We start from the raw sequence: 72,089 nt of genomic DNA on the forward strand, positions 1-72,089 counted from the left end.
GACAGTCAAAGTAACCAAGCTAAAAAATACAGGATGGATGAGATGTAATCATGAGTATCTCATCCAGAGTATTATACAATAAGTATAAAGCAGTAGACATATCTCATTACTGAAATACCACTCAACTTTTTGGCCTCTCTCTGGTGCACAATCAGCCATCAAAGGACCTGAACACAAGTCATGTTCCCAGCAAGTGAAAATATGGGTAGCTTTAAAATGGAAAAATGTGGTAGAAAGAATATACTGGCTTCCACAACAGTCTTCATGATGGGAGAGAGAACAGAGAGCCAACATACCTGGCTTTGAAATCCCACCTTTTTTATTCACCTTGTGGGAATCCATGGACAAATCACCTCTTCTCTTGCTTTCATTTCCTTGTGAATAAATTGGAAGTGATGCATGTGTGATGGGAATTTGACAATCCTGATGTGATGATCATCACTTGAAAAGCTTTTCAAAATGCAATATGGGAATGTTGGAGAAGTGCTGCATTTGTATCCCCTCCTGGGCTTCTATTCACAGGTGTATGAGGGGAGGACCAGCCTGTTATTTTTTTAAATGAAAATTGTATTTAATTACAACCTAGATTAATTATTTCTCCTCTCAAGAAAGTTCGAGTTACTAGCTGTTGGGAAGCTTGAAAATTATATCAGTGGCCATAGAACCCAGCTCCATGTCCATTACACTACTGCCTGATGAGAAATGCAGTGTGGGGAGTCCAATTTACCAGCTGACTAATGGTTCAAACCCAAGGACAAATAGTGTATTACAATTCAGTAGGAAAGGAGACCATTTCTGTAGCACAGTAATCTCCACAAAGTAATTGTTTGATGGTTTTCAGCTGGAAAGAAATATATGCTAATAGGATCGATAAACAAAGAGAAAAAAGGCTTTGAAACAATGATTTGAATACAGATAAAATAGCTCAGCGAAACAAAGATATTTCCACACGGCAGCCAAGCATGAACTAGGAAGCATTGCAGTGTCTTTTCTGAATGCAAAGAAAGAAGCAAATGACCAGAAATAGACCTTAAAGTTGTACTTAGACAGGGAGAAAAACTCAGTATTAGTTAGGGGTAAGGATTGTGAGGTTGAAGCAGAAAAATCTGTATCATCTCAGCTCATTTACAGTCGCTAAATACCTTTTTTTTTGACATTTTTGCCAAAAGTGTAGTCTGTCCTGCTTTAAAAAAAGACTGTGGTCTGTCATGGAGGTCACCTTTTCTGGGTGCTGTACTTCATTATTTGTCTGGATACCTTCATTTCACACTTTTTGCTAAGACTTGAAAAAAATTCTTCAGGAACTGTCATTCTTCTGGCTGAGTTTCCCTGAGTAATTCTGTTCCTACTTGGAGATTAACAATAAAATTTCCCTCAGCTCCCTCTGGGTTCTCATCAGATGTTGTCTGAAAATACCGCAGTGCTATCCATCCATTCTTTCTGCCCTCAAGTTATCAACCAATACTGCTGACCAGATATAGCCCCACAGATGACACGATACGAGAATTTATATTCCAAGGCTGAGAAATAGCAAAGGCACAGTGTCTGTTGTGGTTCAGTGCAGTGATTGAATATTAGTTAACTTCATTTCATGTGAAAACCTTGTTGAGTGCATCAGCTGTGAAACTGAAGGCATGAACCAGAAGTGTCATTGCAGTAGATTGCAAAGCACAGAGCATGCCAAGAGTAGTAAAACACAAGAGACAAGCTGCTTCTTAATTTTTTGTTTTTCACCAGAAAACCTGAGACTGGCCAGGCAATGCCATTGAGTTGCACAAAGTAACCTTCCAGTCCAATCTTATCAGACCATTCTGGCTTGCAGAGTTACTGTAAAGGTGATTCCATCTTTCAGAGTATGTAATGGAAAGTCGGCAATGCAAAAGTTGCAAAGGTGGGTCATTTTGTATTCAATGGATTTCAAAAGAGGGATGGTTTGAGGAATAACAGCTTGGATGCTTTACCTAATATTGTGTAATTTTAGTTACACAAACACAGGTTTGTTGCTCCTAGTCACAATTCAGAGCTGATGTGAAAAGTGCATAGGTCTTGGTGTGGATAAAGGCCCATGTAAGCGTCCAGTAGACAACCACTGATGTTACTTTGTTTACCTTCTGGAAACTGCATATTTCACTTTGATAGAACCCTCTGTCTGAAAAGCAATCACAGGCTGAGCTGGTGCTTTGAGATGTGCCTTGTACTGACACAGAATAGGCTACAAAGAGCTGAAAATTACTACAGAGGTGCTGTGAGCAGGATGAGATTGTTGGATGGGTCCCGTTCAACACAGGGAAAAATGGTCACATACGGCATGCAATCACAAAAGTTACAATTGCAAGGACTTCAGAAAGGGCCATCACTTCAGAGATATTTGTACTTTCTCATTCTTGGTAGGTTTTTTGTTTGGTGGGGTTATTTTGTGAAAAGAAGGAGGGTTGAATAGTTTGCCATATGGAAGGCTGCTCTTACTTCAGGACAGCCTACAACAGCAATTTCTCTAGTGCTAGGACCTGTCAGATACTCTACCATAGTCAGGAAAGACACTATGCTTGAAAAGAAAAGAAATAAGTTAGTAAACAAACACTTGTTCAATTATAGAACTAACACAAAGCAGTTTTCAGAATATTATTGGCACGTGGACTTTCCAACCGGCATGCAGTGGGAGATAAAAAAATAGGTCATCCTAGTAGTAGTCCTCCATCCAAATACTGCACTAACTACCAGAGAGCGTGGTTCTTCACTCTCTCCTCCCTCACAGTTTGTCTCATGCCAGCCATTTCCATCTCCTTCACTTTAACACAGTTGCTACGCTGCAGCTCCATGTAAGAAATTAAAACATTCAATCAAATAATCACTGTTACATATTATACTACAAGTATGTACTTCTGCTGTCCTCTTCAAGTTTACCCTAGACATACTTCTATTTTATGCTGGCAAGTTCAAAGGAAGAATTTCTCCCAGGGTAACCCTCATAATTTATATGCAGCACATATAATGGACAAAACTGAAATCCTAATATTTTCCTCTAAAAATCATGAACAGAAGAACACTGCTTGGATCAAACAGTATCACACTATATAATTTATCCAAATTACTTTAATCACTGAGGTCCCCATATAATCTTTTATAAATTAGTACAGAATATTTCATATAATTGAAACCCTGACAGGAAATCTATGCTTGCTTGCCCTTCTTTTCATTTTTTGAATGTTAATCCTGGAAAATAATTCTAAAAACATGAACAGTTTGTTGACTTTGCAGTGTTTTTAATGCTGCACAGAGGAGACAACTACATGTAATTTAATGATGCAGAGCACAAAAGACCAAAAGGATAAAATCAGGTTAACCAGACTAGATCTTTTTGTTAATGGGTTGCATTTGTTTGCTCCTTAGGTTAGGAAATACACCTGCTTTCATAATTGTATCTGCCTAGTGAAGATTTTCCAGGCCAAAATATACCTCTAAGGCAGTACAACAGAATATGCATGTTTTTCAAAACTTGAAAATTAATTCACTGAATTATGCATTGACTAATTAACTTGTGATTCTTACAAAAGACATAAGGTGAATACTAATTTTTGTATTGCACATGGTAGTCATCAAAAAGAGAGAAGATTCATGTTTGATATCACACAGCCCCACTTTCACTGAAATTCGAGGGTAACACAAATCTGACCTGGCTTTGTTTACCCAGGAAGAGAACTTTAAAGGCAGTCTGATGCTCCCTGAGTGAGAAACCCAGCAGAAACAAACATGTTTTACAGATCAGAGATGTCAGGATCTGAAGCAAGTAATCATCAGATGCTTCTATACAACACACCAAAACTATTTACAGTTTCTTGCAAGGCAGATCACTGAAACTTTTGGAGACCAATAGTTTGGATGCATGTGTGTGTGTGTGTGTGTGTGTGCACAGCACATGTATATAGACATTACAGCTGGCTCACAGATGAGATTAGAAATACACACTGAGAAAGAGACACAGTACAACAAATGCACTGCTAAAAAAAGTATTTTTCTTCCTCAATTTCATGCTGTATTAGTTGTCCAAAGAAGGACCTTGGTTTTTCTAGGAAAGATTGCTGTCACAAACAGCAAAGTAGCCAAAACCAGTGCTTGTTTGGCTCAGTTTAATTTTACTACCAACTGTAAATAGAAAACACTTTTATACTAGTTTTACCAGATGCATCTAACATTACTTTAAAATTAGTGAAAGAATTAGTAACAGAGATCAGACAAACTGTAGGATGGAACAGTTGATTTATGAGTTACCCTCTCATCTATCTTTTGTTAACAACTTCTGGACTAGTATAAAGAGGAACATCTCAAGCACTGCACAAACTCCCTGTATACAGCAATTTTGTAGCACACAAATCTCACCTGCTCTATCTCTGCATCCAACCCAAGTTTATAGCTGTCTTCACAGATAAATTGGTATTTTATTCAAGGGCTCTGATTTTTTTTGTCATTTAGCTGTAGTTTTTCCTATGAAAATGGAGTCACAGGAACTCAGTATTTCGTTAAACAGCTATTATGATTTCCCTTTAATTGAGCCAGTCTAACCAAAATACACTCTCAGCCATTCATCTGGCCAGAGTGTTTTGAAGACCAAGTGCTTGAAATGACCTTTCCTCTGCTTAAGTCCTTGGCTATTATAATACCCATTTATTTAACAATCTTTCTCTCCTGAGTAGGAGATGTTAGAATTTTTCCCACAGCTTCACAGTTGGAGATGTCACAGTTTCCAATGAACTTTCACACTGTTGATGTGACTGACATTTCTTCATGCAGCAGGACTATGTTCACATGAAGGAAATGTTTTCATCCTCAGGAATCAATATATTTATTAGCAACAAAGGGGCCCAGGTCACAACTTCATCTTTTAATCAACATCAATGAACATAAAGGGTGTAAGTTTGTCCAAATATTTGACTACGTGAAGAAAAAAACCAACAAAGCTTCTGGCACAAAGAGTGCTGAAAAACAGCTGCATATTTATTCTTTTTTTCCCCCAGCAAAGTGTGTGATCCTAAGAGAGGAGCTGTTGTCCCTTCCCTCTGAAATACTCCCAGAACTCTCAAGTCTCTGAGATGTGCATCTTCTCTCTCTTTGCCATAGGAAAATCTGAGTCTATGGCTCATGAGGACTGGGAGTTTGGCCATCTCCTTTCTTACCTTGCCTTTCGGAAGGCAACAACAATCTCTGCCCACAGCTGACCAAAAAGGAAGGGGAAATTCCAATGCACAAACCAGCCAAGTCAAAAAACATTGAAGGTGCATTGCAAAATTTGTATCATACTTTTGCAGTGTTCCACTGATGTAATTCCACTGCAGTGTCATTTACTTTACAGAATACATCTGGAGCCACTGTTGAACACAGGTGTGTCCCAGAACATTGTGGCTGTCTCATGGGTTTAGAGACGGATGCTAACTCAATCAGAAATGCATAGTTCTCTCTGGCAATGGTATCTCTCCTTTTCCCATTTTCTTAAATGGAAATAATTTATATAATTTCCCAAACTGCATTTACTTGCAATTTCCCCAAAATGTCTAAGATTGCCTTTGTTATTATTAAAACCTGATGTGTGTGATACAGTGACTTCAATAAAATACAGATTTTCTTGAACAGTTTAGAGATAGATCAAAGCCATACTAAGACTTCCAATATGAATTCCAAAATGTTGTTTCCAGGAAACTAAAATTTAAACAGCAGGGGGGAGATTTAGATACTTCTGGCTTCTCAAGGTGATAAAAAAGGGGAAAAAAGTAAAGAAACATCTTGGAAATAATTTTCTTAGAGCATTATTGACAGGAGGTGGTGAAAGTGCTATGAAATCTGCCAGAAATTACAAACCCACCAATCAACAAATGTTAGTTGCTTGAAAAAGAGTAAGTAAGTATCAGAGCTATGTATCAAAAAATAAGAAAATAGAATATGATAGTGTATGAGAAAAAAAAAATTCAATTGCAGCCATGATTTTCCAACAACAAACAAAATTTAATCTGAAACAAAACCAGCTCCTTAAAATGGTTTATTCAAAATAGCAAGCACAAGAGAGGCTGCTAACTTGACTTGAACAATTCTGCCCAAGTGCAAGCACAGAAACTATGCCTGCTATTCTTAAATATGTTCACAGGATTAAGAATGCTTCTTGCTTCTTCAGTGCTCATTCTCAGGATGAAAAGAAACCAGCTGTATTAGCACTCCAGTAGTAAACATACGCATGCATACAGTTAGGAAATGAATAAAAGTCCATATTTACTTTTACCTTTTCAAGGTGAGCAGATGATGAAATGTATAGTAAACTTCTCCCTCTTCCTTTTCTTTGCCTACCCGACAACTTTCAGCAAATGGTTCCATGCAAATACGTTAGTCTGAATGGTTAAAAACTGTTACCTCCCATCAGCTGAAGAAAATGTCTTCACAGAGAAGGCAGCATTGCTGGATATACTGGAGCTTTCTTTATACTGTTCCTAGATGGAAATGGTGTTTTTTTCTTTAACATCATAAAGATAGGAAATTACAGCTTCAATCACTGAAGTACAGCAAAGTTTTATACAAATATAAAGCAGGATATCATAGAGGTAAAGGTTCTTTTTAAAAAGAAGTAAAGTTCTTTTTAAAACAAAGTATTTCCAGCCAGCTGATAAAGTTCTAATCCTAAGCTCACTATCTGAAAGTCATTGCTATGAATCAAGAGAGTTCAAAGTTAAGAGAAAACATGGAAAGAGAGATATGAAAGCTACAACTTTGAATACCATCAAAAATAAAACATACAGAATTTCTCTTTCACATTAAGTAAAACTGAGAACTGAGGGGCACAGAGGAGAAAAATCCAAAACCAAACAAACTATGTGAAAAGAGGAAGAGAAGAAACTGCATTATCCCAGATTGATCCTCTCTCATTTTGTAAAATTAATCCAAAAGCCTCTCTCTCTTGCCGAACTCCTATAACAACACAGATGAAAATATGCAAAGAGAAAATCATGTAAGAGTTAATAACACAAGTATATAAAAATGACCACATTGTTTTTTCACCATTTCTCACAGTGTTGAAAGAAGAACTGACACTGACTTAAACAAACTTGTAACTTCTGGTGGGTACATTTATATTGCCAGCAACCCTGAATATAGGAGTGAAAAATGATTGAACTTAATCTTTATTTAAATTTCGAAATGTGGCCTTGTATTCTTGATGTCTGGCTGCAGTAATGCTGTTCCGCATTTCTCAACACATTACGGGATTTGCAATGATTCTCACGGAAGTGTCCACCTACTGCAGCTGCAGCAGTCCAAAGTACAATGAACAGAAGAGAGTTTGACACTAGATGGCAATATGCTTTTGCAAAATATTTATCAGAGGTGCCTGTAGATAAAGATTCTTCAAGCTATTGTACTATTTCTTAGTTCTCATGTAGGTTTAGACATACAGTTTTTCTTTGGTTTGCATTAAAATAAACACTCATTTCATTTTTCTCTTTGTTTGCTTTAAATTAAGTTCAGACAGTACTCTGATCCAAGTAGAAGAGATTCACAGTTTAACTGAAAGTGTCTTATGAATTATTCACTATTTAGTGTCTGTGGAAAACACGTGAAGAATCACATGTGGAATGTTGACCAAATCTATCCTGCTTGGCAAACTGTAAATCAAAAGGAAGCTTCTAGTGTGGGCTACCATCTTCCTTCTACTGATGTAAATCAGAACACGAACATAACCGTGTATCTTTTAAACTCAAGATTCCTTTGGGTAGATTCTTTTGGATCTCTTTCCATTACCTGAAGCATTAAACTTGCTTATCCACTTTTTTCTCTCACCTAAACAAATAGCATCCACCAAAGCCCAGGTTTGTTACACTGTTGGAATAGCCTGGATTGTGCTACAGTTATCCAAGGTATTTTGTCTGGGTTAAAAAGTCAAAGCATTCTGTACTTAGTGTAGGGCTTTTTCGAATTCCTTGGAAAGCTTAACATGTCATAAATCAAACCGATAAACCTACACTTTGTAAAACTAAACCCACACTGCAATTATCAACTAAGCTGCTAAATAATGGGTAGCTTGCTTGTTTCCAAGAATTATCAGTATTTCAAGGTAACATTAATCCGTCTCAGCAGTGGCAGCAGCTCTGAAAGGCCTTGGCCAATTCCCTGCATGATTTTAGGTGCATCTTCCTTTTACTGGCACTTCTTTTTCTATGAAATTGGGTCCTTGAAGCTATTACCACTCCCACATACAACTTATTCTCCCTTCCCTATCCCAAAACAAAACAACAAGGTGATTGCCAGTACCATTTTGTCTGTTCATCATTTTAGCTATTGCCTTCTGGATAGTTTGTTCCTTATTTCTGCAAAAGGCAATTTTACGCCTTTTGTGGTCTTTACGTCTGTGGAGACAAATATGGACAACACAAGATTATAGTAGGTAGGAACATGGGCTATTATTTGAGGTACTTTGTTCAGGCTGATCAAGATGCCTGACAGAACAAACTCACTGTCACTTCTAAATTAAAAGAAAGTTTGAAAATTTCTATTACCCCCATATGCAATATTTATTTTAGTCTTATTTAAAGTGAGAGAAAGTGGACATATGACCTGAAAGAAAAAGTTACTATTTGTTTCTAATAGTCATATTGACAGTCAGTGCAAATTTCCTTGGAAATGCCAAGGCAAGCTTTGAAGTAACACCACCACCAGGCAGTCTAGTTAGTATTAATAAACACAGTACTGTGACATGAAAGCACAGTCATTCATTTTAACAGTTTGACAGGTTCATTTAGAAAATGTTTGCAGCAATATTTAAATCAATCACCAACCTCTCAAAAAAACATCTGATTGAAAAAGATTTGAAATGTGCCATGAAAGCCTGCCCATGTCCTAGCATAAAATGCTTTACTGATTAAAGTGAAGAAGAGCAAATATAACCAAAACCTCTAAGAATCCAAAGACCCTGAAGGATGATAACAGCACAGGAACAGAACAGAAAGGACGAGGGGGAGGAAATAGTTCTGAAAGAACAGCTAATTTATTAATTCTTCACTACTGATTCAGAATACTAATTCAAAAAGTAAATTATCCACAGGGGTCAATGAAGCTGATTACCATAAAGATACAATATTTATGAGAAATTGTTGGCTTATATTTTACCTCAGCTGGTATTTTTATGGAAGACTTTTTGGTTTTTACTCTGATAGAAAAAAAGTTATTGAAAGAACATTTCTTCCCTCCCACATATTTGCATTTCAAATCTTGCAGTATTGTGTTAGGGCATGATCAGAAATCATTCCAGCTGAGTAGAACAATTGCTTTAATCATAGTTATTGTAGCCTACCTCCAAGTTAAATATAGTTATTAAAATTTAAAGAAAGCAGCAACCCAAACCCCTCAGGTATTCTAAGGTGCACAAGGACAATAGCTTGGTGCTTGATTACACACAGGGAGGTTGTTTGGACTGATGTCAGCACCTGCATGAAACACTTCTGCTTTATGCCCAAGCTAGACAGCTGTGGCAATGACTGTCTGGAAGAAAATGTGCTTTCAGGACGAGAAATATTTCATCTCTCATTGTCAAAACAACATCATCCTGTTGGTCCACACAACTCATTAGCAAGTCTAAATGACTAGATAGTGTTGGTGGTGTAAAGGCCTTCATCTCCTAGTCATTTGCTACAAACCTTACTTCTTTCCTGCGGTGGCAGTCTGGTTATGGGATACAGCAATCCATTACACTTAAGCAAGGTTACTTGGATTTGTCACAGAATTTGGGAAAAAAAGAATAATAGACTTTTACACTGCACAAAATTCAGGTTTGTGACTCACTGATGGCCCAAGACCAAAACAAGCACCAACATTCTGTGGAATACTGCCAGCTAAATCCCTTTTTTCTGGTATTATAGTAATCATCTGTTAAAACACAGCTACCAAACTGCATCTTAATTGGTAACTCCTCCATGTCAGTGTATTTTATGACCACAAAGTTGATTAATCAGAACTGGAGAGAAAGTGCTCACATTTGAGAGAAGGGAGTTTTACAGTCCAGCAAAACTCCAGATGAAGGTGCTGAGAACATCATCAGTGGAAGAATGGCTGTGTAAACCTCAAGGAACATATACCGGAATAAGTTCATCAGCTTCTAAACAGTTCTATAAATATAAATAAGTTCATAATCTTCTAAACTCTGTATTTCCATCAGTGTAATGGAGAAGAAGCTGGCCACTGTGCAAAGAAAGTACTTTATTTCAGATGGCATCAAGAGTGCAGCTTTGAAACCAAAGAAAATGCAATTGCCTAGAACATTGAATGGCCTGAGAACAACCACAGCCGTATTCCTTACAAGTCCCAACACCGACTGCCGTCTCCTCTTTTCTGCTGCAATTCAAGGAAGGATCAGAGAATATGGGGCAATACATGATGTATTCTGCAGCAGTAACAAGGACAACATACGTAGTTCTTAAGGGCCCCAGATACCAGTGAAAATTACTTTATTTGCAGGACAAAGGTGCTCCATTTTGTTCATATTCATAACAAGCTTTAACCCAACTCCTCAAAGCAGCTGGACGTGCTTCCAACTCAGTCTGAAAATGTGCAGAAAAGAGTATTATTGCATGCCAGCACTGAAGTCATTAACAGAAAATATGTATCTGATTGGGACAGAATTCTTTTTGAGGTGGGGTAATGTGTCCCTGAGGTAAGGCATGGTGACACAACCTGCCTTTGTTTTCCTAGCATAAAGGACCAAAGAAGTCTATGTTAAGCATTAGCCGAATAAAGGCAGCTGATTCCTATCTATTTACCTATTAAACAAGTGGCTTGGAGTTGGATTCTTTTTGTTCTGACTGTTAATTTATTGCAGCTGAAGAAATGATACCTTTACTTTTCTTCATCATTTAACCAAAGCCTGTAAGCAGGAGACAAAGAGGTACACTGTAAACCAGAGCAAACCTTGAACTCTCTTGCCATATGTAGCCCTGATATGACTGGAGCTAAGAAAAGAAAATGAGGAAAAGTCATGGAAGCGGACATGGACATCAAAACTGCAGAAGTCACAGAGTCATGACTTCAACACCAGAGGCTGGAATAATAATCCCACTAAGGAGTTGTTTCAGGGAGGGGGAAGAAGGGGGGGGCAGGGTGGGAAGGGTGAAATCCTCCTCCACCTGCCTTCTTCTCCCTGCACTAGTTCTACACTGGAGCCTTCTTCTAACATGCTTATCACTGTATCTTCAACAAATTCTGACCCTTCTCCATTGTTAATGAAGAAGTAGCATCTCAAGCTGCAAATCCAATCCTACGCTGTGTTTACATACCAAGCAGATTTAACCCTACACTTAAAAGTTGGGGGAGGGGGTAAGCATCACAGCCTGGAAGGGATTCTTCATATTGCAGTTTGGGAGTAGAGGGTCAAATTTTGTTCTTTGGATTAATAAGCTTTCAAATACAATAATAGCATGTAAACCATGAAACAATTTTATAGCACTGGAGCATTGTTAACGAACATTTGCATTCCCTCAACAATGTCAAAGATCCAGCAGCATCTCTTAACACACTCTTCAGATATCAGAGTACAGAACACAACACAAAGCGGTACTTTTACTTGCTTAATAATATTATGGTTATCAAGATCCCATAAATATTTCATCAAGTATATTGGTAAGATAAAGGCATGTGATCTACACCTCATATATTTTCCTTTGTACTCCCAAGGAAGTGATAGAGGTACAGTTATTACCTTTATCATTATCTTCTCCTCTTCCACCTTCAGCTGTTGCTTTAACACAGGCTGCATGCATATTAAAGAAGCAGTTACCTTGACTTTGAAACAGCTATAGTTTTCACACCTCTCACCACCTGCAACAAGGAATTTCTGCAGGTAAAAGCTGCCAAGAAAGCTCCTTCTCCTACTCTCTAGAGTTTCAGTCTCAGGAACACTGGTACATGGCACAGCACACTGTTTCATTCTCCCTCTGTGACCTTGAACAGGAACAGAATTAATCAACATGGTGTACTTAAAAACAATTCCAGCCCTTCACATGTCTCTTCTCACAGAATTAGAAGCATCAAAATCAGATCATAGGAAGCAAGTATCAGCTTTAACACTAATATTTTTTCACATTTCATTAACATTTTTACACCAATATTTACACTAATATTTTGTCATCCCCACCCAAAGTAAGAGTAATTTCACCTTCCTTGTTACAGAAGTCTCATAAAAAGTGGGAGGCAATGGATGCTTGAAAAGATGAAAGTTGAATTTTTCTGCTCCTTTTGTAGATCTGCTGTCCCTCCTAGGCATATCTACAGAATATGAAGAATGAAACCTTGCAATTCTGAGAACTTGCCTATTTTTTCTCAGTTGGTCTAATTAAAAATCTTGTCTTGCAGAGCAATGTATTTTAGGAGTAGTGTCTGATGCCATGTTCTCTAGAAACAGCAAAACACAGTCTCTTCAGAGAAATTTTTGAGGTATGACAGCCAGTGGAGGCAAGAAAATGTACAGGCTGTGAATAGCTTTAATCAGTTGACCCATATCTTCCCCCAGGTGCCTCCAAAAAAAAAAAAAAGGACTTTTCTTTCTCAATAAATGTGGGTAACTCCCCACATTTTTCTATTTCTATATGTGTTAAATTTGTCAAGCACAAAAGCAGAAATGATAGTCTGACCTCTGAATGTTTCACAGAAGTATCTCTTTGGCTCTGACAGATGTGAATGATAGGACATTGTTATCTCAGGAAGAAGAACCGATCCCTCTATATCTAATAATCAGAAGGAAAGTTCTGTTACGTGCCTTAAACTGGTTTAAGATTATATAATCTTTTTGGGCAGCAACATAATTTTTTTTCAGTAATTTCTTCGAAATTCTTACAGAGAACTTTTGATGACTAAGAAATCACCCTCAATTTTAACATATTAACAGGACTTTCATTAACACATGAATGGGACTGAACATAGGTCAATAACTTGCAAAATCAATCCCATCTCTTGCAATGGTGTCTCTGAACTAGATTTTTTTTCTTATTTAAAATATACTGGGGAAATGACAGAAACAACTCGATATATATATGCACTCTATAACAATGAGAGTGTTTGCAGCAAGAGAAATTTGAAAATAAAAAATTTATCAAACTATATGAAATTCTAAGGGATAGTTCTAGAAAACAGTGGCACATGCTTTGCCACTAGAGTCAACCTACTGAGGAGATTAAAAGTTCATTCATGTATCTTTATATTTTTTGCAATGAATTTAGGCTTATTCCTGCTCCTTTGCAAGAAAACCTTCTATGGAAAATCTTCTGTTGCTTATTCCTCCTACAAACTACAGCCAAATCCAGAGAAAATCCAGAAATTCTTTATGAAAGAACATTTTTTAGCACTGCTCCTTCAAGCCTTCTAGTAGAAAGTGTTCTGAGAAGACTGTGAGCACTAGGAATGCAGATGGTTTAGTAGCTCTTTTGCAGACAGTAAGATATCCACAGCACTTTCATTTTTGGGAAGGCTGACTGACCCATACTAAATCCTAGCTTAAGTAATAGAAGGCAACCTGCAGTTCTTTACATTCACCTGCCCTGCCACAGGCAGGAATTAGAGGCTCAGAGATTTCACTCCATGCTATACACGTGACACAGAAATTGAGTACAAATGCAAAATACACTTTTCATTTCTTAAGTTCCCTGAAAAGCACTAACCCTAGAAGGGGAGAGGGGCAGGAGGAGACAAGTTCACAGCCCACTCTTGGGCTTCACTAAGCACAACTGACTCCACCCCTCTTAGCCACATATCTACTGTATCACCACATCCAGCCAGGGACCTTGGTGTGCAAAATAGCTGAAAGCCACCCTCAGGATGAGAGCAAGACAGCTGATCTGTGGAATTTGGAGTCTGTGTTTCATGTTCTGCCTTTTCTGCATCTTTCTTCACCAAACAACAGCTAAAAGAAAACTGAAGTTTGTGTCCATAGTAAGTATGGGCAAATGGAATTTCTTCAAAAACTGTCACTTACTGCTCTTCTTGTACTCTAGGGTAGGGAGGAGGGGGCACTTTTTCAAATATTTAACTATTTTCTGCATATCCGAAATTCATTATTGCTTTGTCCAAAAAAAAAAAAAATCTCAATTTTAAATAAGATTTCATCATTTTGTCTCCTTTGTACACTCCTAGATGAACTTTACTTTCTGGATGAATAGAGACTGCTTATTTTATAGCACTAAGAGAGAAATAACACAGGATTCTGTTTTAAAATGTAAAAGAGGATTTCATAACTAAATACCAACCGTGCGAAAACCCTCTTTACCATGGAAGAGTTTGCACTTTTCCAGCGGTTTCAGTGGATTAACTTGCAAAACAAATTCCAGTATGTGAAACTCAAACAAGTGGACAATGACATTGAACAAACAACACAGAAACCACTGCTCGTTGTGAAACTAATGCTATTTGCAATGATTATGATGTACCATTTGTTTGCAGGAAGCCTGAATCTTGTTCTGAACACCACACACACTTGTAAATCATTTATATAATTTTTGTGCTGCAGTTTTTGATTTCATCTCTCCCTGCTTGGATTAAGAAATTAAAAAAAAAAAAATCTGGTGTTAAAATTTTAGAATTATATGGCATATATCTACAGGAATTATGCTGCAAAGCATATGAAGCAAAGAATTCATCATAGGAATGAAAAAATCCAATGTATCTGTATAAATACATCTTTTATCTGAAGTGAAATTCCAAAACAGGTTCAATGTTTTCAGAGTAACAGTTTCTCCTGTATTTACACATTAGATAACACTTTCATCACCTCTTTTGTGATGAAAAAGCCAACATATGACTTTTTAAAGCTAATTTCTGCCAAGTAAGAGAACTTCACAGCCGTCAGCCACAGAACTGTTATCTTGAGTAATAGTTTGGTTTTTTTCCTTCTGAATTCCAACTTAGTCATACCAAAATACTAATGTTCAAATATTTCTGCAAAATTACTTACATGCTTCTGTTTGTTTTCTGTTTATTTAATATAATTGTCTATACCTCCTAAAATACATAAAACCTCTTTAAAATATAATAGGGTATCCTGTAGTTTTTATAACTTGCAAAAATTTATTTGAGCTAGTTTATTCACAAACACCAAGAAAATAAGCAGTTATATTGGCTAAATAAATCAAACAGGAAACAGCTATCTAGACTTAAGCTAAGCACCATCAATATATTTAGCATCTGTCAGATACAGTACTCACTGTCATTACATATTCCTTGTGACTACGCTAATTAGGTATAATCACAAGAAATACCAGTAGCACAAAAGCAATTTCATCTATTTTATCAGGTATTTCGCCATGGTGATCACACCCCACAGGAGTTTTTTCCAACTGATAAGCACAAAGAAATTGCAAGACAACAGGGATATGGCCAACTTACCAAGGTGGGTTTTTTACCTGGGCCAATATACTGAACTATTGGAAGATGGTGAGTTATTTGGGGGTTGGAACTTTGTTTTCACTTGGAGAAAGCCCTTATTAAGTTGCCACTTAAGGACAGCAAGAGCTTACTAGGAAACTACAGCAACAGCACTCACTAATTTTAAATGAAGGTGAGCCAGACTGTTCTGGTTCAGTATCAGCCTATGTTATGATTTTTGATTGCAGACTAGGGTCTGCTGGGAGGAGCCAGGCACTGGTGACCATCTCACAGAATCACAGAACAAATTAGGTTGGAAAAGACCTAATCATCAAGTCCAACCTATGACCTAACACCTCCTTATCAACTAAACCATGGCACTGCGTGCCACGTCCAGTCTTTCTTTTAAATATATCCAGGAACGGTGACTCCACTACTTCCCTGGGCAGATGATTCCAGTGCCAAATCACTCTTTCAGTGAAGAATTTTTCCCTGATGTCTAACTTAAACTTCCCCTGGCACAGCTTAAGACTGTGTCCTCTCATTCTGTCAGTTGTTGCCTGGGAGAAGAGACCAACCCCCACCTGGCTACAACCACCTTTCAGGTAGTGGTAGAGTGTTAAGTTCACCTGAGACCATAAGGAAGCTTTAACCATCAGTAGCATAAGGTGGTGGAAGTGCTTACAGACACACCTCTCCCTCAATCTCCACTGAATAGGAGTGCTTCCTTACTCATGAACTGTTGAGATCAGTACTAGCAAAAACTTTTCTTATGCTATGCCCAGGAAAGGTGATTTACAACTCAGCTATTTTAGTGTGGGTATTTGTGGAATCAGCTGTTGGTAGTAACCAGAAGCAGCTGAGGCAACCACAGATACAGACAGATGCTGTGCCTGCCTTGACTGTAACTTCTATTAGCTGCCACCTCCTACAAATGGAGCCAAGGGTGAAATGTACTATCAGACTGTAAGGCAGTACTTGGGCACTGGGTGGTTTTAACCCTACTTCTGCTCCCCTCTGCACCAGCAGGACCCACTGTGACTGTGTGCTTGTGCCTTGTTCCTTTTTCCCCAAGATATGTTATTTGGATAGAAAAAGCTGCTAGTTATTTGCCCAGCACTCAGAACCAGGCAGTCTTTCTGAAGTAGTTTAGAAGTGCCAGAAGTCTGGTTGTCCCAGATAAATGGCTACAGTGCCTGTGGAGGCAGACTGTGTGGTGAGTCTCTCTGTTAGGCACACACACCTTTATGTCAGTGGGTCTCTCTCCTAGGGGAACTTGCAGGTCTCCACCAAAATCAGAATAGAACAAACTGCCTGAGCAGTTCCTCTTCCTCACTGTTCTTAGGAGGCAAAAATAATCTCCAAAGCAAAATCAGGTCTGTTTCTGCTCATATCAACTCCCTTGAAGAAACAGGAGTAACAGACCAGCTTCCTAACCCAGCTGTGACTCAATAATTCCATGTAAACACTATGCAAGTTCAGCAATCCATGCTAGCTTGCTCCAGGGCATAGAAGACTTCAAGACCCAGGTGTCAGGACTTAACGTGCATATTAGGCAAACTGGGGCAGAAGCCTAAACCACACATAAACCCTAGGAAACTGGATGCACAATTCCAGCAAGAGAAAGAGGTTATACAGTGGATCCTGAGTAACTTGGTCTGACCTCATAGCTGACTTGGCTTTGAGCAGGAGGTTGGACTATAGACTTCCTGAGGCCCCTTTCAGCCTGAATTATCCTTTGATCCAATGACTTAGAAAATTGCTTTAGGAATCAATGAGTAATCACTGTACTTGAGATCCCAGTGTACAGTAATGATTACATGAGCAAAGTGGAATATATTTATATTTAGGCCAGGAAACACCAGGTACAAGTAAAAAGATGACAATATGGAGACTATTACAGGGACACTGTATGTGATTGTGGTGTAGTCACCATCCCTGGAGGTGTTTAAGGAAAGACTGGAAATGGTACTGAGTGCCATGGTCTAGTTGACATGGTGAAGTTAGGTCATAGGTTAGACTTAATGATCTCAGAGGTCTTTTTCAATCTAACCGATTCACTGATGCTGTGATTCATATGTCATGTGTTTACAAAATTATGTAGATAAGTTGAAAGATGTTCAGCTGAGAGCTACTAAAATGTTGGGACTGGAAAACCCATTTTGCTGTGAGGGTAGAGAATTGTCCTCAGTTTAATTTAACACAGAGATAAAGTGACTTGATTCCATTTTATGGATTATTGTTTAACTGTGAATACTGTAATGGTGAATGCTATTCAAAAGTGTAACAAGTTCCAGTGACTGCAAGTTGGAAACATAGGCAAGAATCAAAAATCAAATGTTTCAGACTGTTGATAATAATTAGCTATTACAGCAAAATGCCCAAAGGCATGGAGGACTTTTACTTCATGTCTTCTACTCTGAAAAAAGTAGATCTTGCCCAGGCTAGAACTGTAGCCTCCATATGGAATCACTGGTGATACTCTGTGGGATTCATATCCTGGATGTGTCTTCATGGACAGGTGGCTGCTCTGTCTGCACTCCCAGTTAATCAGGTCTGAGGCAGCAATAGAGAAGAAACTAGACAGATGGTGTTGGAACATCTCTATGCCTGCTTTAAGTCTCACCAGCTCAGATAAACATACACATAGCTTTCCATAGAGCAAAATACAAAACTGCATCCACCAGGAGTCATATCTAACATTATCCAGTATTGTACATGCAGCAACTTTACTACTTTTTTCTCATGTCTTCTTTCCTACTTCACTTTGGAAAGGACAAAGGTCTTTATTAAAATAGTATCAAATATTACTGCTTTCTTTTTTGGTTGTAGGAATGGATGCAGCACATTTCTTTAGCCTCTTACACTCTTGTGTTACTTCTACAGCTTGGCATACAACAACAGTATGAGCTTGGCCAGTACATCCGGAGGAGGTACTCTCATTTCCTGAGCGTTGTATACAAGCAGTGTGAGGCAAGTACTGGATCTGGGCAGGAAGATGTTTTTCATGGTTGTTAATGGGACTTCCTGGATGCGTAAGAGTCTAAACCTGGTGCAGTTGGAGAAAATTTAATACCAATTGAACTCAATGTAATTTCAAAGTATCCCTGAAACTGTGGTTCAGCTTTTATTCAGACTGATGGTTAACTGAAAACCATGTAAAATGCTTTTTAGGCTGCACATCAGGTTCAGCTCCCTCACTGCTGTATGGGAGAGCACCTATGTCAAATACCTCAATGCTACACTTCCACATGGAATGCAGATACCACTTAGTTTTCATTTAGATTCCAGCTTTTTGGTCAGATTGACTCAAGTAGAGTCAATTTCATGCTGTCTACTAGGATTCCTAAGGTAAATGTTACCACGCTGCAGCTCACTTGTCCAATAAAATTTTATTCCAGCTTCAGTCTTTCACCCTCCTCCTTCTTTCTCATAGTCCTTCTTCATGTCACTCCATTTTAATGATGACTTCTCCAGCACAGTACCAGCCCCTTTTTTTCCTGTCAAGAGGAAAATAAAGTAAACCTAATGGGAGAAATTATCTTCCAAAATGTTTCTTTTTTTTTTCCTTCTTCCTTCAGATTTATGTTCAAAGCACTGACTGCGATCACACACTTATGAGTGCTCAGGCAAGTCTTGCCGGACTGTACCCACCGACACAGGGTCAGATTTGGAACCCCAGAATCCTTTGGCAGCCAATTCCAGTTCACACAGTGCCACTGTCACATGATAATGTGAGTATAAACTAGGGGCATCTGCTTTCCCTTAAACATTAGTAAAGTGCATAGGATATGAGATGAAAGTGCAGCAAAAAGTGCATGGTAAAGGCAGTGAAAAGTACATTGTTACAAGCATTGTTTAGAAAGGCCTAATAAGCTGAATAGAAATATTGGCAAGTATTTTCACAAGAATGGACTTACATGTCAAAGACACAATCTTAACAAAAGAGGAAGAAAAATGGAAGTACTAGGTATAGGGAAAAAGAGTTAATTTACAATGTGAGTAAATCACTGTAAAAGTAGATTAATTCTAAATTTAATGCTAACAGGACTTTCTTTGTGTGAGAAAAGGAAACATACTTAATCTCACTAGTGCTTCAATACTGCTTAGTCCACAGCCAACAGGAAAGACAAAAGAATCATTCTGGGACTTGCATTACAGGGAGAATTGAGTCACAGGATTGTTTTTCATGCACTTTGCAGGTCAGTGCATGCACTTCGAGGATTGGTGAAAAACGTAAAAGGGAAAAGGAAGGAGGACTCGGAGCTTTAAGCACGAGTTCATAGGGCAATGTATTTATTCATCTCCCATCCTCAGCTCCTCACTTGGGGGTTGTAAGGAATCCTGTGGATAGCAGCTCTTTAGCCTGCATGTACTTGTCCTAGAGGGGAAAGCTGTGCATCTGACTGGAGCTGGAATATCCTGTGTGTGGAAAATCTATGGTAAAAAGTTAGGGAAGATCAGGAGTGTGCAGTGTGATTCCCAGTTTGAGACCAGGTTTGCACATGTGATGCAATGTAAATTGTGTGGGCTTTATAAGTCTAGTTAATGCAGTCTGTGATGATAAGGGAATCAGGTTAGATAGGTCATAGAGCAATGGTTCTCACCTCAGGGTGATGAGAGCATGAAGATGGAAGGTATGGAGACATGTCTTCCTGTTCACACACAGCCAGGCACAGAGGAGCTGCTTTCTGACACTGTCACAGGTGGGGATATCCCAGCAGACAGTCAAGAATACCTGGCCGGTATCAACACAGATGGCAAACTCAGCAAGCACATACTGCAGCTCATTTGCATCTAGGGGAGCAAGTAAGTTTTTTCAAACAAATCAAATAAAGTCATGAACAATGCACATTTTTCATACTTTTTTCAACTATTTCTGTTTTAGCTTTATTCATCCTTACTACATATACAGGCTAAACTTGAGACCACCTATATCCTACAACACAGAACAAGTGCCCGTCATTTATTAGTGAAGTCATACCTGTTCATGAACCTATTGATATAATTCAGAAATACTTTCCTATCTTGTGGAATAGATGGATTTTATTTCTGAAAAGACCGAAGAACTGCTGTGAAGGTCCCCAAGATAATTATTCCTTCAAAACTCCCAAGCTTTTTAAAAGTTCTTTTAACATTGGCACTATATAGGCGGAGCTACATTACTGGAAAAAGGACAAAAAGCACATTAGAGAAAAGCACTAATAATATCTCAGTGTCAAATTTTAACTTTTGTTTAAAATTTAACGTAGAAAACAAGAGTAAACTCAATTTTGCTTACATAAATGAAATAACAAGTTTTTAAGTTATTCCAGTCACATGTAACCTTTAACCTCCATATGTCTTAGACTAATGAAAGACAAAACTGACGTATAGAAAGTTCACAAGTTTCTGCAGTTTAGCTGAACTAAATGAAGCTGTGTTAAATACACTTGATACAGCGGAGTACGCACAAAGACTCCTACTGCAGTCTAGCTACTGCTGCTGGTAATTTGTCGTAAAAATGTGATGGTGTGTTTCACGAAAGACTGAACACAATGAATGAAATCATCCCTGGAGAAGCTGAGAACAAAGGAGTTCATGAGGGGTTGTCTTAGTCTTCTGTCAAAGGACAAATTTCATCTTGTGTAAATGAATCCTTTAACTTTGAACTACTGCAGTTATTACTCCTCTGAACATTTAAAGATTATTTTGTATGTAGTCATCAGTATGACTCCTAGAGTCCTGAAGATGAATATCCTTGAAACTACATTCCCAAATTATTTTTCAGCTTGTCCTAACTAGTGCAGCCAATCAGAACAGCAATCCTGCAAGTGTACATAGAATTGCAGAACAAGATGCACCTTGCCTAACTAGGGTTTTGTAATTTTCTTTCCAGTTGCTATACCTACCTTTCTCACACTGCCCAAAACACAAGGAGCTTCTGAGAGAAACCTTTGCAACAAGGGATTTCCAAAAGCTATTCAAGGACTACAAGGTAAAGTATTTTCAGTTCTGGAAATCCAGTTAAAGTGTACCACTTCAACATTATCTAACAGGTAGCTATAAAAAATACCAGTTAATATGCTCCTTTCAGATCTCTTATCTTCACAGTGGGTGTAGACAACATAGCCAAAAAACAATTACAACATTACAGATCCAGCTGGACTGGGCTATTTCCAACAATTGAAAATGGCAAGTCATAGAAAAATTATTGACCTACTTGCAAAAACTTAGTTTCTAGGAGACCAGACAAAACAAAAACTCAGATAAAATCAGTGCCAATGCCTCTCAAATTATTCCAATACTTCTATCTGTTTACTCCCATGTAAAGCAACTCCACTGACATCTCTGCCTGTATAAGCCTGTTTGAGTTCAGATTCGTTTTCTCAGCTCAATTCCCTGGAATTTCTATAACAGTGTTTTCCTCAAGTACTTATTCATGTTTCTCACCCGCAGTCTTAATTCAGGCGTTCTCCTATGTTTGGTGCTTGTTTTCATATGGTATGCTTTCCTTTCTTTCTCCACCATCAAAATCTTTGCATGAGTATATAATCATGTGCTTATTCTGCTGCAACCTTCTTCTTCACATGTTTATTCAAAAGCACACTATGAGCCTCACCTGTTTTTCTATTCTTTCACCACTGACCTCAGCCATCCAACTGTGCCTCTGCATCTGGGTATTATATGCAAGTAAATCACAATTTCAATTTTATCAAATTTTCATCATACCTCTCCTTCTCCAATATCAGAAAAATTCTGTTTATCACACTTCCTTTAAACACTTTTTGGACTTCTTCATATATCTGTGTTCCCTCTACTTCCTTCTAAACATTTCCACCAAGCAGAAACAATCACCATACTTCAAATCTGAGCTAACATCACCAACCTTGTCTAGATGAATAGGCCAAATTCTCTTACCTCTAGGCAGTGGTTCATTGCTTAAGTGCAAAGTGCAAAGACTGTCTCCTTTCTAAAAGTTCCTATGTACTAGTACGGCAGTGTGCAGAAATCATGTAAAAAGGCCCTCAGTACCACAAGTTTGGGGTTTTTTTTTTTTTTGTATTCCAGCCATTTCTGAAGTTTTTAGCCACTCATACAGGATACCCACTGAAGAAGTTGACTGCTGAAAGGATTTGGAAGCTCTCTGACACTTTACAATATGAGGTAAATAGAATCATAGAATCATTTAGGTTGGAAAAGACCCTTAAGATCTTTTGAGTCCAATAGAAATTCCTACACTTCTTCCAACCTGGTATTTTTATTGGGTTTATTTTTTTATTGTAAGACATAAAAAGATGGTAGATCTGTGCTTCAAAATTTTTTTAACTATAGACTATTTTCAGCTTCTTCTCCAGAAACCCTCACCTAGCATCAAACTTACAACTGAAAATCCTGTAAACACACTATGTGTGAGGGGAGGGTGCTGTGGGTCATCCACCACCATAAGGAACACAAACTAATGGCCTGTCATATTCAAGATCCTGTCAGTGGCTGCATACGGACAATTAGGCAAAAGCATAACTCTGGATAAAATTGTCTTGTTACCCCTCCAGACCCCACTAGGAGATACACAGGGATAAAACATATTGCTGACAAAGAAACATAAGCATCCTTCCATGAAGATTTTATGCAAATTCTATAAACAAAAGAAGTCATTATTTGTACATGGCCAGTAGTGGACAGTATTTTCAGGAATTAAGCAGCCATTGGAACGACACAAATGGCTGTTTGTGCAAGTTTGGGAGCTGGTTCTAAGCAAAGGCATATCACAAAAAAGCATGGATTTTATAACAAAAGGGCTATTGTGGTGCCAAACTGGCATGGGTATCTGGGTCCCACAGCTGTGAAACTTCATGATTTGAAAAAATCCTGACTGCCCTTAATATAGCAAGAAGTCCCACTTCAAAGTCTAGACTCAGCTGACGCAACTGAAAATTGTACTCTTGTGTTAAAAAGTTACTGTTGAAGGCAGCTTCTGCTACCCTTTCATGCATAACTATTTATAAACTTAAATATTAATGATAAATTGGTCATCAGTACTGGGAAATTAGTGAGGTAGTTTTAGGGTGGATTTCAGAACCAACATGTAATATTTGAGTGTGAGACTAATGAGTTTACCTTCATTACCGCAGTTTTTGCAGAAGTCCAACTTTGGTCAAAGCAGACTTGAATAGAATATTAGCCAGGGCCTTAAGTTAAATGAAATGTTAACATGTTGGGACATCTCACTGTGATTTCAGTGAGGTCCTCCTTCCATGTTTTCCAAATGCAGGACCACAACTTTGTATTTCAATAGTTAAATCATACTGAGAACCTGTGTCACCAGACTAATATGCAAAATCCACAACTCCCATAAAGAATCTAGCCAAACACCGGAATAAAAAAAAAAAAGGGCTTTTACTTCTAGTTTTAGATTTGATGAGCCTTGGTCTTTCATACTACTGATGGAGGACTCTGGGGTATCAATTAAGACAACTGCCATAAAAGCCTCTCTCATTTTTCAAGCATACAGAGACAGTGTCCTTGCATAATTTTTTTAATACAATTCATGAAACTATAGCAGCACACATCTCTCTGTATTTGTTGCTTTCAGCTGTCATCTGACTTTCAGGTAACTTGGAGACCAAAGTGTTTGCTTGCCTACAGACTGCCTTAAATAGCATGCAACCAGCCAATTCTTTCCTCAAGACATAAATCACATTTGTTAAAAGAGAAATGGATAACATTGTGCTCTGAGCTGGCTTAACCTAGCATGTTCTATTGTTTTCTTGTTTAAACAAACCCTTAAAGGGGTTGACATTTTCCTTTGAGCTCATTTGTTATAAGAATATTCCTTTTGGTGATCTCAGTCCAAAGGTTACATTGCTCTAAAGGAAAGTTACCGACCTTGTATAAACAAGAATTCAGGGTAATGCAAACCAGGAGCGTTGTGCTTATCTTCCCTTATCACAGTTTTGATCACTAATATACCTCAGACTGCATCCCCAAGGAAAGACTAATCCATTCCACTTTAGCTTGAGGACTGTGACAGTATCCAATAGACCATAGTAGGTATGAGTTTCATTTGCATCTCATCCCTATACCCCATACTTGGGTACATCCATGCTACAGCTATACATATTCCTACTTGATCTCTGTATTCCATTTACATCTGAGAGCAACCAGTCCTTAAAATCCTGATGCTTACATAGGATTTGTTTCAGTAAAGATCTATCCCAGTACATGACTGAAAAAGTCTTACAGTGATTTTTTTTTCACCTGACAACATAAATAATGCCCGTTGCTTTATGCATAATTTTTAGTATTATATTTCCTCTTCTTGTTGAACACTACCCTTCAAATTTCTTTTAAGCACTATGATGCTATAAACAGGAATGCTACAGCTGTCTAAATGCAAAATATAGTCATCATTTTATTACAAGAAAATATTACTGGAGTGAAACATTCAGAATTTTTTCTGATAAGAATTTTGTGCCAGAATAAATAACAGTTAGCAGTAGGAATCAGTAAGAAAATCATCATGTTTTCTTTCTTCACTGTAGGATATTACCAATTACACTTTACCTGTTTGGGCTACTCATGGTGTCAGGACCAAGCTGATAAAGCTCTCAGAATTGTTATTGCAGGCGGAATTTGGGTTCCACAAACAAATACAGAAATCACGTTTGCAGGGAGGTAAGCTGAATTCTTAACCCATTTAAAAACAAAAGTAGGATGGGAAAGAAGAAAGGGTGTATGACAAACATTGCTGCTGATTCCATAGTAGAATGGTGAAAAATGCCATTATCTGGATATTGGTGGTCAGCACTGAAAGATTTTGATTAATGGGGAGAGAGAGATGGTGAGGATATGAATCATTAGTATACTAATCTAACATTATAATGGAGGTATCGTTTAGATTACACTGTATAAGAAATTCAAAGTAATCTACAGATTCTTGTTGAACTGAATCAAGTCTGAATTTACTGTAAGCCACCATGTGTAACTTACTTTTAAAAATGTTATTTGTAGTAATGTGTAGAATGGTGACTTTGTTGCCTAATAGTCTTCATATTCCACTACTGAGAGTCCTAAAATGAGATTATTAAACTGCTTTCTAAACCTGACTTTGCTCAGAAAACAGTGGCTGAAACTTAAAAATATTTCATACTTTTTTAATCACTCATGCTCCTCCATTCATCCACTGTCATCTTTTGAGCCTCCTTTTTGTTTTATATGGACAGTGTACAGTCAGGATCTGAGGTACAAAGACAAATAAACGTAGAAGCATGAATCAATTTGTTGCATTTTTGAAGGTCCAATTTACAAAATGTAGCACAAAGTTCAGACCTCTGTCCTTGCTTTACTAACAATTGCTATTAAAATGTGCCAGTGGCTAAACCCTAATTTTTTCTAATTCTGCTAGCCTGTACAGTTCTCTTTTTAGGATTTTAATTTGTCGAGATGCTAACCTTATATTAACATACTAGCACAGCCATTGATTTAATTCAAGTAGTTTGTCTTACAACTTTTCAGCAGTTAACATTAACAAAATACAGACAACCACACAATTTATAAAGCTCCAGAGACCAGAGGATATGCTCTTTCTTTTTTCTCTGTAAAGCAGGAAATCAATCAAGCTACACACACAGCAGGGTAGTATTCATTACTGTGCTCTTCTTGCACTGTTCTGCTGGCACAAAGTAGCTGTGAATGCACTGTTTGAAGCTGTTGAGGCTGTTAGGGATCCCCAAAACACTTTACACAAAAGTAAAATAGGCCTGCTGTTCATTTGAAAGGTACTGTCACTATCAATCAAGGCACTCTGCACAAATTACTGATTAAGTCAACTGAATAAATCTGGTGCATTTAGTAGCAGATTGCTAAAATGGCAAAAAACAATACAGATGTTAACGCAAGCATCCCTTTCATTGTCACTGCTTCCCCATTTTCTTTCAGGTATTCTTCTAAAAACTATTCTAAAGCATATCTCAGATGCTAGAAAGCCTTCACACCATCAAAAAATGGTTATGTATTCCACGGTGAGTGCTTTCTCTTTCTCTTGTGTTTCCTTTCTGCAGTTATTAAATGCAGTGAAAGCCATGAAATTTTATTTCCTTCATGAAATACAGCTACAAGCCTTTTTTATTTGGTTAACCTTAAATATCTTTGTGTTTTTAAAAATTTTTAATGAACACATAGTACTTTGAAACCTGAAGCATTCCATTTTCTACCTCATGTCATGGTTTTTTCATTGTAATAATGTTTTGATTGAGCAGAGAACTGGAAAAACCATGCCTCATGTTTTATTAAACCTGGATCACAAACTTAATCTAAAACAAAATCTCCTTCTTCCTGTATCTTTGTCAAGTGCAAATGGGAAAAAGAAAAGAAAAAAATTAAGTTACAGTTATTTTAGAAGACCTTATGAAGGCAGTTACTCAATTGTGACCCTATACTTTTGTTTAGAATGTGCAAATGCTGTCATTGGAGGAGGAAATTTTTTGATTGTTCTCACTAAAAATCGCCTGTTTCTAAACTGCAGTTATATCATGACCTATTGGGTATGTATCAGCTAAAGAGCTTGCTGATCTGATCTCAGATACTGTTTACTTAACAGGCAAAACCACTAGTTCTTTTTAAAAGAAGTTTTAACAGCTCCTGTTAACTTTGATAAGAGCTTTAAGTGACTAAGACTTCTTAAATATTTACATATATGTATATTTTATACATGCAGCACTTAAGTTTATATAGCCATAAAGGGACAATATTTACTAAGCAGTGCAGAGGGTATGACTATTAATGAGGTCACACAAGTAATATTAATGTTGAGTGGACAGATAATGTGCTGGAAATATTGTTAAATAATAGGCTCATGCAATCGTTTTCAATACAGCTTTAATTAAAGGTTTCTTCTGTTCTCAGCACGCAGCCACCATTGCTGCCTTACAGATGGCACTCAATGTCTTCAATGGGAAAATGCCTCCTTACAGTGCCTGCCATTTTTTTGAACTTTACCAGGAAAAAAACGGGCAAGTATCAGCAAGCTGTACTGCTAATATGTACTTTTTCTAAGAAGGAATTTTCTGATACCCCAGGCTAATTAAACTGGATACATGTGGTTCACTATTCAGGAAAATATTATACATTGATTTTAATTATTGTAATTGGTTTCAGTTTAGTAGTCAGTAGCAGAATAAGCCTGAAAAAACATAAATATAGATATATAAATATAACAGTTATGAGAGGTTTTACTTCATCCTATTAAACTCCTTGACAAAGACAGCAAACTACACACAAATTGGTGTTGACCCCCTATTGTTTAAAAAGTTCTCTTCAGAGTACTAATTGTATTGGTAAATCATAAACATATTAACAACCAGACAAATAAGCTGGCTGAAAGTTTGTCCCCAAGTACAATAACTGCACCATGAAAAGGCTGTGTGGTTTTGCATGCCTAATTTTGTTTTGACACTTCTGTATTTTGAAACAGGCAATACACCATAGAAATGTACTATCGGAATAATTCTTTGCGAGAGCCTCACCCACTCACTCTCCCTGGCTGCAAATTTCGCTGTCCCCTGGAGAGATTTACACACCTGGTCTCTCCCATCCTTGTACACTATTGGACAAGAGAATGTAGAATGTAGGACATCAAAAGAGGTAAGCTAAGTGCTTTCGGCACATGTACCCAAAAGTAAAGCCAGGACTACATCTTGAGCCAACAGCTCATTTGAAGTGACAATCATTTTCATGAGGGTCTGGTCTGAAATGAAAAATATACAGATCTGGGAAAAGAGAATTGTACCCATGGCTGTCATTTCTACTCCATTAATACATTTATCTATTCCAGCCCAGCTTTCTGATGAAATGAAATCAAGGCTGATCAGACTTTAGGGTACTGTTTTTCATGTGGGGTTTTTTGTTTTGTTTTGGTTTTGTACTGTCAAAAAGACCTTCAGTTATGGAAGGAGTACATGTAAATGTACTGACTTACGACAGCTACCTTATCTTCTCTAACTGCAGAATATTTGTCCAAGCTGATTAACGACAATTAATAATTATGCATTCTCTTGATTTTAGCAGGTATTCAGAGATCAAAACAGATGAATATTGAATAGCAGACCAGATTGCTACTTACCAGAATGTCAAATGTATACAGACACACATTCGCATACTAACACATTCCCTCACAGGTTGTCTGTATCACCATATTAGGATGTTTAAATTTCCATTTTGACCACTGATGATATTTAATTTTTCAGAATGAGGGAACAGGAAGGCAGAAAATTACATTGTCGGTCTTTTATCTAGCTCTACATTACTTAAGGGAAATGAAAAGCTAAGAAACCCCACTTTTTTGATGATCAAATATTTTACCCAACATTAAAAAATCCCATATGGCTTTCTGAATCACTGATCGCAAGAAAAATTTGAATTGTCAGAGATTATAATAATGCAGACCAGCCAACTCATCTGGTTGAAAATAATTTCCGATTAAATATCTTGAATCCATTAACAAAGTGGAGGTAGTCCAGCCAGAATGAGTGAAAAATTAGCAAGTAATGATTTACTAAAAAAATTTCTCCATTCTATTCATTGCTTACAAATTTTCAGGAAACATATCAGGAAATTACCACATTTAATTGCAAAAGGTAATTTGGCAGAGGAAGGGGGAGGTTGTTTCTGATGAGGGTTTTTTTTGGCCACACTAGTAATACTGTCATGGAAGATAATGATAAATACCTCATGTTTATACTGTGGTGCTTAGTAATCTAAGTTTTGTGGAAATTGATCCCCCTCCTTCACAAAGCAAGCTATGTAACTGACCAGCTAAATAAATGAAAAAAATCTATCACATATCAAAGTTTTACAATAATAAAGACACAAATATTTAGCCTTTAACACAAAGGCTGTACTTAGTTTCAATCCTCAAATTTTGTTGAAGTTAGATGGTGTTCAGGCATTTTACACCAAACCCAGGTTCACTGCTTTCGCTAGCAATCCTGAGTGCTGAAAACACATATGGACCACAAAAGAAGTTACAACCAAACCTGATACTCCAATAAAAATATTTTCCATATTGTCATATCAAAATTTGACACTTTCCACTATTTTATCCTAGTTCAGAATGGACCTGTTGGGGCCAGATCCTAATTTTTTGGACTAATTTCGGAAACATTAATTTCGCTTTTCCTGCAGGCAGTTTTAAACTCTCTGCTGTACATGAGTGGCCCTTGGGAAAAGGCCAAGGCACAATGCAGCACGGTGACAGACTGCCCTGTGCTAAACCACTGTGCACTACCAATTTTCAATGGATGCAGACAGCCTGGAACAGCTGACTTTTAACACCAGGAAGCTAAGCTGAGGAGAAGAGTGATGCAAAGAGTTTATAGGTCACAATAATACTTGACGTATACAGGTGCAAAATCCCTGATTTAAGGTGTTTCCCACTATGTAAAAAATCATCTCAACTATTGTTCTTTGCTAATGCATATGTTATTAATTTGATTATACATGCATGAGAGCATTTTATGAAGTCCATAAATGTGGGTTTTTTTAAAAAAATAAAATCCAGGAGTGTGACCGAGCTCAGAAGTCTAGTTTATATAGACAGCTATTCTACAGGGAGACAGCAGCTCACAAACATATAGATGTTTCCATAAAAAGCTTAATTAAGTTTTATAGAGAGGATTTATGTCCCCACTACAAGGAAATAAAGGGGTTAGGCAAGTATTATTATTACAGGTCACACAATACACTAGCAGTGTCTGAGGGTGGTTTAAATCATATTTAAGTTCCTCCACATCTCAATGACCATAGGGTGGAACATAGGAAATTAATAAAGCTCAGCATATTTGGGAAGAAGGCAAAACTGTGAGCTCTCCTGGTGCTCTTTTTGCTGCTCAGGAAGATTTCAGCATAGATTGACTCGATGTTTCAACAGACTTTTCCTAATCCTGTCAAAATGGGAGCAAATGTGTTAACTCCTCTCCACTTAGTCTGAACTGCTTTCTTGTTGAGTTACTATTGACAGGTTTTTGGAGAATGCCATATGCTAGGAATGCATCTCTATTTTTCTCTTACCTTTAGGTGTTCGCTCCATTATCTTCAGTGTGATTCGCTTTATGAAAGAATTCTTCCCACACTGTGATGTGATTGTGGTCCAACATTTCTCATTAAATGCCATCAGCATGACCGACAGTCTCCTAATCTCTACCAAAAGAAAACATTCCTTAGTACTACAAACAAAAATTATAGAAAGCAGGGACTTATCCTTCATGAATATTTGCTTTACTTTATCATCTGGAGGAACCTAAGTGCAATACGAAACCGGAGGAAATTTTCAAGACCTATTCTGTCCAAAGGGACTTTGTCAGAACTAATTGAACTATGTAATTATAGTTAGTGTTTTGAAGAGCTATAGCCTTGATTTACAGCAAAATTGGAAAATACCTCTGAAGGAGTGTTGCCTTGCTTTGAAGAATGAGACAAGAACTTCCAGACTTGGTGACAGAAGCAATGCTTCAAACAGAGGCCCTAAAAGGAGGGCCATTCCACTGTCCTTAGACTTTATTTTATTCAAGAAGTAATAAATCATTTTACACAAACAGTTCTCAGAAGCCACAAGAATTAGGATAATTTCTGCTTATTTACCTAAGAGATGTCTTTCTTCTTCTTTTCTCTCCCTCTTCCATGCATAAATATCCCATCTCTATACAGAAAGAAGATGAGACTTATGGAAAACTTGGACTGTGAATCTAGAACTAAAAGGAGCCTACAAACAGCCAGGCTAGCTACCATGAAGACCTAGCAACAACTGGTTGACCCAACAAGGCTTTCAGATATTCTTTCCAAAAGGACAGCAAGGCCAAGTGTTAATTTTGGAAGAAAAATAATTTTTGGTCTCAAATAGCTTTTCTAACACCTTCCTTTTGTTACGTTACCTTGATTGTATACACTGATCTGATCATATAAAGGCTTTGCTCCTGGGAAATGTGTAAGCAGATGCTGTTCTTGACATGAACAACAAAATGGCAATACAAAATAAAAAATTCAGAGCTGCATGCTCATTAAAACACGCAGAACATGTTGGGCAATCCTTTGCTAGTTACGTTTTCTCATACTGCTATTGCAAAAGCATCTTGTGTTCTTACTACAAAAGCTGGATCAGAACAATCAGATGCAACTAACTTCTGAAAACAGTGGACATGTCTTTGCTTGAAGAAATAGGATTTCTTTTTTTTTATTTTCTCACAGTGAATAGAAGCTTTTGTCAACAGTCTTATTGCCCATTTCATTTCATTTTTGTCATTTCAAAGAGAACCAGAATAATAGCTGAGATGAAGAAAATTTTGCCATTCTGGCTTCCTTTCCTCACACCAGCCTTTTAAAATGGATGTTAAGCCTATGAAAAGTATATTCTTTACAGCATAAGCAGACAGTTGCCACTCCACAAGCTACAAATTAATCAAAATAATAAAAAGATCCCTTTTCCTTCCAACAAGAATCTAAGTTTCAGAATTCTCACTGTAAAAGCTCTTTTCATCAGGTCCCAAGCAACAACTTCTGTGCTTCTTAAGCCACCATAGGAAATATGGTTCATCAGGAAAGCTGTAGTTAGATTTCTAGTCAAAAAATGCAACTCCTTTTACCATAGCATCCAAACAATGGTAAAAGTGTTTTCTGACAACATGAGACAGCCAATTCTACTCACTTCTTAATGCAAAGAAAAGTAAACTTGTTTATTGTGTATTACCTTAATGTCCCATAATGGACACCAGAAGAAAGTCTTCCTAGGTCTGGCAGCACTCACAGGAAAGTTAGTGCAAGCTCTTTAAGTTATTCATCTCCAAACCACGCTGATCATCACACTTCCCTTCCTAAGAAGTAATTTTACAAAACCTGCTAGACGAAAGCAAATAGAAAGGAAAAGCGAAGGCTCCATCTTTATCTGTGTTAGACTTCTAACAGATTGTAGCTTTGGCTGTCAAAACCAAATTTCTAGGCACTTTCTCTTCTCAACCTGTTCCTGTTTCTTCTTTTTCTGAACTTGTGCCAATTTGTGGTGCTTGAGTTGCTTTTAATATTTTATTTGCCAGATGTTTAGAAGTGAAAGTTCAAGAGCTAAAAAGGGTGTTTCATGCTTCTCCCATCAAAGGTAAGGGTACCTTTCTGTTGGTTTCCTAGACTGGACAAGGCTTACATAGAAAATGTGACAGGGACCTGAGACATTCTTCATTACTCTCTTTAGTCTCCAGTCCCCTCCTTCCTAAGCCAAATCCATGTCTCAAAAACTTGCAGAACTGCAAGACCCTTTATCCCACAGATTTGTCTGGTACGGGGGATCATGGACCTGGATGGACCCTGACCTCAGCAATTCAGTTCAGTTATGGAAGTGCATCCTGTATGAGGTCACTGCCTACAGTACAACAATGTAAGGTCCCCCTTTTCCATCACATGTTCAGACAGTATCTTTCTTCCATACTACATGCCCCAGTGTGTATATACCTTGAATAATATGATTTCTGCTGAGCAAAACTAAATTTCAAATTTAATTCACAAATTAAGACATTTCTAAATTATTTTATTTCCCCTATCCCTATTGAAGAGAAACCTCATCCTGCACATTCTTTGTAATGTTTTTTGTTCTTAAGATATCACTGTAGAAACACAGAATGGAAGATTTCCTTTATACCTTGCTAACTCTGAGCGAAAATAAGCATCAGTGTTTATAAAGGCTGAAACATAAAGCCCAGATCTTACTGTAGGAATATAAATTGGGATGTCAGTGAATAAATAATAAACTGCTCTAAATTATGTTTTCTTACAACTTCAACACCTGACTTCATTTAAAAATCTGTCCTACAGTCTTTTGCAGGCATGAAGTCATAAACAGGTTTGTTACAGTTCCTCTTAAAGAAGTGGGTCAAAATGAGTAAAAATCCATTTAGTTTGGCTTTGGAATTATTTAGATTATTTCTTTTTAAAAATATGTTGCAAAAGCAGGATCACCTGGATATGCAACTCCCTCTCTTCTTTCACAAACAGTACTTAGACAGACCAGTCATATTTTAAAGAAGACTTGCTAATAATAAAATAACCTGAATAGTCATAGGTGCTGTAATATAGGTGGATACAATTTGTGATCACTATTTTTACTTTCATATGCTGAAGTAGTGTCAGCAAAATGGGGAATGAACAACAGAAAAGCAACAATTACAAAAGTAATTTTGTGCTGCCTGGGGAAGGTGGCACTGGACAGCCCGAACTATCATTTTCATTCATTTCATCACCTTGTTTTCTCTTTGGGTTATTTACTGAGCTGACTGACTATCAAAAATTAATGAATGAAAAAAACCCAAAATAATCCAAACTCTGCATAATGCAGATCAAATTAATCAACTAATTTAGATTTGTTTCATGGTAGTACTAGAAGTAGGTTTTCCTTCTTTTTATTTAATGTCTATAGTACTCATCCAAGATGTGGCAGACACAAGTTCAAGTCTCTCCTTTCGCAAAACCATTTGACTCCACCTCTTCCAGAAAATAAAATCACCACCAAACTGCAGAATTCCACAGGGGAAAGAGAAGAGGAATAGTGCTTTCTGTCTCTTTCTTATTTGCTGTTTACTTTGTTTTTTGCAAAAACCTGCAAATTAGGTTTCCTGTGTCTCAGGCAAACATCTTAATCTCATAAGACCAAAGTGTCTGCAACCAGATGCATATTACAAACTTGGGACAACTAAGAAATTATTAGAAGACAGTGAATAGACACTTTCTTCTCCCCACCTGCCTTAGATTAGTAACTTTGGGTTTAGGGCATTTTTCCCTGTAGTGTAAGATATAGGTTCATATTCTGTCAGCAGCAGAAGTGAATACTTGCTTTGTCCCTTCCCACTTCCCACAACTGGGTAAAAACACCCCAACAAAGGACTGCAAGACAGTCTTGTTTTTCTCATGTTTCAAAATAGTGCTTGGAAAGTGTGTCACTTTGTTTATTGAAGCCAATTTTTCTCTTTTCTTTCCCTTGCTCTGCTCATAAAAAGCTTGAAAAAAAAAAGACTGGAGATAAAGCCAAACTATGCTAAGTGCTAATCTGCACATGCAGTGAGTAACAGGACCTGAGCTGTTTCCCTGCGTGAGCAGCCCGGTCCATGGCAGCAGTTTCATACCTGGTGCCTTGACTGCAGTGACTTCCACCCTTTCAGGGTGTAGTTGCACTCCACCAGAAGCAATTACCTCAGGTAACCCTTGTGTACAACTAAGCACAGGGTTTTTTTGCAACCAGGACACTTCAAAGCAAACCAAGCTATGCTTCAGCAAGCCTTTAAGGTAGGTATGTGCACTTAAACGGATAATTGTGTTTATGTTAATTCTACTTAATGCCAAAATGTCATAATTAGAACTTACGACAATAAGCCAAATTAACATAAATGTGATTTGAATTGTTTAGGTTTACTTACATTATAATGCTTCGACAACTGCAAATAGATTAAGAAGGATTATTTTTATTATTATTTTGAAGCAGCTTTTCCTGAAAAGTGCCAGGATTTAGTTGCTGCAGCATATGACAAGTTTATAGCTGCCAAATGCCCAGTAGAAATGGAGATATTTCAAGATAGGCAAGGAAATTTCCAAATGAAATACATTCTACCGTACTTACAGATTGCATACAGGATTCCGACATGACCTTATCTTAACCAGTATGGCACATGAATGGGGATATTTTTCCATTTTGGAATGTGTAAACATTTACTTAAGTTGGTGTTGTACCTATCCTTTTGAGTGTAAAATACTCTGTCCAAAGTATACATGCCAAGGGAAGAGTGAAGCCACAGAAATCACTACTAATTATCATATGCTTGGTCTTGTGTTGAAGTATCATTTTTTAAGAGACGTTAACAAAGATTTTCTATAAAATGTGGTTGTTATATATTTTCAAGCATTCTTTAATGATGCCATCAAGAATCCCACACCCTTGCACAAAAAATTTGAGTTCCAGTCCTAAAGTGAAGTCATTATAATGGTTCCATAATAGTGAGACTTCAGCAGTCATAGTCACCCATCAGCGAAACACAATAAACCAGCAAATCTTATAAAAACTAGTCAGTTATGAATTTCATGATAAGGTCTCTAGAAGGACAAGAAAAGATTCCAAGAGCCAACAGTGATCCTTAATCAAATAGCTTAGGAACCACCCATTATACAGATTAAAAAAGCAGGACATCCATTCTTGATTTTTGAGGTATATTGAATTATTCTAAAGAAAGTATATTTTATGACCTGCTCTCTTAAATAATGGAGGAAGATGATCAGCTCATGTTTGTTTTCAGAAAGACAACATATTATATATTTATGAAGTATAGATTACTCTCATACACCTTCTGCATAGGCAAAAATCACACCAGGAGAGATCAAAAAGGAGGGTGGGGACATAACAGTGGAGGAAGAAAGAAGTCCAACTGCTGAAAACTGGGAATGGACTGAGAAGACAGACAGGAAAGTCTGGGAGCTGTGGTACTCCTCCCTTCCAGACCCATCCATCAAAGTGGACACATAAGGACATTCACACAACACAGAGAAGAGAACACCTGAGGCTTAGTGGGCTTTAAGGCCCTAAAGATGGAATTTCTGGTAAACAGTAAAATACTTGTTGTAGAAAATACTGCTGCAGAGAGCTCAGCAGAGGACCCTGAGACAGGTTTGGATATGATAGGAATTATAGGAATGGAACAACAATACACAAAGGGCCTGAAGTTTTAGCATTTAAAGAACTCTGCTTATAGATCTCTGCAAACTAATTCATTTACTCACAAAATTCTTACGAAATCAAGTCTACAAGTGTAATTATTCTTATTTTATAGAGAGGAAGTCAGCAGAGGCAAGCTAAGCAACCTTCTCAAAGCCAGTGAGCTACTGTAAGAGCAACAATAAAAATGTGAGTTCCAGGGCTTGTTCACAAGAAATTTTTTAGAGATTGGAGGCCAAAAAAAATAAGCAGTTCCAAAGGGGAAGTAAAGGAATACTCCAAGGGGAAAAAAAACCCCACACAAATTAAGCAAATAACTGCCCAGCAAGGGTCTTAAAGAGCATACCTGTCACAAGATTTATCCAAGTATTTTATCTGAGGGACTGAAAATTTTAACCCACATGAAATGTTGTTTTAAATAATTATTCTGATTTCACAGTGATAATGTGGAAGAGGACAAACAAATGAGGGGAAGGAAGCTGAAAAGTGGACTGGCTGAGCAGCAAAGAGAAACAGTATTGCCTAGCTCTTGGTTCTGAGCTCATCCTCATGGCCATGCTATAGTTTGGAAAAATTCCAAGCACTGAGAAGTCAAAACAGAACAGGTAGGTTGAAGCATTAGGAATGCTCAGCAATTCCTTTGTATTTTAACTTCATCCTTACACCCCAAAAGAGAAAAATATTACAGGAAAAAAAGGAACTGAATTATGATTTCATTTAAAAGAATGTAAACAGTAATTTGAAAACAAAGGGCGATGCAATTTGTTGCGTAGTCACACAACATTCCTCTTGGATTTGAAATGCACCGGCGGCAGTTCCACCCCTTCTGAAAGTACAGCCTGACGTCTCACAGTTCAGCCTGAGCAGCTGCTGGAGCTACAAAGCCTTTTTTCCTCTTCTGTCAGCATGGGTGTGATATGGCTTCCCAACCCGTCTAGGATCCTGTGTTTTTCTTTTCACATTATTCTCATTCTGCTTCAACAGACTACTGCAGCACGAGAACTGAAGTTTGTGGTTGTAGTAAGTAGATTTGTTCTCTGTTTTGTTGTGGGGAATACAGGGACAGAATTACATGTCTGTTGAATCAGACAAGGTGTGCAGTTGCTTTGCCTGTCTTCAAACTTTAACTACTGCTGCCCTTTTGCTTACTGAGCTTAAAGACCTTACTTAAAGAAAGACAAAAATGTCTCCAATTATTAGAATTTTCATCTCCTAAGCTCCGGTTATTATTCCAAGATAACTGACTTTGTGGTAGATGCATAGTGCAGAGGAGTTAAGAGATGCAAAGTCTACATTTACCTATTCTTCCTTAGTTTAAGCTGACACTCCAATGCATAATGTGAGAGCTGGTGATTATGGACTACCTCTTCTATGCTTGGAAGCTGAAGCTTATGATGTTACAGAAGTTATCACCCAAAAACACACACAAATTTCCATTTCACAATAACTGTGTTGTCACAGCAGTACACTGAGAACAGAAATAGATAGGCATTTTTATGCAGAGATTTGACATGTGTTGCATTAACTTCAGTTAGGCTGCAAACAGACTTTAATAATTCTTTTGCTGGTCCATTTCTTATTTCAAAGTAGCTAAACACTACTTCAATGCCACTTTCTCAAATATCTCTAGAAAAAGAGAGATTAATTCAATGTAATACTTTGGATCATGAAGGTTGAACCATAGTCCTTTTCATTTTTTTTTTTTAAATAAAAGGTATAATGATAAAGAATAGTTAGCCCAAAGGAATATTTTCTATACAGAGTTGAGGGGATTGGAATAAATTTTTATAAATAGGCAATTGAAGATCTTCTCCTTCAGCCTTTCTCTGAGACATTATGTGTGCATACAGGTAAGAGGCAGAAGTACTGTGTTCCAAACATACCATCTGACCCTAGAAAAAGTATTTCATGTACAGTTGTCTATTGGCTGCATTGTAGATGCACAGCTTGGAGGGAGGCCAGAGTGCACAGGAAAAACCAGTTCCTACTTCTGCTGAGACACCACACATAGCAGGGACCCAACGCTAATTCCAGTAACATTCTGTATATAGCAATATACTTAAATGTTGTTTCAATGATAACAGGGAGAAATGGACACACAGATGAAAACAGCATGCCTTGGAGCATTAACTCCTTGAGAGGAATGAGATTTTTATTGAATTGTAGCTATTACTGTGTTCTGACAATGTCGTGGTTTTGCAGAGAGTTACTGGAAATGCTTACCATTATGGAGATAGAGGCTTCTTATCCAAAATCATCTGCTTACCATAACTGTGCAGCCACCTAACAAAAAAACCCCCAATTTCTAGGGTAGCTTGTCACAATAAACATTAAAATAGTCAAAAAATTTCATTTAACCTGTCTTCCTTTTAATCCTGTTACTTTTGTTTAGGCTGACCAATCACCTAAAAAGTTACAATAGGTTTAATCTTATCACAGTATAAATTTTCTTTTCTCAAGTCATCATTTACGTATACTCTAATTTTGCCTTTTGAACTCATTAATTGAATTTTCGTAGGAACAGAATTACTAGCATAAATAAATAGGATAGGAACTGACCCCAGAGCATATCACTGATATAATGGGATATAATGGAGATATTGCTACAGTCAAAGCAAGTCTAAAAGGCATCTTTCTGAGATAATTGAACAGCCATTCTCCAGCTCTCCTATGTAAGTTACTACATTTTCACCTGGGAGTATTACTGCATTGTGAAAATTGTCACAATGACTTTTTAAAACTTTCTTAGCAGAACTGCACAATATAAAATACATCTGCAGAGGAGAAGAAAAACAGATAAGTGTTTGCTTTTGCTCACTTCTAGAACTGTGCTGTGCCTGGGAAACTGTCTCACTCTCTCCTCACACTTCCAACTTTGTGCTGATTCTGTGCGGTTTGGTTATTGGCCACAAGTTCTTTTGTCTGAAAAGCTCTAATTCAAGCCAATTTGTGGAAAGGCTTTTTAAATTTCCTTGTTTACATGTAAACACTAGCCTTCACCATAACTCTTTTGCATTGAATTTAAGATTAAAGGCAGAATTTAAATTTAAACAACTTTAGGGCAATCAGGCACCCAAGTAGAAATGAAATACTGATTTATTGCCTCTGTTTAAAGAAGTTCTTCCCTGTAACTTCTGCCTCTACACACGCACACATTTCACCTGTCATATATAGAAAGAGGTGTGGTTGCTGAGGTACTGTGATTTCATCATGTCTTTCTTACAACTCAGGATAGGAAGTGTTGACTGAGCGTGTTAACTCTGAGCATGATTTGTCTAATCAAGCCAAGTCATCTGAAACTTTGACTAAGCATGCTCAGTATTTCTACATCTCTGGTTTCCCTGAACTGGCAGCATGATGGTTCCATTTGACTTTTGTTTCTTCATTCCTATTGCTGGCTTCAAAGTAAGAAATCTTTTTGTTTGAAGTTAAGTCTGTTAATAAAAGTGTCTGCAAGAGGCTCACTATCACTCAGAGATAGATACTTCACTGTAATTCATGGCATTTCTAAAGGAAGATCTTACGTATATATGTGTATACTACACGTGCCATATTCTCAGTTCACCCTCTCCCCTGCACCAGTTTGCCTCCAATGTGATTTTTCACCTGACAACAATGGAAGCAAATGCTGGCCAAAGTCTGAGTCATGTGACCATTTTCATATGAAGTGATCACACTCACAAAGTTACCAAGAGTGAATGGATGAACCCAGACACCAAATCAGGTTCAAGCTGTATCAGAGTGGAAGGAAAGGGTAATGGATTTGGTAATTATCCACCTATTGCTTTTGAGAACTGAGGCAAAGCACTTCAAAAAGGAGTGCCAAAATTAATATAGCAAGCAGATCTGCTTTGCTCTTCTTGTGTACATTCCCCTCACCCTCCCTTCTTTCTTGATTTCTGGTGTCTTTTCACCTTTTATGATGCTTCCTTTCTCCTTTTCTCTCATTCTGCCATGTTCTGTGTCTTCTGAAAGGTCAGGAAGGCAATCTGTAGGCCAGGAGTAATAAATGCTGCAGCACAAATGTTTTTAAGTTAATTTGAAGAATCAAATCATTTTTAACAAAGATGAAATTATGAGTGTTCAGAAACACATATTGATGAGTAAGGCATGATCTGTAGGGATACACCTTCTTTTCCTATCAGGTGTTCTAATGAACACCTACAATCTGGTGTTCTAATGAAAAACACAGTTTCAAATTTTTAAAAAAGTCTCCTAAGACGTAGCTATGAGTGAATAAGTTAGTCTTTTAGGTTAAGTGGTTGTCCACACCGTCATTGTTTCATTTGCAACTGCAGCTTGAGCAAGGTCATTTTCAGAAGTAGCAAGGTTTGAGCACATACAAAAATCATTTGGCTAAGAAGCTTTGTCCTTCAATTCCTAAAAACAGGGTTCTGCTTTTTTAAGTGTTTGTTCCCTACTTGCTGCTCCAGCTTAGTATTCATATCATATTTATGTGACACCTTGCAATGAAGGTGCAGAACTACGAACAAGGAGGTGAACTCTTTCTTACTTTGTGTGGACTTAAAGAAACTGTGCTTCTTTTTAGAAGAACACACCCTCCACTCCTTCAATTTCTTAAGGTTACAAAGAAATGAAATACTATTCTTTATATCTCCTGCTCATATATTCAATATATCTTTTGATCTTGATCTTTTTGCACACTAACGTCTATTCAGGTAAAATGCTACTCTGTTCCGGCTTGTTGAAAGCTTTTAGGGGTTGAGTGTCGTGACTTGTAGAATGACTGTTGTGACACGCTCAGGGTTATGTCATACTTTAAACATAAAACATCACAAACCAGTATTTAAAATCTAACACATTGTCAGTAATTTTTCAATAATAAAAAGGGCATATTTATTGGCCAAGTGTGGATCTATTGTTAAATACTGCCTAAAATAGACATAAAAAATAGTCATTTAAACATGTCAGTCAGTTTGAGCAGCCATCAGTTACCCATAGAAATGCTTTTCTGTGAAGTTGAATAATTTAACAAGAGAGGATGCAGCTATATTGTAATAGGGAATTAAACGTTCATTCTTCACACAGGCACCAGCGTGTCCAGAAAAACTTATGAATCCTACCTGACACCTATGTATGCCAGCATAAGGAAATGTGCAGCAGTACAAAAGTCCTTCTCATTCATTTTTCTTGCACACAACTGAATCAGCCACCAGACAGTGTAGCTCTTTACTTATTCTCCTGTTCACTATGGGTGCACTGAGAAATTGTTATCAAGAACCAACTGAGATTCCAAATTAGTAAGAAAATAGATTTAAAGATAACTAAAAATTGCATAGAGAAGGAAAATAAAACCCCAAACAACAAACTTCATGATGAGGGTGAAAAATCCTCCTTGATTTGCTGCAAAATATTCATTTTGAGTTGCCAACATTGTCAGTGAAATTCAACTAGCAAAACAAAAAACATAATAAGCAGTCTTCTACATGGTTCTAATGGTAACTTAGACTCTAGCAAACTGTGTTGTCTATTATAGAAAATGAACAGAGGGAGAAATCTAATTATATTTGCCTTTAATGGATAGTATTTTCCATCTCTGAAGTACCTGCTCTAGCACAGGTTTGTTCACATTAATAGAGAAGGCTGATGGAAAGGGTGTGTGTTGTAATTAAAACATTAAGTCACACCACTGGTGTTTACTTTGAAAAATATAAACATGAAACACCTCCCAGTGGGAGTGGCAAACTAACTAGAGTGTACAACCCTCTCTGATGTCTGGGTAAGAATGATGTGGCTTAATGAGGCAGTGGAGAGTATTAACTATAAACAAATTATATACCACTGAGGTTTTAAGGAATAAATGTAATTTTATTAACAAATATACCAGGCTGCTACATTGTCATTTTATTGTGCTAAGAACATTGATAAGCAAAGGTAAATTTTTCCAAAAGTTTGAATCAGCATCCTGGCAGCTTGTCTGGAGCCCTGTGAATTTGTATTCCAGCATTTCCTTTCATGTGAAACTTTTGTGAATTTAATTTTTCTAAGCCCATACATCATATGCTTAGAGGGGATAATTCAGTTTTTCAGAATATTTTAATTTAGGGTTGTCATTTTCTTTGTATGCTGGAATAAAAATACAAAAAAGGTTCATTTAATTTTTTTTTTATTAAAAATCGTATGATTGAATGCATCACACTAATATTGACCATGCTGGAGTGTCCAGGATAGTAAAGGAACCAAACTCTTTGCTCTCACGGAATTTGATAGAATTTGATAGAAATAAAATCCTACAGATTTTCAAAAATATTTTTATATGTGTATGTAGAAGTATTAATAATGGAAGTATTAATTAAGATAACAATGTGAATGTTTATACTCTTTCATCTTTATATTTTAGGATGATTGAGAAATTGAGCATAAGATCCATGTGTACATAGAAATACTTTTAAAGATACTTCTATGAAAAAAACAGTTACTGGAAAATTTCAAATGTCTATGACAAAGAAATGAAATACTAATCTAAGTACATCAGTAACTGGTTTAATATTCAGAAGTGCTGAGTTTCCAAAATTCAGTCAGATTTCCTGTCTAGAGGCCTAGCTGTGAACGTAATCCCAACATCAACATCTTGGGTGATTAATTTTATGTTCTAGGAGGAAGAATCACCAGGCTTATGCCCACTTAATTCCTATCTAATTATACATATTCTTGAATGTAAAGGATGTATTCACATCCTACTTGACCAGGCTTCTGCAGACTCTCTAATGTTTTCATTTGAAAAATTACACTGGAAGTATAATGTATGCTTGACTTCTAGTTAGATAAGAAAGGATTGTTAACAGTAATGAACTCAAGGGTTTTTTACTGGTTACATTGTTAGGTTTTCCGACATGGTGACCGAACGCCAATTGTAAACTTTCCAACTGATCTACACAAAGAAAGCGAATGGCCCCAGGGGTTTGGACAGCTCACCAAGGTAGGTTGACTTCCTTAGAAGAACTTACAAATGCTACTAAAAGAGGAAGTGGGGAGATGTTTTTTGTGTGTGTCACTAAAGCATTTGCAAATCCCAAGTTCTGATAGTTGCTATTAGCAAATACCAAAACCAGTAATTCATAAACATTTTTACAATGTTATTAATTCAGCTATTGTTGAATTGAAATCTTGTTCACCATAACTTTATAACTACCTTCCTAAAAGTAACAACTTCTTGATAGTGCATCTGCATTCAAATAAATGGCAAGTTTAAACACTGTACTGTTAACATTGATGAAGTTCTAATGACCATTAAGCACTGAGCCCTGTGACAGAGCAAAGGCATGACACCAGCCCGCAGTGAGGAGTCCACATCTCATCATTGGACTGACAACCACAAAACAACAGAAGACTCGCAGGAGAAGGTTGCTTCTGGGGACAACGTGTCTTCTAACAAGGCCACTTGTTGTCCAGAGTTTCACTAGGATGCTCTGAACCTACTTGTTGCTCTGGCATTTTAACATCAAGCCTTAGCTCTTTGACCGTATTTGACATATGAAGCTCTGGAGCATAAAGAAGCCAATGCATTTCCTAATAACACTTTGTCATAGTGCAGAAATATGAAACAGAGACAGTTCACTGTTTAATGTTTGAAGGGAGGCTTGAAATATCTGTAAAATTCAATCACTGAAACAACGCATTACTATCTTAGGTACCTAGCTTATGTAGTAAGAAGTTCCTGCTTTGGCATTGACTTCTTTGAGAGCTTTTTGCTATTTTGCTATATTCTTAGGAACAGTAGTAAGAATGTATTTCTCTGATAGGTAGAAGTTTAAAAGTTCAGCTCAAGCTTTAGAAATTAATAACAGAAAAGACAGTGTGCAGGTGTCAGGCACACCGAGGCAAAGACAGAAAAATGCTACTTAAGGCATGAAATGTAAGCCACAAATTTACAAGGTTGAACAAATAACAGAGCAATGACAATGATAAATGCTAGGTTGTCAGTCATCCTCTCTCAGCTGTCACTAAGTGACATACATTGTAAAGGACAACGTTGATCAGTGTCTACAGATCTACAGCACCGTGGAAGCAGTATTTGTATAGAATCAGGAGCATTGCCTTTCTGTAGCAGATTTTGCAATCTTAGCATTTCTGAACATATAATTTCTTCATAGATATAAGTGAACATTTCTGTTAAAAATTCTAGATCACCTGAAACATACACAGTTGTTCTGGTTTTGGCTGAGAGAGAGCTGGTATGGGGCTCTGTTTTGGTTTTGTGCTGAAAACAGTGCTGATAATACAGGGATGTTTTTGTTACTGCTGAGCAGGGCTTACACAGATTCAAGGCCTTTTCTGCTTCTTGTACCACCCTGAGTTTGTCTGGGGGTGCACAAGAAGTAGGGAGGGGATACAGCTGGGACAACTGATGCCCGCTGACCAAAGAGATATACTGTACCATATGGTGCCATGCTCAGCATATAAAACTTGGTGGAGAAGGAGAAAGGGGCAGACATTCATCTTGATGTCATTTGTTTTGCCAAGTAACTGTGATGGAGCCCTGCTTTCCTGGAGGCTTAACACCTGCCTGTCCATGGGAAGTGGTGAATAAATTCCTTATGCTGCTTTGCTTGCATGTTTGGCTTTTGCTTTGCATATCAAACTGTCTTTAAACCCTTGAGTTTTCCCACCTTCACTCTTCTGATCCTCTCCCTGATTTCAACAGGGGAGAGTGAGTGAGCAGTTGTGTGGTGTTCATTTGCCAACTGGGGTTAAACCACAATAACAGTATGTTGTACAGTTAATGACCACTTAAAAGCTGATTGCTAATGACAAAAAAAAAAAAAAGATAAGACATTTCTACATTAAAAGCCTCCAGTCACCTTAATCTGGTAGTCACCCATATGCTTGCCTTACAGATTGGAATGCAGCAGCTATTTGAACTCGGACAGTACATGAGGAAAAGATATTCCAGCTTCTTGAACAGCACATACAACCGGCAAGAGGTATAGAGCAGATCTGTCTGGAGCACATTTCTCTGGCATAGCAGAACTATGGACTTATAAAAGCACATTATCATACTCATTTCATTAATGGAGAAATTAAGGTAACAGAAGAACATTTTTGAAAGTCAGACTTATGTCAAGTTAAAAACAGAATAAAGTCTAACTTTCAGCTCTTAATTCTGTTTGGGTCTTTCCCAGCCTAATTTTCCCACACTGAACAGCTCCACACCACCGAATGGGTTGGGAATTTATACAGTGACCCATTATTGTTTTACCCTGTTGAAAGATAAATGCCTGTCCAGTCATGTGATGGGCCATGCTTACATACTTCATCCTGTAAAAGAGAGGTCTAACAGCTGTTTGGATGTGATTATCATACACTAAAGATCCATCATGGGGAAGACACCACTAACATTTTGATCTATATAGGAGGGATGCATTATGGGAAGGTATGAAAGACCTTTGCTATGCTTTCAAGAGATGTTTATAAGTACCTTAATATTCCTGAGGTATCACTGATAGATCATAGAATCATTTAGGTGGGAAAAGACCTTTATGAATTTCAAGACCAACTGTTAACCTGTCCACCACTAAATCATGTCCCCATGTCTACATGTACCAATGTTTTTCTGAATCTCAAAAGATAGAGAACTTTCTTCTTTGAAATGATGCTTTCTTATTCTCTCAGTTCAGTCTGAGGGTTAGATTCCAAATTAAAAGATGCTTTGGCAATTCCATTTATGAAACTGAAGTAGGGCCCCGGAAAGCTGAGTTACGGTTTCACTGTTTTGACTTTATGTAAACACATAAAACTGGAAACAAGAAGTCAGGATTGACAAGTTGGGTAAAATTTCCCTATTATTATTACAGTTTCCATTTCATCTTTAATTCTTTGCCATTCTATTTTCAGTTTTACATCCAAAGTACAGATTATGATCGCACCATTATGAGTGCCCAGTCATACCTTTCCGGCCTCTTTCCACCAACTAGCAGCCAAATTTGGAACCCTGAGCTTCTCTGGCAACCCATTCCAGTTCATATTTTTCAAAAATCAGCAGAGCAGGTGAGTACTGGCTAGAAGCATTCTATAAAGTCTTAAACTTTCACATAAGCAAAAAAAAACAGAAAAAAAAGGAAAAAAGCTAAAAACCATTTTTATGCTTTTTGAGTTCAATATAACAGAAAATACCAAATGCAGCTACTGGCTGACAAGTATGTCATAGGTCAACTGTAATAGCTACATGAAAATCCTCCTTCCATAGTTGCAGAATACCTGAATAGTCATATACCCTACCATTTTCTCCAAGGTCATTCCTTCTGACCAGAACACTTTTGGACAGTATTCTGGGGAAGTTGCCCTAAGTCTTTACAGGAAACAAGCGCTTTTCTAAACACCATTCAACTGGGCAGATCTTGTCTCTTTGGCAAGTTTGTTCCATAGTTTATTCAAGGAATTGAATTTTCACCAGCCACTGTAATGACCTCAAAATTATTACCTTCCTATTCTGGTAGCATTTAGGCATTCTAATTACAGACAAGGGCTCTTTTATGCTCAGTGCTATAGAAACATTTAATGAAACCCTAGCACTTCTCTTGCAGATCATAAGAGTAGACCTACCTGAATAATAGGTCCTGTAGAAAAAGTTTTCATGTAGCTCTCTCTGGCTGACTCAGGTTTAGATTTTAATTTCACTTGCTCGTGACAAGGACTGTGTAAGGAACAGTGTATCCAACAGAAAGCCTCATTTATTTCTGGCTTTGAGGACAGAAGTTGACTTTAAGGAAATTTGTACAAACCCTCTATTACATAAGTGCTTGTCACCAACATCAGAGGATGGACTCAGTCTTTAGGGGGCTGCCACACCCCTCCCCCTTTGATGTTCCTCCATTCTTGGCAACCATGTCTGAAAGCAGGTACAGAGAGAAAGGGTTTCTGCAAACTGGATTAGGAAACGTGTGATTCAGCCAGAAACTTAACCCTGTTCCTCAACAGAAAAGAACGCTGTCACTGTTATTTAAATGTGGGACACCAGAGGAAATTCTTTCACCAGAAGACCAAAAAAGCATCAAAGTGGTCAGAGCTTTGGCCATATAGTACCTCAAAGCCCTTAGGGGAATCACAGTGCAATGTAATAACCTGTTTGGGGAAGGCAAGCTCATTTGTAGGAGTCTCTAGTACCTCATCACTTCTGTGGCTGCTTCAGGAATGGGTATTGACACTTCTCTCAAACACACCTCTGCAGCAACTCAAAATGCCTTTTATATATGCAAATCACCTGGAAAAAACATTGTTCCCTTGTTAAACCAAGCAGATGTTTGAAGGTATTTTCAAGCCCCAAGCAACACAAAGTGGGAAACTGAAGCCAAGTACGGTCCTGTAAAAAACCATAATCACAGCTTATTTTTAAGCCACTGAGATCTATCAAGACTTGAGAGGCAACAGTAGAGTACTGCTTAATGAAGCCAAAGGGAGTGGCTTAATTAATAACAACTAGAGAGGGATAATTAAGACATACAGCGAGAGAAACACTTGTTATTGTGTAATTAAACAACATTCCCCAGTTTCATATTGCAACTTTGAGCCTTCGTCCTCCAATGTGCTGCTGTTACAGAAAAATTACACCCTTGGAAATCCATCCAAGTGAAAGTGGGCTACGGTCAGTTGGTGGCTGCTGCCAACTTCACCTTGGAGACATGCTGGAAGTGCAGTCTGTTAATGTTATAGGATAATACTAGTGCTGGGTCAAAAATGCCCTAGTGATGTGACATAAAGTGCTGAACCAGCACAAGCTTGTTTTGTTCATCATGGCTTTTCACTGGCACTATATGCTGTATCAGGTATCATTTGTCTTTCTGCAATTGATATAAACCATACTTGACAGAGCTCAGAGTTTGAAGGATGCGTGTATTTATATGTTGTTCAGATCAAATATGTACTATCATGTGACCTTGTAATGCATACACTTGGAGTAATTAAAGTGAACCATATCTCTAAAGAACAGAGCCTTGAGGCTGATAGCCTTTTGATATTTCAGGAGCACAATTTATTTGTCACTCTCATTTCAAGTTCTGTCTATGAAGCGGTATTTAAAATGCTTACCAAAATGTACTGGGAGAGCTGGATGTGTAGATGCAGAAGCAATTCAGGTTCCAGGACCAGGTGGAGTTAAGTTATATCTGGGGGGATTCAGAAAATGAGAGGGAAATGGCTTCTTAAAATTTCTCGTCATGGACCCTGACCCATTTGTCAAAGCAATCCCCTGACAGACATGTGCAATTTATTTTTGCCAAAATCAGTTAAATTGAGGGAAATCAACCTATCATGGTATCAAGTAGCCATTGAAAAGTCAAACTACCACAGTCTATCACCTATGTAAACTCAATTCATGATTAAGGTACCCAAACAAACAATTATTGAGTAGATCAAGCACAGCCATGAATCTACCTAAAAATATTACACCATTAATCTCAGCAACAGAAAAAACAGAGGAGTGTTGATAATTTTAGAACTATTCTAAGTTTTGCTTTTCATGTTTCAGAGGTTGAATTTTCCTCTGCCCAACTGTCCCCGTTTTGATGAACTTCAGCAAGAAACACAAACATCTAAAGAATTTCAAAATAGAATACAACCATACATGGTAAGAGAAAATAAAAAAAAAACCAAACCCAAGATGTGAGAAAAAGGAAGGTAATTAAGTCATAGAAGTTACGGAATTGCATTTTTACTTTTGTTAAAATGCAAAAATAAATTGAAAAAAATTAAAACCCTGTTTAGGTTACATACTAGAGAAAGGTTTTTCACCCAGAGGGTGGTCAGGCTCCCCAGGGAAGTGGTCACAGCACCAAGGCTGACAGAGATCAAGAAGCTTTTGGACAACGCTCTCAGGCACATGGTGTGATTCTTGGGGTGTCCTGCGCAGGGCCGGAGCTGGACTCAATGATCTCTGTAGGTCCCTTCCAACTCAGCTTATTCTGTGATTCTGTGAGAATTCTGTGAAAAGGTTGGGTGCTAGTGAATCTATCTGCATGTATGCTTGAGTATTTGTAGTATACTCTTCACTTTTTCCCCACAGGGTTTTTTACAAACAATGGCCGTTAACACAGGGCTTGAACTAAACCACCTTAAAATACTGGACAATTTCCAGCTCTGGAATACATATGATACTCTACATTGTGAGGTAATAATAAATCAATAGGTGCTGGGGAAGAACGTAACTCCAGCGTCGGGGTTTCAATTAAACTAGGCAATGTGTTTTCACAGGAATGAGTTGTCTTCTCTCCTACATTTCTTTTTTTCTTTTCCTTTTTCTTTTTTTTTTTAATTTGAATCTAAGTTATATTGTAGTGTTTTGGTAAGAGATAACTGCAAAGCATGGTATACACCTTGGGAGACTGTCATTTCCATTTCATGTTTTAAGCACTGTTACCATTCCCATTATTTCCTTTTCCCCCTTCCCAATATGCTGCTATAGAATTATTCAAGTGTGCTGGCTATAATGTATTTCTGATTTTTAACAGAGAAATGAAATTATTAGCTTTAAACCATCAACATGTAAAAATGAAAATACTTAAGATTTTGAACATGAGAGATCATGAAAGATCATGACCTATCAGTTAAAAATTTTTGAGACGGTGATTGCTACCAGTTAAAAAAGCCCAAACTGACCCCAAGTATGGGATAATTCCATTTGGCCCCAGTCACTACCAGCAGTGTATTAAGGCTTTTGAACACATCCTCTACAAACAGGTAATTAAACATGGTAAGACACTGTCACTGTTACTGTTACATGACTGGAGAGTGATACTCGTCTCTAGTTGCCCAGTGTTAGAACTGTTATGGGCACAACTGTATGGAAAGGCAGAAAAAATTAGATATTTATAACCTGAAGACCCAGAGAAAGGAAGAGAAGAAGACATATGTCTGCAATATTTCTCACCAAAAACATGTATCTCTATAGCAAGAACACATTTTACCTACAAGAAATCACCTTCACACAGGTGCTTCTGCTCTGCCCATTCACTCACTTCAGACTGATCCCCATTCCCGCAAAATGTGTTTCAGGGCATGCTCCAGAGTAAAACCACACTGAGCAAAGAATTGCAGAACAGCCTCAGAAAGTCTAAACTTAGCAGCGTGAGGGTAGATGATGGGATGATGGAAACCAATGAATTAAAAACATTCTTTTGTTTTCCTTTATCACTAGGGTATTCACAATTACACTCTCCCTGTATGGGCCACCAAAGATGTAATTGACAAGATGGAAAAACTGGCAGAATTGTCCTTACTCTCATTATTTGGGGTTTATAAAACAGAAGAGAAATCACGACTACAAGGAGGTAAATCAAAAAATGCATAGCTCTAAGAAAGGAGGAGATAATACCTCTGATAAAATGCAACATCCTGTCACTTTACTAATGCAAAATTATTCAAACAAACCCATGATTTGAAACTATGGACATTGGATGCCGTATTAAGTAAATATGTGCTGAACATTGGCACTTGCATGGACAAGATACTGCAACAAGGTGCAAAAATTAGTATCTTAAATTTTTCCAGATTATTTAAGGGATTAGGACTTTTAAAAATATAGAAATTAAGGGAATAAATCAGGCTCTCATGGTTATGATCATTACTTTTTCTTATAGTAGGTTAGATTAAGTTGTTTCTCCAACATTTCCTTGAATTGTTTCCTGTTCTTTGTTTTTCCCTTTGATGTACTGGTTATATATTGTGTCAAAACACTGGCAACACATTGGTAGCTCTCTGAGTGATATAAAGCTGCTCCAAAACAGTCTGATCAGAATAGAAGCTGAGAGATTCCAGTTATGTCTATATTGCAAGAACTACAAGAACTGGGACTACTTCTTAGTTCCAAAATGGGGGCACACAGACTGTGCTGTACCTTCTGACACTACTTCAGGACACAACCCAGGAATTTATCATATGATTCCCAGGTATCCATGAGTAGGAAATCAAAACAATTGAGCTTGAATATTTGCAGGCTGGAACATTTGAGGCTAGGCTTTCTAATGCACCTACTGAGTAGCGTAGATCTAGGTAAAAAATTATTAGCAGATCTATCACCTAGGCATACACACCACTGGTCAAGACACACAGTAATTAGAGGCTCCAATCTGCAGTAAAGCCCACTAGCTGGCAGATGACCACATCACATGGCCAAGACTATTTATCTAATGTTCACTGGCATACCAGTTACATCCTCTTTGCTCAGAATGATATAAACTGTGCTTCAGGGAATTTCTGCTGCCCTCACCCATTGGCTTTAGAATACCTTTGGGCTGGAGAAGAAGTACAAAAGAGCTTTGGAAAAAATGAAGAAGCAATAATGTGTTACTTGTTGGAAGTAAACAGTTAAAATACTTCTTCGCCATGTAGAGACGAAGAGACCAGCACAGTTGTCATTATTTCAACACTACAAACAAACAAAAAAAAGGATGGAGAGGAGATCTCAGCATAACAGAACTGGAAGTGTCATTATCCCCAGTCCTCAGGATGGTTCTAGATGATTTCCTGTGATCCTACCTCTTCACTTGACCTGGATGATGAATCATATATTTCTCCTCTGTAATATCTTCTCTGGAGTTACAAAATTTTAGTAAACTAAAAAATGAGTATGAGGCCTGAGTAGATGTCTTAGATTTGATAGTCACAATATTTTGTCTTTTTTGTTTCCATTCATACATTATACCTTCATTTTCCACTTCCTTTTTTCCCATCTTTTTAAGGTGTCCTTGTGAATATTATTTTAAACAGTATTAAACAAGCTGTCAATTCTTCAAAACCAAGAAAAATGGAGGTCTACTCTGCAGTGAGTATTTTGATCTTTCATAAATCTTGCTGTGATTTTTCCAGTAAAGTAAGTTAAATGAAAGAATAATATAATACAGTTTAAGTCAGCTAACAAGCTGAACACCAATCAGTGCAAGAACACAGTATAGGCACGAATCTCACCTCGGTTTCAGTTAAACTATATTTGGCAAAGAAAACTATGCATTTTACCATTCATTATTCCTACAACTTAATGGTGCAGTTTCTATTAGCTGCATCTTTCCTGAAGTGCTCCAAAGATACTGGCACATAGCAGAACTTCAGCTCTGCCTCCAAACCTCTCTGTGGGTTCTTTTTTATTACTACTATTATTATTTTATTTATTTTAGAGGGTGAAGAGGGCCATTTTCATCAGGCCAAGATCTGCTTAGCTCATTCATTATTCTGTCTCTAACAAGGGCCAAAGGCAGGGATGAATGTGAGAATAATGCCAGGAGAGAGTGATAAAACCTTCCAGCAATCTGTGTCTTAGGGACTTCCTGAAACAGAATCTCTCTGTGTTTAGTATCTCTTGACAGACTGTCTTCTTTCAGCTTACCTAATCACTTTTTAAATGCATTTATACTTTTGGATTCTGCAACATCCTGTGACAATGACTTCAATGTTAAACACACTTTATTCACTTTTTCTGGGTCACTCATGAATTTACTATTGTCGGTCATTCCTCTTCCAGATTTCCTTTTCCAAGACAGAGTCCTACCCTATTTAATCTTTTCTCATATAGAAACTACTTGATACCTCAAATCTTTCTCACTGTCCTTTCTACACGTTTCTAGTGCTACTACGTTATTTTTCAAAAGGAAAAAGCAGTGCATCCAGATTTTTCACTTCTGCTTTAATATCTTGAGTACAAGTATACTGTTATTTTTGAAACTGATCAGCCTAAAAAATTCCAGAACCTGAATAATAATTAAACCATAGCTGCTAGACTATAGCATAAATAGGTCTAGCAGATATATATATATCTAAAGATGCTTGCAAAATTTATTCATCAAAGTGTTTGGACTTCCTGCCTTCAGCTCCTGTTCCTATGACCCCTGCAAGATGGGGATAACGGGTAGATGAAGAAACTGCAGGTGGGTGGGTAACTGATTCCATAAAAATAGAAGTCAAACTGAGATTTCATAGTATGAATCCAAACAGAAGGAACAATTGAAAACATTCTGAAGTGGAAGCAAGGAGAATAGTCTTTGCACACAACTATTTGTCTGGTATACTACCTGAAAAAAATTACTTGTACTTTCACTTGAAATGCCTTAGAATATACTACCTTACACTGCCTTAATCTGACCTTGGAACAAAAAACACTACTGAAGGAAGGAAAAGAGAAAATGCACTGAAAAACTAAATTTATTACTCAGACCACATCTTGCTTTCCTTCAGTATCTGTCTTCAAAATCCTGCCAGATGGTGTAAGACACATACTGCAGAAACTCTTTGGAAGTGCCTCCTGCTGTCTGTAGTAATCAGTTAACATGTTTTTCCCAATGGTGAATATACTGAACACATTTTTATGGCCAAATTTACACAGGTTTTCTTTTATCTTGACTTCCACTTCCTCTCTACTCTTGTCTCATTACTCTGGGTGAATGGTAGTTGACTTAATTGAGTGTAAAGGGTGGATATTTTTTTTTCTCCAATAGCATGACACCACAATTGGGGCCCTCCAGATTGCTCTCAATATTTTCAATGGAAAACTGCCACCATATGCTGCTTGCCAGTTTTTTGAACTCTACCAAGAAAGCAATGGGCAAGTATCTTCTTACCTATGCAAGAAAGAGTGTTTAGAATTTGCTACCCTCTTCCCCAAAGCTATTTTTCTCTCAAATATTGTGAGGAAATACAATTTTGATTTTAATGGATACTTCACTGACCAGCCCATAGGCACAAAGTTATATTAAAACTAGAGAAAATTACATTTTCTGGATGTGCATGTGTGCTATGAAAGGCAGGAAGAAGAGGTAAAACAAGCCTTATGAGAGGGAAGTAAATGGTAAAATACATTTTCCTGATTCTTCACATGATAGCAAGAACATTTCCAAGACATAACTCCCACAGTAAGCCAGTTGGCTTAGAAGAATCCAGGGCTGGTGCCATTCAAGGAGCCTTCAGAAGGAGCTCTTCAGCTGACTGGTGACCTGAGCAGTTAAATAACCAGCTTTGGCAAAGTGGGCTTTGCAGATGTCTTTCACAAAGCCTCCATTCTTGGAGAACAGGTTCTAGAGTAGGATGTTAGAGCCTATTTCCAACATGTTGTCTCAAAGTAGGAAACCTTCTATTTAAGAACCTTTTTTAAAAAGCTTTTCAATGTTGTTAATCAGGCAATATAGCATCGAAATGCATTATCGGAACGACACTTCAAAGGATCCTTATCTACTCACTTTGCCAGGGTGCACCTCTTCTTGTCCACTTGAGAAGTTTGCTGAACTAGTTTCTCCTGTGATTACAGAAAACTGGTCAAAAGAATGTGGGAAGAAAGACAAAATGAAAGGTAGTGTAACAGTTCTGTATTTTCCACATAAGACATTAGCAGATATTTTATCAATGGCTCCAAACTTCGTACCTTTCACAGAATCAATAGATTTCCCTTTAAGTGTGGGTCAAATTTACTATGGACAAGGAATATCAGTAGAAATTAAATTAGCATATTCACTAAAGGAGCTGCCTAAAGGCCATGGCCAAAACTAGATTTCCACTTGCTGAAAATGTCTAAGAGAAGTATGGATGTGGGTGTTATACGAGTGTCTTGTGCATGTTGGATACATCAGACTTTCTGCAGATGCAAAGCAAAAACGGCTTGCAAATGCATGGTAAGATTTGTGCATCTGTATTTCTGCCATATGCACTATGTACTGAGGATACCACTGTACTCAGTTGTACAGAGTGCAGCTGATCCATGCAAATATGGTGGCTATTTGCCTTGGACTACCAACACCTGAGAGCTGATAACCTCTTCCCGCCTGAATATTATTTCTGGGAGGGAGGAGAAGAGCAAGGCAATACACGTTACTTTTCAATAGTCCCCTTACTTCCCCTGTCCTGCATATATTCATCATTTTGCTGATCCCTGATGAAACTATTTTTCCTTTTTCCATCAACTACACATAGTCCCTCCTGCCCTATGGAAATCTGGGAGTAAGATTTACCTATGTACAGGAAGCAATCTATAAATTTCCACGACTGAAGTATATGTTCTTATGTTGCATCTGTCAGTAAATGTGATCTTGCCAGAAATATTACCATTGTATATATATGTAATTAGACTGTTAGCTTTGCATCTAAAGTGGTATACACGTATGTCTTTCATTAACTCCCTTTTCATTTATTTTTTGTTCTTCACAGATATTTTCATTGGATTTAATGTTGCTGTTGGCTTGTTGTCCATTTTTAACCTTGTACTGCTCTACCTCCTTTATCATTATGGACACTGCAGGCACAGAAACAATTACCAAGACATTTAAACTGGAGGTACAAAAATGAAAGAGAGAGCAGCTAGACATCAAGAAATACTTGAAGTTTCTGATATCCATCAGTTTGCTCAGTCAAAATAATCTCCAAAGCATATTCAATAAACCTGAACAGCTGAGGTATCTGTGGCCTAGCTCCTAAAATTCTAAATGCCTGCAGTGAGAAATGCTGTAGAAATACATTATTTTAGGAATTACTGGATGGATGGAATTACTCCAATTTATATCTTTATTCTACTACTTCTATTAATCAGTCTTATATCAACCAGTGGGGTGAAGGAATGCTATTGCCTATGCTGGTTTTTTTACATTGCCTATTACCATTTAGCCCTCTGCTGCTCAGCAAGTCTTTCTTCAAAACTGCAGTCTGTAATATTTACCTTACTTCCCATAAATGGCTATTTTGTTGATGCACAGGAAAATGTTTTTAGGGAGCAGAGGCTGCAATTACTGTATGAAAAAGACTCATACCACCATTTGGACATACTGTTTCTGCCTTTATTCATGCAAATTTATGCATGATTTTTGACCTTGGCCTTCAGCTAATAAAAGTCTTCAGCCTGCTCTCTAAAGGAGTTCACCTCTACAGCTCTCACTGAAATGAGTAGAACTGGGATAATCTCTGTCACAAATACAGGCATCAAGCAAGAAGCTTATTGCAACAGCATCTTGGTCAGTGTCTGTAACTTCAATAATATGGATAAGCAAATACATTAAAATCTATTTTCTGTTGCTACACTGTTTTCCTATTTTTCTAACCTCCCAGTCATGAATGATCTTTTGCTCTGCATCTTTTCTACAATGCCTTTGTTCTCTGTCCTGCCACAGGTCCCTTCTATAATTTTATTTCTTTGAGCCACTCTTAGAATAATTCCTCAAACTACCCCTCTCTTCATTATCTTTGATTTTAAATTACAATAACTCCTTTAACTCCTTGCTCTGTTCACAATCCCATATGTTAGCAAGACATACACTAAAAGTAAGAAAACAATGATTCTGCTTTTTTTATGTTGATCTCTTCTGTGCAATGTATTTTGTTTAGATTGTAAGCTTCTAATGCTAGGGAATGTGTTTCTGTAACTGCTCTTTAGTGTCACAAACTATATGCATAATAAGCATTAATATTGCTGTATAAAATCCTACTTATTGTCATATGTTTCAAGACTGAATCAAGACTTTTTCATCCTGTAGTCCTGCAAAGCATACTGTGAATTACAATACCATGGAGAAGTCTCTTTAAAAACCAAGACAACCATACAAACAAGTGCCAACAGCAGGGTCAGGCCAACAGATATGATGAGTTCAAGCTAATGTGCTCAAGCTAATGTGTCCTGTTGAGATTTAGAAAGAGAGAAAGCTGAGAAATGGAGCTGCTTAGCTCAGACATGCATCACAGCAATGTGAATACATTGCTTCTGGACTGACTTTCACTCACATTCTGTGGGCTGCAAAGTGGAGCCCAGAAGCCTCAGTAAGCTATCGCTGAGACAGAGATCTAGAGATCAGCCCTCAAGATTACAGCTGAAATGTGATATTAAATATCATATATTAAACAGCATAAGTCAGAGTAACAAATGCTTGTGGGAATATAGCACCTCCCAAACATTGCATTTCTTGTAGTAACTTCAGCTACTGAAGTGTCCACCTTTTGAAACATTATTTCTCACTCAGTAAAAAGCTTTTAGTAGTATTCATGACATTTCCATTTTATCTATTTTAGGAAATATCATAATCAACTGATGGATTTGATTCTTACATGTTCAGGATTTTTATTGTATAACAAGTTGATGCAAAACTGTCAAAAAGATGAAAGGCTGTCGCTAAATCAGATGGATGTACAAGTTTCAGCTTGTAACTAGTAGTTTTGATCGTCATGCAAAAACTTGAAGGAATATCTATATTGCAGTCAAATGTATCAGAGCAGCTCTAGGAAACAAGCCTGAGCCAGCTTGGTAACTATTAGCAGGGTACTTACAGTGGGGAAAAGTTCAGAACAAACTGCAAAACTTATCCTGGCTCCTGTATGTGCGTATATATATAAATATACACACAGTCAGTGGTTACCTGATACTGAGCTCTGTATTGCCACAGCCACAATGCTGCTGGTACCCACTTAAGGATAAATTATGGTTTTTATTAGAGGAAGTCAGATGCTTGACAAGTGAGGATGTATCGACTGATAATGTGCAGTAAGAACCGGTTTCGAAATATTAGAAAATCAGTCGATTGCACACCTCAAGAAGCAGAATGAGACGCATTTTTTCCAAGATTGCTTCTCACAAAAAGAAGTAGATTCGGACAGAAAGTAAAATGTGAAGTGTCTGAGACATATTGTGAGGTTTATGCTGCTCAAGCCTAAGCTGTAACGAAGAATTTCAAAAGATGAGGCAATTCTTATTGCAGCAGGAGCTGTCAGGAAGGAGTTTTATTGTAGGGACACCTTTTTGTTAACAGATAGTCATACTTGAAAATGCATATGCACTTTTAGAAAGGAGCCAGCAAACACAAGTTACAGAGAATGTAATGACAGATTCCGATGATGTAACTTCAGAATTAATGAGGGTACACTAAAGATGTAATACATTAGTAAAGTAGGCCCTGAATTTCACTTATAGGAAAGATGTTTTGTCTTGCTGTATTTAAATCAAGTAAAATTTCTCCAGTGGAGTAAAAGGTTGTACATGTAGATGAGTTTGTAGCTTTTTTATTTTTTCAGCCATATTTACAATTTGCTTAGTATAATCTGCAGACTGTTTGTGATTAGAAAATATCTTGTCTCCAAGCAACTTGTGGCACTGCAATAAAGTATTTTAAAGAAACAATTCAACATTTGTAATTTTATCTTATTGAAAAACAATGGAGCTTTCAGTATGTCTAGAATTTCCAAACAAAAGTAAATGTTCAGATTTGTTGCTTCTGTAATAGATTTTTAAAGCACTTCTGCTTTGATATGAATAAAGTTGATGACATGAAGCTCTTCAATTTGCCCTCTAGCAGTGACATCAGTTGTCTCTACAATAATTACTGTAGCAACTAGACGCTCTGCAGCAGGGTTTGCTGGTGCATATAGTAGACAGTAGTGTATATGCAGGACTTTTCACCTCAGTCAGCAACAACCTCCTCTTACTGAATTGATTTTATTCTGGAACTTCTTTATTCACAGGCTTGAATATTGCACACACTGGGTAAGCACAGCACAGACTTCCAGAGTAATATCAGCTCAGCCAGGAGCACTCATGTTCATTTGTACCTGTAATGTAGGGACACTGGATCCAAATTACATTATTTCTTCTCACTTTAATACATTTTCTTAGCTGGGGTAAAATACAGAAAGCAGAATGACAAATGCACTCTATTTGAAAAAAAAATAAAAGAAAGAAAAAAAATCTATTCAGTCCAAAAATTCTTAAGTCTGGATTAAAAACCAAAAGAGAGGAGTTATGTTTCTAAATTTTTCTCCACAAACAAAAAATGCTAAAATTTCTACTTTACAAGGAACATTTATGATTTACCATGCTGGAATTTGAAAGTGATGATGAGAGCAAAGACTGGATTGTTCTTAGGTCTTGGCCCATACAAATCCATGCTGAGGTGATGTCAGCAATATTGCGTTAAGATTTTATTATTGGCATGGAAGAGTTGAAACTACTGTACTCCTTATTGCATTTCTAATAAAGATGGACATGAAAGATGGACATTTACCTACAAACAGATAACTTTATTGATTGAGACGCTAATGCTTCTTCATCAGAAATTGCCAAGTATTAATACTCAAAGAGATAAACATGAGTGGCTATTGAAATAATAGCACATCACTTGAACTATTCCATTACATGGTCTCTTCTATGACAAGGCAAGTTCACCTCCAAAGGAGTTATAGCACTGGAAAGACTTGCAAGATCACGTCTGGGAGATCAAGTACAGTTGGAAAGACAGTTAAAAAGTCAAACTCCTGTTTTGCTAATTTCTGTAACTACTCTTAACAGAATGACTCTACCTTTTCTCCTGAGACTCAGTGCATTATCAAATTTGTCCACCCTGCAGACTGAGGTTCCAGTGGTCTTTTAAAAAAATCTGTAGAGAGCAGAACGATGCCATTTATCAGCTCAAAGTAGCTAGAGGCAAAAGAAATTGTCCTGGCTTCGTCTCTCTGTGTATTTAGTTGTAGTCATTTGCACGTCAAAAAAAAGGTAATTTCTATGTGCTCTGTTTACAGCAGCTAAATCTGTTGCTCTCTTCCTACAGTGAGCCCTTGACTTCAGAGGACTCAGCAAATCTCCCAGCTCATCTACCCTATAAACTGAAACTATGGAAAGAAAAGTTGTAAAAGGCAGTCTGATCATAAAGTCTTTTCTTTAGGAAGATGAGAATAAATATGGACTGTAATTTAAGGTCCAAACAGACAAGTTCTCCATTCTCTAATATACAAGTCTTGACAGCATTTGGATAATTACAGACAGACTAGCAAAATTCCATAATACCTACAACTGTTGAGCTGTCTGAGGACAGTGCCAGTACTTCTTGGAAGTGGAACTCCTTTATTCTTTCCATTCTAAGGCATTCTCGCAGTTTCTCCTGGCTGCTCTTCAGGAAGCAGCAAGAACTGAAGCAGATCTGAAGCCTACATCTTGGTCAAAATGTTTGAAACACATGCATTTAAGATTAAAATAGATATGATTTTACTTGTTGTACAACCGTTTCTTCACTTGTTGAATTAGAATATATATACAGAAATACTTTTACAATACAGGCCAACTCCTCCAGGGCAGTTAAATCAACAATTCAGACATAGCATGTTACACTTGTATATAGATGAGATCATTTGCTACTGATATAAGTAGCTCTTCATGAGAATCTTCCAAATCCTCTGTAATATGGTGGTGAACGAGAGCTTTATCAATCCATTATCCAAACAAACAGACTCCTCTTTTCTTGGTAAAAGAAGTGGATGAAAAAGCACTGTAGTCAGGAATACTCTTCAAATACACATATGGAAGTCTCCCTTTGCTAAATGAAGGCCTTATTTTCACTTCACTCAGTTAAATGTTTGGAAAGAAGGAACTGGAAAACATGGGCTATATTAAACCACACTATGCCATGGTTAGCCCATCTCCAGTACAGTTACTGAGTTGTCTTCTCTTGTAAAGCTATTTGCTCTCACCTCTGAATTACTGGTAGGATAGAGGTGAAGGACAACAACACAGTGAGTATTATAAGCTTACTGTTACATATTTTAATGACCAAAATATTTGGCCATATATGTGAACCGAATGAGTCTTTAATCCCCTTGACTCCTCATTCTAACTACCACACTGAACCTCAGTGTATGCACCAAGGCATAGTCTCTGTTGATTTATCTCTCTCCCTTTCTGACCATACATTCAGCAATATCAATATTGTAAAAAACCACTACATGGGCTGCTTGGTCTGGTTGTCTGGTTGAGGTTTCACTATGGTTTGAATACCAGTCCTCTGTAAAGATCATTCCTCACTATGAAGTGCTGTTGTCATTAATAACTGCCTGACTTGAGCCCAAAGAAGAATCCTATACTTCACAGAATTGCAAGCCAGAGTACAATGACTTAATATTTATTCACCTGATGCTTTCAACAAATAACTCTGAACAAAATTTTAGAAGATTTTCATAACCACAGCTTGCATTACCAAAGCAGACTGAGCACTCTAAACAAACTTTCTTCTTTATTTCAGTGAAGTAACTGCCACTTTGGAGAGTGCAGACATCCTCTGACTCTTCTCAAGTGTGTTATTTATAATGATGTATCTCTCTGGCTTAGGAGGTATTTTTAGAACGTAGTCTATATTTGTCATCAGAGAAAACACGAAGTCTAATATGAGGCTCTTGATGATGATATGTCTTGACTGCTCAAGAAAGAGCTATGTATCCTGAAATAACAATGATAAACTTTAAAAGAACTGCATTGCTGAGCAGAAGGATATTACAGACTCTTATCTGTTCCAAGTAAATTCTACGAAAACTGGAAATAGTATTGGAATGGTCATAGGTATAGGTTTGGGAGATTTCTAATAATAGAATATAAAAACTTTGAAAATGAGCTCTTGTGTCAAGAAACGATTGGGATGGTCCTGAAGCTTCCCTTTCTGTTCTTCTCAGAGATGTTTTTGTTTTCCACTGTGTGCTTAAATGTTCACTGAGCCTTCATAATGTTACTATGACAAGACCACTCCTGATTTCCCCTAAGTCTGCACAGGAGGGAGGAAAGAGGGGAACTGTGCATAGCTGGACAAGACCCCATTCTCAAATAAATCTTTCATTTATACACTAAGCAACTGATGTAAAACTGATAGCAAGATAACATGACACATGGAAAGGAACTCAAACAATCTATATGTTTCATCACATATGATTTGTAAAGAAATTCCATCATGTTTTAAGGAAGATAAAAGCAAGAGAAAGCACCTTGAAGACGAATGGCATAATCTTAGTCTAGCCAAAGCATGCAGGGGAAATGTTACAGAGGCTGAGCAGGAAAGCAAACCCAAAAGAACTATGCTTCTGCATATCCATGGGATGTCCCACTAACCATCAGCAGAGCCTAAAGGATCAATCTCAAGAGTTATCTTAAATATAGAAGCAGCTAAAATTAGCATAATCTTAATAAAAATATAAATTCTAAAATGTTTGGTTATTTTGTACTTTTATAATGCCTTTCCTAGAATGAAAATCTATTCTTTTATAGATTATTTTGCTTTCAAATCTTGTCTGATGACAGAACAAGTTCTAAATAATCTGGTGAATGCTAAGCAGATCATTCCATAAATCAGATCCAACATTTTCGCAGAGTGGGTGGGCAGCTCCCCCAAGTGTTTACCAACTATTGGATTGTGTGGTTTCCAGCAGTCTGTGGGCAGTCCTCTACTTTGATACAAGAGCCTAGTTCTAGGTGGGTAATGAAAAGTCTTGGTATACACTAGATAGAGTCTCTGACAGTCAGCAAAATAATGGCATGAGGAACAAGTATGATGGGAAAGGCAGTTTGTGTAAGCACCACAAGCTTCTCTTGCAATGAAACATATGAGACAAAAGCCAAGGGATAAGGTGCATCCTTAAGTACATTAATTATTAGCAGCAGGGCATTGGGAAAACTCCTCAAGATGAATTTAAATTCAAAATAAAATCTGCTATAAAGAGAAAAGATTTGTTCCACCTTAATATCCTTTAGGAAAGGGCAAGCACCAAAAAAAAAGTTTTGTCAAAAGACTGGATTTTGCATACTGTACAGAAACTACTTCGTGTATGTAGAGATCAGCAGGGGCTGTGGTGTATCCATAGACATCCTCAGACATGTAACTTCACGTGTCAAACCCTATTTTGGTTAAAAAACTCCTTGGGGTCTCTGGAGGTAAGAGGGATTTCCCAATAGTGACGAAACTATTCTGTTCTGTAGAGGTGTCAAAGCCATGACAGCGCTGGCTTCCCATCGACAGTGGCAAATCCTCCAAAACAAGATCGAGGTCACCCGGCTGCTGCAGGGCAGGGTAACTGCCACAGTTACTTTAGGAACTGATAACACCGGGTGTGTAGGAGCAACATCCCCTCGCCTGGCAAGTGCTGACCCAAGTACCCTGGTATGCTCTGTGAAATTAGGTAGACTGCTTGAACCCTAGGAATCTCCCCACCTTTACATTTCTCTTCACATCACCTTTAGCTACAGCCCCGTGGGCATTAAGAAGGGCTGAGTCACAACTTCCTACGGATTACTGGGAGCAGTCTGCCACCTACTGCTTAGACAAGATCTTGGTGTTTACAGTTTCCCATTTATCGTAAGAAATCTCGTTTTCATAATCATAAGAAATCATAAGAAAGTTTGTTTTAAATGGGGTCTAGCCCACTTTGATGCTTCTGAATCTGAATCTAAAATCATCTTGGATGGCGAAAGGTCAGTGCTGCCCTTCCAGAACTAACTTCTTAAAGGAGTAAAGATATTAACAATTTTCTTCTAGGTAACATCTGCAGAAAGTTGATAGGTAAATTACTGTCAAATGAACAGATCTTGCTGCCTCAGAAAATACCAGACTTCACTACTACACTTGGCTCAGGGATTAACCCATGATCTTCTTTTTCACAGACAAGAACTTCTATTCAGTCATATTCAATGGCAAAACTCCAGAAGATAATTGTTTTTCTGACCTCTGTTGGACTGTGTTCATCTTGCTCTGTGCTTAACTCCCACAGTCAGCTAATAACAACAAAAACCTTAAATGGAAGAGCAGAGGAAAAACATCTTTGATCAGTCTAGCTGTTGATTACAGGCTTAGCTGTGCTATATATTTCCATGCTGACCACAGACTTTCCACCAGCATTTTCTTACCTCTTGTTGATTACAGTGGTGAATCCAATCCATCGTGTTTGGCCACTTAGTCTAACACTGGGAATTTCAGCTGGAGATTTTTCAACATTTTGTCATCTGAAGTCAAAGGCTGTTGCCACACACAGATATAAGCTTTCTATCAGAAATCAATGAAAGACATATTCGTTCAAGAAACAGATGTTTAAGGCCTAGCAAGTTTGGAACCTCGTATATTTTTAATTATGGGAAAATCTAGACCATAAAAATTCTAAAACCTCAAGCCATCAATGGATAATACTGTAGTAATTTGAGAAATAATTCATGGCAAGGAAATTCCCACTTCTAAATTCTCCTTCAAGATCTTGTACTAATAGAAGTACAAAAATAATGATATACTGAAAGCAAATTTATTGTTGTAAAATATTTATATTGCTTTTAATAGTAGTAATCACATTTTTAAAAAGGCACTTCTTGAGGTAGATGAAGTTAATGATCAGAAATTAATTACTAATTTTGTGTTGCCTCCTGCAGTACAGAGCAAGGCTGCTTGAAGCACATTCAGACAAGACACAAAGAAGGGACACACAAGGGTATATATGAGATAAAAATAGCAAAGGAAATGTAAAGCTATGCAATATATTTGCCTTGCAGCCACCTCCTGGAAATCCTCACCTCTGTGATTATTCATCACACACACATAGTTCCACTGACTGATCCCCCACACTGAGAGCACTCACCTAAGCAAAGGCTGGAAGAGGTAGGTCCTCCCAGATGGTAAAGACAGGATCAGTGGAACAAGGAACAATATGGTAAGCTGCAGATATCTCAGACTTTGGGCAGGGGTATTACGTCTCTAGGAACTTGAGAGGAAGAAATAAATTGTCCTGGGGAAAAAAATACCAAACCCACAACGAGCAGTAATATTCTGCATAGGGATGCCTGAAGCCAGAAAATAGAAGGAAACAAAATCCCATGTGATGAGCTGGTTACAAACTGGAACACTGTCAAATGCAGCTTCAGGTTTTTTTAGTTTTGCATTTAATCAGCAAAGTCCATGCTGTGCCCCTGTTTACTGGTTAAACTAAAATAAATTTAGGGCCACAACTCAACAGTCTGTGCTTTGTCTGCCATGTGCCAGGTCATCACTTTGTACTTCTGTCGAAAGCTATATTAGTTTTCCTAAAAAACTGGGTGCACCAGCTCTCTAAGCACTGGTCCGAGAGAAGACCAAATTTTATTCAAAGACATAACTGCTAGTCACTTTTACATAAGAAAAGAACAGCAAATAAACTCATAAAATACTTAATTTTCTCTTAATGACTACCAAAATGTTAGTTGATTTAAATACAGTAAACTAACAATTCAGTTTTGGTCTATTTTTGTATAGAATATTCTATACCTTACTTGACTTCAATCTTATTTGTGCATAGAAAAGTTTTCTTATAAGGATCAGGCCACTTCAGATCATAAGATTCACACTGAAATAATTAATCAGCATATCTAGTGTTATGCAAATAATTACCTCTTCATAAAAAGATTCAGTCTGAACATGGTCAGTACAAAAAAAGGCTCAGTGCCTTTTTTGATAACAAATCACTTGTTTTGCAGATTGTGGGTGAAAACTATCAGTAAAAAGCTGAGCAATTATGAAATTGACTTATATATTTATGAATTTTATTCTTGACCTTTCTATAGTGGAAGATATTCCTCCTCTCAAAATGCAATTTGGACCAGAAGCAGAAACAAAAGAATTCTGTGATTTTATAATAGTGAACATGGTCCTTTCATGGCTGCTATAACATCACCTCCATTGAGGGACAGTTCAAGCATTTTTAAACTTTGTCTACCCTCCTCTCAAGTGGATAGCACTTACTTGCTGACCAACTAATCAATAAGCACACTAGCTAATTTCACTTCACTGCTAAGTAATTTATCAAAAAGCTGATTAATTAATATAATCCAAAACTGGTATATTAGTATAGTACAATAATAATTTTTTATTTTCCACAAATTAAGAGGTATAAATAAGGATATATTCGAGCTTCTTTTATTACATGCCTCTCTGCCATACACTAAAAATAGGACAGCAGAAGTTCAGGGAAATCTGGCCAAAAAAACAAACTAGCACTAAATAAGATTACATAACTGTCCATATGCTTATGCTTAAAAACAACAGCATATGCCTTATATACCACTTGATGGTCACGATCTCTGTCAAGGCAAAGCAAAAAGAGTGGGAAGATAATATGGATAATATACTGCCTGAAATGGATGCAAGAAGGGGTGTTAACTTACTGCATGCATTTCTGCCTTGCTTGTTGTGCTTTGTCACATTCATCTACTTCTGTTTCCATTAATTCAGCCAAACGACCCAGTGATCTGGATATTAAGGGTGAAATACTTTTTCATCACCAGAAGCTGAAATACCAGTATCCTTGAGAAACTCTTAAGGGACTCAATGATTCGGTCATAATGAGAAAAACGAAACCAGCAACAGCATGAGGGAAACGAAGGTGAAACTGTAAAGATCTAAGAAAAAAGATCTACCAACTCAAAAGAAAACAGAAATTTCCAAAGTACTGCTTCTGCTTATTACAGGAAATGGGGAAAAGCCTGAAAATCATGCTGACTGATGCTCTTTTTTATGACTCACTGTGTCCGGCAATCTTACATTATAGCTGTCATTCAATAACAGGGGAAAGGCAAATATCAGCTTCTCTATGTCCATGCTTTGCAATGCAGTTTAGCATTATTGCAGTATATTGCTACACTCTCCTTGTGTTGTTAATGTGGCTATAATCTGATTATCACTCTAAATAGCTCATGATATGAGCTTTGTAAGCACCTGTGCCCATCTCTTCTGAGTCTTCTTCCAAGGAGAGGGTGTGTTGCCTAGGAATATTCCCCACCCTCGTACAGACCAGCACCAGTGATCACTGATGTTGCACAGAGAGCTTAAAACATTTCTCACACAAATGATGAGACCTCTTGCTTGTGAACAATAAAGGTGAGCATATGCCTACAGGGAATACCACCCACCTCTGTGGGTTCAATCACTTTATTTTTCTTCATGGGCTCCACAGTGGTATTTGGAGATTCAGAGCCAAGGACTCCAGGGTAATTGTGCGTGACCTCTGAGATCTGAGATCTGTCTGCATCAAGGAGGAGGCACAGCTACAGGACCTTCTCCTGGCTCCATCAGGAGTTTCAGCTTTAAATGTCAATTAAATCAGATGCACCTTGTGCCATCAGTATGTGACATGCCAGCTTTGCCATGTGGGGACAGGGTGGCTTTGTGTGCCTTCTTTGCTGTGGGAAGTTACACCAAGATGTAAAGCTACGCATAGGAATTTAGTCTAAAATACCATCGTGGATGGGTTTTAGGCATTCTGACTGAAGTGAGCTGAAAGCAAAGTCACAATAGTTAATTTCTAGCTTTCCATGGAAAAAAAAGGGACAGGGGAGAGAGCACCTTAAGTAGCCTAGTATAATGTGTATACTACAAACCACATACACACAAAGCTATACTAACTTTTGAAATAGTTGTGAACAGTTTCTGTGGAGAGCAGGGTTAGATAGTGAGTAGCAGCAACATGGAAAGCAACAGATGTTGGGCATCCCATTTTCTGTGGCATGGTGCTGGAGCTAGGGGTCTCTGGTGTAATCTCATAATGAATCTTCTGAATGCTTTGAGAAATTGAACACAGCTCAATAAAACAGCTCTTGAACTAATATGGACTTTCTTGTCCTCCAGCAATCAGATAATTGCATCCTGTTGAACTTTGGAATGTTTATAAAACCAAATTACATTTTTGTAAAATCCACCATGAAAATGTGTTCTACTTGTGGATCCTGCATATAGAGCATTAAGCTATTACTGGGGTGGGAGTCTCTAACAGGTATACAGATAATGCTTGAGATTAAATTGTTATAAAAACACCTAGTCTGGATTTCTCAGATAGCAGTCATTCTAAATGGTAAAGAGCATACCACAGGACTATGGGAAGCCTTAAAAGAAAATTAAAAAAAAAAAAAAGGAAAAATGAAAGAATCTTTCTGATTTACATTCTTTCTCACATGGCTATAATTTCAATGGCTTGACCTGCAAGTTATGAGATCATAATTTCCTCTGTTCTTCTCTGTGCTTCATGAACAAATTTTGATGCAACTGCATATATTCAAGAACATTCCTGCTCTTTGAAAATAGTAAGACTTTTAGGATTCTCTGAAGAACTGTGGGCAAGGTTAGTAATTCCTGTTTGTTGTTTTGTCCTCAATTCTTTCCATTGGGCATTATAATCTCACTTATTTCTGCTTCTGGGATTTCACCCCAGGCTAGGGAATCAGAGAATTAGTACTTACTTTTTCCCTGTTGTTGTATAGGCTGCAGTGAGGAGTCAAGAATATATAAGTGACTCCTTCATAACTCTTGCTGATGAAAACAGTATTGTGTAAGCAACAGGAACCTGTTGCTTGGTTTTCAAAGGTTGTTTTGGTTTGGATGACAAAATTTAAATACCTGCACTGCAAATACAGATACATTCAAGGAATCTCCCTGTGATTCTGAGTAGTTCTACCAAAAAATTCCTATGACTGAATTTTCCTACTGTCCCACTAATTCAGTGTGCTCCTGAAATACTTCAGTGTTCAAAATAACTTTTTTTAACCTTTTTTAAAAAATTATTATTATTTTTTGTTTCCCTAATTGCTGAACATAAATTTCAGCCGCTCTGTCAATGTCCATTTTCTCAAATTAATAGCATTCCTATTCCTAAGCTAGCATTTAAATTTAACTTTCCACAAAAATCAACTTTTAATAAATAAATTGACAACGAAGTTGACAATTCAATGTCTGAAGTATGTGAATTTTATAGAATAGGAGCATGTCCTAAAATATGTAAGACGTGTAAAAGTTGACATGTCAAACTGACACGCAGATCAATACATTGAATAAGTCTACAAGGTACACTGTCATCTGTATTGTTCTCATGTCTATAAAAAGAGAAAGGGAGAGATCAAATACCATTTTTTTTTTTAATGGGAGAAGTGTGTTTTTGCTAAAAAATTCACAATCTTTAAAGATTGTGTTAGGATACTTGAAAATTATACACAGCAATATACAGAAAAAAAACCATTAGTGTACTTTCAACTAGCCAGATATTAGGAGCAGAAGGATGTTGTGAAAATAAATGAATTCATGTTTCTGGAGCACTCAGTGTACTGAACAATGTCACAGAAATCTCAATATGTAAATTAATAAGCTTGAATATTCTGAATCTTGAATAATAGAGCTGGTATAGTGTACACTAAATAAATCTTGGGCCAGCAAACTGAGAAAGGTGAACAGAACACAGTATAGCATCCATGTGGATTTAATGAGTCCTTTCATCTTGTGGAGTGAATAAGGCCAAGCTCCCATGGATAAAAATGGTACACAAGCATGCAATTATTTGCAAATTCCTAATCCTAATCTTCTGGAATTTTTTAACTCTAAAAGACTTTTGGGTTTACAATGTCAATACTGTATAGCTATTTATGTATGTAAATGCAAAATTCTCTAGGTTTATTTTAAAAATCCACATAGTTATGATGTGGGATTATATCATATACCACATCTAGATCTGGAACACAGATCTCTGATGAGTATTAAGAATAACTAACAACAGAATTAATTTGAGATCCACCAGAGAGATGTCAAATACCTATGGGCATTAGGTTTCCCAGCCTGAGTTATCCTGGAGAAACTGTGGTTTCTAGTTTAGCAGACTACTGTGGGTACTGCCTCTTCTGACCTGTCTCTTTCAGCCTGTTGCTCGGCTAAGCCCTTTCTCTCACTCCTTGCTTCTACATTTGAATCTTCCTATCATCCTATGTTGGTTCAGCTTCTATTCGTCAGATCAATCCCTGTCTCCTTCCTAGACATTCCCAGTCTTTCTTCTCAGCAACTTGTATCATTAACAATGTTTTGCTAGGCCAGATCCAAGTGTTTCCTCTCCTTTTGCTTTCCCTCTTCTGTGAGTTGCCTGTATCAGTTTTCTTGAGAAAAAATCCTCTTCTCCTTACATGAACACTTCTTCTGTTCAGAGTAAAATTTTCAAAAATCATAGCCTCACAGTCTTCCTATTTTCCCAGTTCTCAGGTCTAGTCTGCAGAAGCTGACTGATTGCTCCCCTTCTCTCTCAGTTGTTCAAGGTATTTATCCATCCTATGATTCCCATGTGCAAAACCCACTCCTACCATGCTGGCCACAGATAGCACCTGCTCTCCAGTTCTGCTCTTCCAGAACTCCAATTTCTTCTTCGCCTAGCCCCTCACCTTTTTCAGAGCCTGCTCCTTCTGCAATGCCTCTTTGTGTTTCAGGGCACTTCCCTGCATGGGCTGTGTGTCAACAGCGGGCACAAATATTACCTGGGACATCTGCAGTACCTTCTACCACAAAATGGTCCTCAAGAGCCAGATATTTCAAAGAACAGTTTATCTTAAGCTTCCCAGGATGAACTAAGTATATGCAATTTTCATTGTCATTTTATCAAGGTTACCACTGCACATATGTGTAGATTTTTTTTCAACAACCTGGCTAAATGCAGTCAAAAGAGAAGGTAGTTAAAGACTTCCTCTATGAAATGGTTGCTATTTTGTTTTACATGCAATAAACAATAAATTTCTCCTTTACATTTTCCTTTGAAAAAATACAACCACACATTATTTTAAGTAGTGTAATTTCATTAGGAACTGTTACACCATTTTGCATTGCTATTTAGTTCCATAAAAAGATTCCTTCTACTATGAATGACATCTGAGATATTAAGCAAATCTGTTACATTCACTTTTCTTATACCAGATGTACCCAAAAAAACTAAGACTGGATTGCAACTAATATTGGAATTTAACTATTGAAAGGTAAAAGAGTTAAAAGATAATTTGTAGATTATCCTAAAAAATACCAAAAAGACCAGATTATACAACGGTATAGGTGGTTTAAGAGATTAAAAGTTAATATGGGAGTATTTACTGCACATAGGTAGATGTCAAAATGAAAGGATTATCCAAAGAGAAGAGGAGTTATTGGAGGGATGCTATGAATATGAACACAGATTGGCATGAATCACTGTATTGAAGACACTTATTAATAATTTAACAAAATTTATCACAAAGTTAATTATCTTAGACTACAGTTATTATCAAGCTATTAGCTAAGACAACAAACAAGTCATCATTTAACGAGTCTATCAGGAAATACAGAATTATTAATGGGGAGCATCCAGAAGTTACCTTTTAATTAAAGGTAACAAAGAAGATAAATTATCATTATTATCTGCATTTATTTTTAGACAAAATATGTCAAGATACATAAAAATTTGACGTGAGCTTTGAACAGCTGGCAGATTGTCAGCATAGTATTAATGGATCTTTGGGATAACAAAGAATAGAACAAAGACTGATGCAGTAATGTGGATCTGATTTTCAGAAGGCCCTCTGTGTAACCTGCATTTTGCCATTTACAACAATTTTGCAGTAAAAGTGACAAGAGACAGGACAGAGGTTTCCAAAAGCATGTTACTTAATTAGATTTATGTGGGACATGCACACTTACTTCCCCCTTTCAAAATCTTTGTTATCCCCTCTCAGTCAAACACTATAATTAGTCATCAAAGGATTACTGTTATTGTTATTTGGTCATCTAAAAATTACAATTATTAAACATATTTTCTGTAAATTACCCTAAATTTATGCTAAACTGTGGTGTACCTCGTAGATACAGTCTTTAAGATCCCCATTACCTCATGGCAGAAAAGCAGTAGTTGACCTTAGAGTGGATGGTCCTGCACCCTCCAACACTGTAAGTTAAGTAAGAGAGTAAAGTAACTATTCTCAGTTCTAGCAGGAACTTATTTTCTTGTAAAACAAGGAATGGTGGAAAAATTTCTCATTTGTCCAAAGTGATGACACAAAATTCTGCCCCATCATTAGAGACAGTACCAGGAAGGTCCATTGCTTGCTGCTGGCAGGCTACATAGAAACTTGTTCTTTGTTATTGCTATAAACCACAATATATCTGTTTCAACAGTAATAGGATCTCTGCTACTATAGGTTGTAGGTACAATCACAATATTTACTGTTGCTGCAGAGAATCCTAGCATTGGCTCTACTGTATCTGTACTGTAGTGTGCTTGAAGAATTCAGTCATCCTAAATCACAGTCTTTCAGAATAGGTGCTGATCACAGAAATAGCCAGTGGACTATTAATTATTTAGTGGTGGACTAGAACTCTTCATTCCTTCCAGATTTCAATAATTGGATGGTAAGAAGAGACCTTGCTCTCTAGATTGGAGGTGGCCTGAACTCTTTTGCAAATGGAAGTATTTAAATGGACAAGGTCAGACTGACATTTCAGTACTTCAGATGAAAGAT

The 72,089-nt window shown here is 37.4% G+C and overlaps 1 protein-coding gene across 1 annotated transcript; it reads left to right on the top strand.

Moving 5' to 3' along the window:
- Positions 1–36,991: 36,991 nt before the first annotated feature.
- Positions 36,992–55,341, top strand: ACP3 (acid phosphatase 3; the record flags this gene model as incomplete). Its single annotated transcript, XM_082283221.1, has 11 exons — positions 36,992–37,105; positions 42,930–43,025; positions 44,944–45,030; positions 45,941–46,093; positions 48,570–48,668; positions 49,104–49,208; positions 50,235–50,367; positions 51,778–51,860; positions 53,524–53,630; positions 54,202–54,371; positions 55,223–55,341. The coding sequence occupies 11 exons, from the start codon at positions 36,992–36,994 to the stop codon at positions 55,339–55,341; spliced, it is 1,266 nt and encodes a 421-aa protein (XP_082139347.1).
- Between the last annotated feature and the right edge of the window lie 16,748 nt (positions 55,342–72,089).

The sequence above is a fragment of the Coloeus monedula genome (genome assembly GCF_965178545.1).
Source record: "Coloeus monedula genome assembly, chromosome: 1".
Taxonomy (NCBI): Eukaryota; Metazoa; Chordata; class Aves; order Passeriformes; family Corvidae; genus Coloeus; species Coloeus monedula.